The 72,089-nt window shown below is 46.6% G+C and overlaps 1 long non-coding RNA gene across 2 annotated transcripts; it reads right to left on the reverse strand.

Annotated features, from left to right (window-relative positions):
* Nucleotides 1-4,146: 4,146 nt before the first annotated feature.
* LOC142905895 (uncharacterized) lies at nt 4,147-28,439 on the reverse strand. 2 transcript variants are annotated; one of them, XR_012929905.1, is made up of 5 exons: nt 28,249-28,417; nt 15,832-15,939; nt 12,592-12,714; nt 7,763-10,862; nt 4,147-4,460 (listed from the first exon to the last, which is right to left on the reverse strand). It is a non-coding gene; the product is annotated as an uncharacterized LOC142905895 (long non-coding RNA). The 2 variants fall into 2 exon arrangements; XR_012929904.1 differs by having other exon boundaries at nt 4,147-10,862; nt 28,249-28,439.
* Between the last annotated feature and the right edge of the window lie 43,650 nt (nt 28,440-72,089).

The following is a 72,089-nucleotide window of genomic DNA, read 5'->3' on the forward strand; positions in this document are numbered from 1 at the left end:
ATGAGGCAGCCATATCTTTGCCATGTAGCCCTTCATCCAGTGTGATATCGCAAGACTAATGCCCATTCTGTAACCAGACCCACGATGGGCATGGTATGCTGCATTATTGCAGCATCGTTATTAACCTGGTTAATCTATCTCCGCACACAGTTAGTCCGTACGCGGACGATGGTGGGGGGGGGGGGACTGCGATCTCTGCTGTAGCAGGAAGTTGGAACGGTGTCGTGCGCATCTCTTCACAGAGCGGAGCCGGCGCTGCCCCCATCCTCCGCGCTTGCCCTGGCCTCTAAATGGAAGCTGACGGTTGTGGTGGAAGAGGAGACCCTGGTAGAGGAGCTCGTGGTGCAGGGAGAGGAGACCCTGGTGGAGGAGCTGGTGGTGCAGGAGGAGACCCTGGTGGAGGAGCTGATGGTGCAGGAGGAGACCCTGGTGGAGGAGCTGGTGGTGCAGGAGGAGACCCTGGTGGAGGGGCTGGTGGTGCAGGAGGAGACCCTGGTGGAGGAGCTGGTGGTGCAGGAGACCCTGCTGGAGGAGCTGGTGGTGCAGGAGGAGACCCGGGTGGAGGAGCTGGTGGTGCAGGAGGAAGAGACCCGGGTGGAGGAGCTGGTGGTGGAGGAGGAGACCCGGGTGGAGGAGCTGGTGGTGCAGGACGAAGAGGAGATGGGGGGGGAGACAGAGGAGGTGGCGACGAAGAAGGAGCAGGAGGAGGAGATGGTGGTGCAGGATATGGTGGTGGAGGAGAAGGAGATGACAAGGAAAGAGGATCAGGCGATGGTGATGCAGGAGGAGAAGAGGAAGCGAGGGGGCCTGGCCCGCATAGGGAGAACCATCCGTTCACTCCTCCGACGCGCGCTGCTGTGTGGTGGCCGGTCCACCACACAGTAGAGGTGGTGGTCATGGATAGTTGTGAACCACGACCACTATCACCACACCCACTATCACCACACCCACCACATGCACACTCCACACATACACCCCCCTGTGATACCCACCACCCACCACACACACCCCGTGACACCCACCACACACTACACAAAGGGCTAGGGGTTTAGAGGGTTAGGGGTTTATAAAGTTATGGGTTTAGAGGTTTTGGGGTATTTTGGGGATAAGGGGTTTATATGTTTAGGTATTTCGAGGGTTATAGGGTTTAGGGGTTGAGAGTATTTGGGGTTTAGGGGGTTAGGGTTTTAAGGGTAAAGGGGTTTAAAGGGTTAGGTGTTTAGAGGATTAGGCTATTAGTGGTATAGGGGTTTAAAGAGTTAGGGGTTTAGGGGTTCAGAGGGTTATGGTTTTAAGGGTAGAGGGGTTAAGAGGGTTAGGGATTTAGAGGGTTTTGGGTTTAAAGATGTTGTGTTTAAGGGTTTAGGGTAGGGGTTCAGTGGGTTAGAGGTTTGGGGGTTTATGGGTTAGGATTTTAGAGGGTGATGGGTTTAGACCGATATGGTTTTAAGGGTAAAGGGGTTTTGAGGGTTGAGTTTTAGAGGGTTACAGTTTAGAAGGTTGTGGTTTTAGAGGGTTCTCGGTTTAGAGAATTAGGTGTTTAGAGAGTTTATGGGGTTTGATTGTTAAAGGGTTAGTGGTTTAGAGGGTTAGGAGTTTATAAGGTTATGGACTTAGGGGTTTAGAGGTTTTGGGGCTTTTAGGGGGTAAGCAGTTTAGAGGTTTGGGGGGTTTTAAGGGTTATGATGTTTAGGGGTTGAGCGTATTAGGGGTTTTGAGGGTTAGGGTTTTAGTGGGTTAAGGGTGTAGAGGGTTAGGGGATTAGAGGGTGAGGGGTTTAGAGGGTTGGGGTTTTCGTGGTATTTGGGTTAGGATTTCAAAGGGTGAGGAGTTTAGACAGATAGGGTTTTAAGGGTGAAGAGGCTGAGGTTTTTATTTGGTAGAGTTTAGAAGGTTATGGGTTTAGAGGGTTAAGGGTTTAGAGTTACTGTCGGTGTTTAGAGGTTTAGGGGGTTTATGGGTTTTGATTGCTCGGTGTTTTGGTTTACAAGGTTACGAGTTTTAGAAGGTTTTGGGTTTAGAGGTTTCGGTGTTTTGGGGATTAGAGGTTTATAAGGTGAGGGGTTTAAAGGGTTATGGTTTTACAGGTTTAGGGGTTTAGACAGTTTGGGGTTTAAGGGTTTAGAACAGGGGTGGGCAAATTTTTTGACTCGTGGGCCACAATGGGTTCTAAAATTTGACAGAGGGGCCGGGCCAGGAACAGATGGATGGAGTGTTTGTGAACTAATATAAATGTCGTGTAAAAATAATAACATGAAAGGATTTGGCCTTTAACAGGTAGCAAAGCATTTATTTGCAAGGCAATTTAACAAATTGCACGAACATGAACAATACAAAAACATGTCGTAACTCCCGGTCAAAGTGCGCCATCTAATGGGGAAATGGGGGCATTACAGGAGAAAGGTAAAATTTAATTTAATAATATTTGTACAATTTCGGCGGGCCGGATTAAAAAGCCCAACGGGCCGTATACGGCCCGGGGGCCGTACTTTGCCCATGTCTGGTTTAGAAGGTTAAGGGTTTAGACAGTTAAGAGTTTTTGGGGTTTATGGGTTAGGGTTCTAAAGGGTGAGGTGTTTAGACGGTTGGAGTCTTCAGGGTAAAGTCCTTTAGAGGATTTGGTGTTTAGAGGGTTAGAGTTTAGAACGTTTTGAGTTTAGAGGGTTTAGAGAGTTACGTGTTTAGAGGTTTATGGGTTTCGATTGTTAGAGGTTGAATAATGGTTTAGATGGTTAGGAGTTGAGGAGGTTATAAGGGTATGTGTTTAGGGGTTTAGAGGTATAGGGGTTTCAAGGGTTAGGGATTTAGAGTGTTAGGGGTTTAGTGGTTTGAGAGTTTAGAGGGTTTAACACCTAGACTTTCACAACTAATATTGGGTTAGTCTCCAACACTAAATGGCACTTTTTGTTGATGTGACAAATTTTCCTAATTGGCTGTGTCGGGTGGTGGCTGGTTTAACGACACATTTATAGTTACACAATCTAACCCCAAAAAACATTTATGGGTTTAGAGGGTTAGGGGTTTAGTGGGTTATGTGTTTAGAGGGTTATCATTTTAGGGGTATAGGTGTTTTAAGGGTTAGGCATCTAGAGGGTTAGTTCTTTAGAGGGTTGGGGTTTAAATGTGTTGGGATTAGATTAGGGATTTAGGGTTTTGAGGGTTAGGGTTTTGAGGGTTAGGGTTTTAGAAGTTGAGGATTTAGAAGGTTACGAGTTCAGAGGGTTAGGGGTCTAGAGGGTTAGTTCATTAGAGGGTTGTGGTTTAGATTGGTTGGTATTTAGAATATTAGGGATTTAGGGTTTTAGAAGGATAGAGTTTCAAGGTTTAGAGGGTTAGGGATTCAGAGGGTTGAGGGTTTGGTTTTTAATGGCTTCGAAGGTTAGGGTTAAAAGACTAAGGGGTTTGGAGAGTGAGGGGTTTTTGGTGGGTTAGGGTTTTAAGGGTAAAGGGTTTGAGAGGGTTAGCGGTTTAGATGGTTATGGGTTTAAATGGTTAGGGATTTAGATAGTTACGGGGTTTAGAGGTTTAGAGGGTTTTATTTGTTTGAGGTTTAGTGGTTAAGGTCTCTGTGCGAGTCCAACAGGTTTATTTTAGTCTATGGTAAGATAAAAACAGTTCAGTTTAATTTGTATATATTTAAACAATTTTACCTTTCCTGTCGAGTTTTTGTATTGTATTTTTGTTATGTTCTGACCCGCCCGATTGGACGTCTGTGAAAACAGATCGTCATAGCTCATCAGATTCATCCAGTATAAATAAATATTCAGATTAAAATTCTATTGACCTCTGTGCGAATCTATGGATTTCTGTGTGAGTTTTTGGGTCTCTTGAGTGTATGGATCTCTGTGTGAGGCTATTGGTCTCTGTGCATGTCAAAAGGACTCTGTGTGAGTCTATGGGGTTGCCGTGTGAGTGTCTGTAGGAATGCATGGGTCTCTGTTGGAGTCTATGGGTTTCTGGGTATGGTTGTTTGTGCGAGTTTTACATGCACAAATGGAACTTAAAAAGGCCATTGAGGGTTGCAGAATCCAAGTTGAATATTAAGTTCCCCGCAGTGCAAGCCAGCTCCCTAGTCGTGTCATCAAACAGCCCCTGTAATTCTTTATAATAAAATACGTACTCCAAGAAATCCACACTGAGTCACAGTAGGGTCCTGAATTGGGGATTTTATTTTATAATCTTTGGTTTAATTCGGTTAAGTCACGTAGGTAAAAAAATAAATTTAAATTAAATAAAAGAAAAAATTAAAACATGATGTTTCGAAGGCAACACAAGCTTCCGTCTTCAGGTGGAAACAGTCACAGCAAAAAATCGCTGCACCAAGTGGCGAGGCTCTGGGAACCTCTGGCTTAAATACAGGTTAAGGGAGGGGGGGGGGGAGCCATGTAGGGGGACCTTGGTGGGGTGAGGGGCTGAGTTAATCCGTCTTTTGTTGGGTAGAGGGTGCGGGGGATGGGTCACTGTGTGTGTGCAATAGAAACGGAAAAAAAATAGAAAAATTAAAGATCGGCAAGAATGTGCTGTAAGGGGGAAGTAGAAAAAAGGGAAATAGAAAGTTAAGCAGGAATATGCTTGGTATACCACGACTTGAAATTGCTGTTAGAAATTAGTTGACGTTTGGTATGATTTAAAACGTGCTTCCAGTGGTTGCTTAATTTGAAACTATCCTCTCGGTTGAAGGTATGCCTGTATTTGTATATCTGAATGGCTTGGTGAACACATCTCTGGTCATAACCTATAGGTTTACAGAGAACCTTGGTATCGGAGAAGACAATCTCATGATCACCCATAGCGTTGTGACAATGATCAGCCACAGCAGAAGAATTCGTTCTGCCGTGTTTCAAATCTGATTTGTCCTCGCGAATTCGGTCAGAGACATGTCGCTTTGTCTCCCCGATATAGCAATCACCAAAGGTACAACTCAATTTGTAAACCCCGGGGTACTGTAAGTCAGGAATGACATCCTTCACGGATGGGATCAGATCACGAATTTTGTGTACTGTATTGAACCGGACCTGGATCTTGTGTTTGTTTAGAATTTTGGAAATCTTTTTAGTAACGCCTGCTATATATGGTAGTGTGATGGTTTTGACCGGAGTATCAAGTGGTTGTTTCTGTATGGAGGGAGAAACAGCTTGGCGGATGGTACGGTCAGAGTATCCATTCCTTTCGAGGGCCAGGTGTACATGTTTTAATTCACTGGTCAGGTGGTGTTGGTCCGAAATGCAATAAACCCAATGGTATAAAGTTTTGATGAGATAATTCTTTTGGGCTGGGTGGTGGTGGGAATCAGGTTTCAAGTAGGAATCTGTGTGGGTGGGTTTCCTGTAGACAGAATGCCCCAATGAGCCATCAGGTCTCCTCTCAAACAGAACATCTAAGAATGGTAGCTTGCCAACTTTCTCCACTTCCATGGTGAATTTGATGGCGGGATGTCTGGAATTGATGTGGTGTAGGAAAAGATTCAAAGCTGGGAGGCTATGTGGCCAAATGATGAAAGTGTCATCCACATATATCTTCCCCTGGGAAGGTCTGAGGGTGGAAGTCTGGATGGCGTCTGATTCAAATTTCTCCATGAAAATATTGGCTATCACTGGTGACAAGGAGGAACCCATGGGGGGTACCCTCAATTTGTTTGTAGAAGGAGCCATTCCAAGTAAAGTAGGTATTGTTGAGGCAGTGCCTAACCAGTGCAGGTGTATCGGCGTCTAGTCCATGTTGGACCAAATTTTCAATTATTTCAATGGTATCAGGTACTGGGACCTTGGTGAACAAAGAGACCACATCGAAGCTGACAAGGATATCGTCAGGGGACAGTACAACGTCTTTGACCATAGAGACCAATTGGGCTGAGTTAAGTACTGCTGAGGTGGTCTTGCCAGTGAAAGGCAGCAAGGAATATGACGGAAAACGGGCTAGTCTATAGGTAGGGGAGTTGATCGTGGATACGATGGGTCGTAGTAGGAGCCTTCTTTATGGATCTTGGGAAGACCATAGAATCTAGGGAGTCTTGCAGCAGAAGGTTTTAGGGAGGGACGTTTAGTTGGGTCGATTAGGGAGTAGCGTTGCCTTTATCGGCTGAGAGGATGACTATATCACTTCTGTTTTATAAAATTCGCGAGTTAAGAGCGTTTATTTTTGCTGATGTTACTAATGGGTTTCTTAGCATTCTTAAGAATAGTGGCTATTTCAGCTCTCGCAACATCTGCTTGGATGTGTCCCACGCCTTTGAGGGCTACATCGACCTGAGAGATGATATCATCTACTGGTATGTGTTTTGGGGTGACAGCAAAATTCAGTCCCCTGTTTTCAGATTGTCCGAAATCGGCGTTCTACTCTGATTAATGACGATTTTGTTGACGCCGAGTTTTGTTATATGTGGAACTGGGTTCTTCTTTGATAGGTGGTTGAATTTAGAAATCAGGTTAGCTTTACATTTGACTGACAGTGAATCAGCAGAAGAAGCAGTCATGTTGTCTATGTGATTCCAATCCGCACCAACCGGCATGTGCACCTGCATGTACACCACCTCTACACCGTTCATCATGCTAAGTCGGCCAATCAAATGCTAATTTTTATGCTAATTCCTTTGTCAAGGCACCTTGTTTCCTCGCACACAGCTTAACGGTCGCGGTCTGAGCGTGGCTGTGTTTCACTCCAGCGCTGTCCTCGAGACAGCCTGGTTCCTTCACCTGATGAAGGCCGCTTGTGTTGTGGCCGAAACGTCGTGATTTTTGTTGTTTTATTATTTACCTACGTGACTTTACCGAATAGAACCAAAGAGTATGGATCCTTGCAGTCACAAAAGCTTTAAATCTAGAATTGATCACCTCTACGGGGAGGGCTTTCACCTATCTGTTAGAGCTTTTAACAGACAACGGGACAAGAAGTCACAGATCATCGAGACGCTGACCTTCCTCAAAAGATGCCGCGATCACAAGGTAATACCCATCGCTTTCACACTCATTTCTTCTGCTGTATCTTCTCCGAATTCTAAACAGATTATCTTTAAGGCCAGCCTATCTTAAATCTCAGAGAGGATAAGGCTACTCCGATTTGAACTCGATACTTTAGACAGGACTCTCCTACAAGCTCATTTAATGTTAACACAAAAAATGTCACCTTCTGATTGGAATCACATAGACAACATGACTGCTTCATTCTGCTGATTCACTGTCAGTCAAATGTAAAGCTAACCTAATTTCTTTCTGATTGAGAAGGGGTCAAATATATAACATTTTTGACATGCGTTTTTTCTAGATTTTGTTGTTGTTATTCTGTCTCTCACTGTTCAAATAAACCTACCATTAAAATTATAGACTGATAATTTCTTTGTCAGTGGGCAAACGTACAAAATCAGCAGGGGATCAAATACTTTTTTCCCTCACTGTATATGAGTGCATGTTTACGTGCTCTAACCCAAAAATCTCGATTGTGGACTCAAAAAACCGCTGGGAGACTTCTCACTCAGACCCGTAGCAAGACAATATCGCCCCAATATTCAAATTGTTCAAATATCCCCCGAACGAGTCCAGGATCAATTTAAAGATCATACTCGGCATTCTGAAGGTCCTCCGTGGCCTGACAATGATCACGTTGCCATGTTTACGCTTCTTACAAATATTTTTGCCCCGTTGAATCGATCACCAAACCCAAGTGACGGTAATGTTACGGTAAAGAAAATCTCAGTGGGTGACCTCTGGGCAGAGCATGACCTTGCAAACAGACGACCAATCGAGTGAAATAAACATGGGAAACGCACCTCGATGAACAGGCTGACTTCCCTGTGTGTTTGGACAAACTCATTCATCACAGGCAAAACGAACATGTCCCGAATGCCCACGTCCTTCAGGAACTGCATCTGGAGGTGTTGGCACACCAATTGCATCACCTAGCAAAAGAGGAAAACAGCAGGAACGACGTGAATACATCATCGCCATGCAGCAGTCTACGCCCGTCAATTTCTCACAGCGGTAGTAAGGTCCTTAGGTGTCTGGGAGCACAAGGCAGGTGCAGGTGGGTGAGTCATAATTTCCTTCCCTTACGCCAAAACTTATTTCAGGCTGTGCAAGAGATAATGACATGGGTTAATTGTCACACAAGCCACTTAGAAAGCTGCCATGCTGTTAGTGGTTAGTAAACTGAACTCACAGACCAGAGGTCGCTAAATGGGCACACCACAGTTAGCTGATCGGCAAGTCACGTGCGATGCAGCAAAGTGTGGCTTTCAGCCGGCTCTTCCAACACACCTGGTCAACGTGGAAAAGTAGAATATGGGACCGTCCTGGTGTGGACTAATCAGTTTCAAAGACAATGCATATATTATCAGAGCATGTTTCCATGTTCACCACAAGTACGTGTGGTTAATGCAGACAGGATTCCTTGAATGAGGATTCTGTTTGGTGTTTTAACATCTTGACACCTGTTGTATTGCCAGAAAGGGTAAAACCTATTGTTATATGGAAAAGTAGACCAAATACTCGTAAAGAGTTCGCTCTCATGAAGGTCTTTTCACCAGCGGTGGTGTGACCAAGCAATTGCAGAGCTGCACTTTTATATAAGTCAGGTCAAAGCCAGATACACATTGGAGGATAAACATCCCACGGTGGCTGGGCAATTGTTGTGCAATAATGTCAGGTCAAACTTACTTACGATATTTACAGGTGCATTTTATTCATGCCGTATATATTAATGCACACATTGTGTAGTAGTGGTATTACTATTAAACTCACCTTTAATGACGATGACCATAAACATGATTAAGAGTGTGACTATTAATGAATGTGCGACTGTACGATGTGGACGCAGCGGAGGGGCCCCCCACGGTGAGCGGTGACGCAACGCGCGCAGTGGCCCGCGTCACGTGGTTGGCACCTCACGTGCACAGAGCGAGGCAGGCAGAGCCAGAGGGGCGGGGGGGCGGCGTTGCCTAGGCGACGTTGGCGTCCTCGCGGTCTACTCCACGGTCAAGCTGCGTGTCACTTGGTGACCCCCCCACCGCCTCTTACTGGACACCTGTGAGTGAGAGCTTGATAGCGCTTCGGATTTCTCCAGGGTCAAAACAGATTTTGATTCCCAGTACAGTGTGCACAGCACCTGTACGACGGGTCCTCGTTTAACGCAGTAGATGCGTTCCTAAAAAGTGCCGCGCTAAGCGAAAACTATTTCCCCCGTAATGAATGTCCAAGCGCAGTCAGAATTGGGTTACAAACAACTTGAGGGGACGCCGCCGCGTTACCGTCTCGTCTCGCTCAACCGCGCAGCTCAAGAAAGTAGTTCGGCGTCGACTGCTCACAAGTCGCCTTATGGCGGTGCGCGTTCCCTAAATGAAGGCAACCGCGTTATAGCGTGAACACGCGGGACAGACCCAGTTGTCGTGTGCGGGTCAACTCCCTGAGATAAACTTGCTGCCGACTTCATGCGTTGTATACGCCCAGTGCTCAGCCAATTGTTGTGAGCGTCGCTCCTCTGCCCTCTGTTGTTAATGGAGGGAGACTGCACCCAACTGCCAAGTATCATCCTTCGCGAGCCTCTTCAAAACGCTCACCTTGACACCGCTGGAAGCAGCCATCGGACTTGACCTCACCCCACAACAGTGCAAGTTTAACCGCTCAACATTAAAACACAACGATGGGTCGCTTGCACCAATCGCACAACATCACAGCGTTGACTCTCAACTGTTACTTGTGTAGAGGGGGTCAGATTGTCCAGACATTCGGTTGATACTAATAGGGTTTATTTTTCCAGTATTGTAGATTATTTGAATTACATTTGTTTGGGCGTCAGGGTGGTGCAGTGGTCACGCCCGTGCATGGCATGTTCTGAAGGAGTGCCTGGCATCGCTTTCCTAATTCTGGTCCCTTTCTCTGCATGGGTTTACTCCCATAGCAAAACAACAACAAAAACATACACTGTAACTGGTACTAGCCAAACATCTGGGATTGTTTTTGTTATGCTGCCTTGCCCAAAATGGCATTTGGTGATAAAAAAATTTGGCAGGAATTGATGCACTAATGCAATTTGAACTCTTATATATTTTCATTTCATGACTTGCTTAGCGTTCATATTCTTGGTAAAGTCACGTAAATAGAAAACAAGAAATAAAATTCAAATTAAATAAAAAATTAAAAAAATAACAAATAAAAAATAAATTGAAAATAATAAAAGCAAAAAACCCAGGACGTTTCAATCGCAACACAAGTGGTCTTTATTTTATTGTTTTTTGTTTTCTATTTACGTGACTTTACCGAAAGAACCAAGAATATGATTTCCTGCAGTCACGAAAGTTTTAAGTCAAAATTTGCTTCGCGTTCCTTTACTTTGCCCTCCTATCTGTTTGTATTGCTGTTTGTTGTTGTAACTTTCTGACTCGCCCCGACTGGACATCTGTGAAAAAAAGAGCTTCATAGCTCATCAGATTCGTCCAGCCTAATTAAAGATTCTGATTCTAACATTAACTGACCCAGTTTTCGCGCGGATATCATGGCCAGGATGCGGAACAAAGGGACCCCCGGTCACACTCACGTGGAATGCCTAGGGCATTGCACAGCATTTAAATGGACTAGTTTTGTGAGATTTACTTGGTGGCTTAGGGAAGGCCTTTATTCAACAATGTATATCATGGCCGATAAGAATTTTTATAGTTATACACCATAGCCCACGATTTCCTGCACCGTTCATTCACTTGAGGAGACTGCGCATGGTGGAGATGGATTACCCTCGGTATCCTGTCCCAAAGTAATTCCAGTGGTTCAGGTAGTGGAAGAGTTGCTAGAGCTTCTGGTTCTTGCCGAAGCCTTGTGACTTTGGGATGAGAGCGTGGTAGGATGAGTGAAGCGTAGAGCTAAAGCTCCTGGAACATCCTGTACCCAAACAACACCAAACATTCAAAATCTTACAATGCTGCTGTTCCAGCACGAACAACATAACAATGAACAAATTTTCACAAATTCAACGTAATGCAGGTAATTGAGTGGCTCGAGGTTAATTTCAATGTCAGAGCACCGAGCCAATGCCATTGAGGTCCTCCATTCAAAATTCAGTGAGCCATCTATCAACAAACGTTCCTGCGAATTAAGTGCAGGAATGCTGTGGTCTCAACTTGGTCACCAATGGCTGCACAGTAAACATCATGTCAAATGTGTTTTTGTTCACTGAAGCATATCCCAGCTCTGAGGGTTTGAATTCCATTTGACGTGTAATGAATTATCTTCAGCTTGGATTTCTGGTAAAGCACATCAGTGGCAACTTGTCTCTGAAACAGGGGTTCCTTGTTCGACAAACTGTGTTTCTGGAACATTCAAGCATCCTCAAGTGCCGTGGATAAGTAAGAGTTTTATCGTTCCACTATTGTTTTGTTGACTGTATCAGCTTTAACAGGATTTGCCCAAAACGCCTTAGCAAGGAAGGATGAGTCTTTGTAAGTTAGCAAATAGAGAGGGTGGAGACCTCAGCATGTAGACATCTCAACCACAACTCTACCTGGTCTCTGTTATTTATTAAATGAGCCAGCCCTTGCCACACTGAGGTTATACGAATGAACCTTGCATGCCACAGACAGGGCAGTGAACGGCAGTTGCTGCTATTGTTTTGGTTGTTTGTAGCTTTTTTTTGTACCCAGCGATGGCAAGCTCGTACTCCGAGTGCCCATAGAAGGAGGCTGGGTCAAAGATGACGGGCCCTTCATTAATCTCTGCAGCATTCCCAGTCCATATATCACCGTGGAGCAGTGCCAGAACCACCTCTACGTCCCGGAAAAAAATCCCCCAACCGAAGCTGCACACCACGCAAAAAACAACACCACTTTATTCATGATAACGTTGTTTTCGAGTTAGATTGCATAAATTTACATGCGTCGTACACCCACCTCCAATTGCAATGAGGCAATTGCCAGAAGTCAGAACGCTTCTGGCAATTGCTTGATGATGCTGGTTGTAATCACCAGCGAAAGGTCGTACTCATTTTAAAATGTTCCGCGTTTCCTCTCTAACACACCAGAGTGCCGAAGCAATAACATAAATGGCATGTTCTGTTCATGTCAGAAACATTACTAATGGGCGATCTAAGCCAAAAAAAACTTTATCATGAATAATATTGGTCGCGAAAGCCTGCGTGTGAAACACCACTTTACCTTTAAAGTCACCTCGAAAACCCACTGTGATCAAATGGGTTTCCCATATGGCTGTGCACATGATGAGCTACACTGCTGCATGTATTAACTCTTTCCTGCTCAGAGATGACCGCAAGTTGCGGGGTGCATCCCGTTCACCGCTGAATCTCGTGTACGTCATCGGAACGTAATAGGAAGTAAATATTAATTAACTTTATTAGTACCGAGGATCCCACAAGGCCGTGCGGGAACGTGTGTAGCACAGTTTGGTATCAGCTATAATAGAGTGCTGTCCTGTTGCTACGGTGCTCTGCGGCGAGTACAATGTCTTTAAAAACAACGGCGCTATGCCTCTCTAAATAAAATTACCGCTGAACCGCTTGCGGGTTCCGAGATTCGGTGGTGAACGAGACCCATCCTGAAATGAGCAGTCGTCTCGGAACAGGAAAGGGTTAAGGGCGAGAGTGAAACAGCTTACGAACCTGAAGCCGAGACCAGAGCTCGCGGGTTTCCCGTTCACCGTAGTCCTTCTCTATCATGTCCAGCTGAAGCTGCAGTTGCTGCCATGAGAAGAACGTCACCCAGTCCTCCTGCCACTCATTCAGCTGGTGGCATAAATATAGTTTTATTACGGACATTTAGAAACATAAGCAAATAATACCTACTTTATTTGGCCAATCCTTGACCTAAAACAGTGATATTCACTCATTTTCGGAGGGGGGCCACTTTCGCGAATAAGACATTATCAGTGAAAGAGCCATCTCACATTTGAAACCATTGGGGGGTTTGACAGCATGATGGGGTGTTTTCACTTGTGTGTATTGTCGGGGACTGCACGTCAGGGGTCGCAGTAAAAAGGACACCAGGGACTGCCACCGGCCCACGGGCCTTGCAATGAAGAACACGGACTTAAGATGTCACCCAGAAATGTTGAATTTTACGTACAAATGGCTGGGTAATTCTTAAGACATAATTCGACACTCATGTTATGTACCGATTATCATGCTGTAGTCTTTGAACATCTCATTTTAGCCACCAATTGATATCCTCATAAAAAATTACAACAGCATTGATCCTAACGATAGGTTCTGCGCTTAATTCCCACACCTCCGTTTAGCACGGTTGGCTATGTACGGTGGAAAGGAAGTTCAACATACATTCATACAAGTCTCTCAAACCCGGCTGAGTGTAATTGGTAATTAGCGAAAACATAACTGATTACGTGAACACTGGTTATGCAAGATCGATCTCTGAGGGAACTTCAGTGATATCTGGTGATGTCAGTTGTAACTGTGTGCCCTGTTATCAATGGTACAACTGTGTGCAATGGAAGAAAATATATGCATTTTTTTATCAAATATATTGTTTTATAAATTTGTGTACTTACACAAGATAAAATGTACGCCAATCTAGTTCTTCTTAAAATGTAACCTTAAACCAATGTTACCATCATCAGTGGTTAATAGAATATTACACAAAGGACTCTCATATTTCTACGATGTAATACTAATTAGACTGACATCTGAACAACAGCTGATTTCACCGCTCCATGATAAAACTAATTTAATCAAGTAAACATTATTGCCGTTCCTATAAAACTTTGGTCACCCAGGCTGTCCTTCAACAAAAGGGTATATTAAATCTATAACATAGTTTTTTCTGGGTTAGATCGCATAAAAATGAATGAGCCGTTAAACCTACCACCACCTAACAGCCAATTAGTAAGGTTGTCACGTAAACGGAACATGCCAATCCGCTACTTGTACAGCAAACCGAAGTGTTGGAGAGAAAATCCACAACATTTACAATCTGAGTATGACGTTTCGCTGGTATTTACAACTATCATCATTAGGTGGACAGCCAAATTCATAGAGAAATCCTCCTGTTTCATTCCTTGGAGGGATAGATGTGATGACGTCACTTGTGAGCCCTTCACGAATTGGAATGTTCTGTTTATGTGACAAACCTTACGAATTGGCTGTCGGTGGCGGGTTTAACGACAAATTTATATTTCAACGATCTAACCCAAAAAAAACCGATATTATGGATGATATTGGCCGCGAAAGCCTACGTGTTAAACGGGTATATTAAAATTTAAATGGGCTACAACCAGTTTCATGACTTTAAAGCGGAGATCACATGTGGGATGTAACCACAGCATATAGCCGTATGAAACCCACATACTCTACATCCTCCTGCCCAGGGTCTATACCTGTTTGGAGAAATTCAAGACTGAAATTTTTATCAAAATCTGTAAAACACATGAGAACCTTAATTTAGCAGTCTCAAACTGACTGGGACCCCTGTCGTGACGGAGCAGCTGAACATTGCACAAAATCATCAACGCATATACAGATATATACCAAGGGTGACCAACTTTCCTGACCCTACCAGCAGCATACCATAATCTTCAGATGGCCGCGGGAGCCACAAGAGATAAAGATTAGCCATACAGAAGTTGACTCGTGTCGACTGGCTGTGGAATTTTGACTTTAGAAATCTCAGTGCCCTGGGAGTACTCATGGCCTGCCTCCGATACCAGATTGTTCTCACTTCATATAAAGTTAAATTGAAGAGTTACAAATTAGCAGCGCCTTTGCAGAGCCACACTTGAACTGCCCAGGAGCCACATGCAGATGCCGAGCAATGGTCTGGCCAACCATGGTATTTTCTGTACATTATAGACTTGTAAATCTAGCGTATATAAATAATTAGCTGAAAACATTTATTTTAGCATTTACTCTATTGCCCTTTAATGAATGAATAGCAAAACTACATGAACTCTCTCCTAAAGCCTTCTTTTGGCTAGCAGACCTTGACATTTATCTCCTGAACATATTGCGATTATATTCTTGGTTCTTTCGGCAAAGTCACGTAGAAGGGAAATAATACAAATAAAACATAATATAATAAAATTCTCACGACATTTCGGCCACAACGCAAACAGCCGTCCTCAGGTGAAGAAACAGAGCTGTCGGAAAGACAGCGTCTTAATGAACACTGCCCAGCGTTCATTAAGACGCTGTCTTTCCGACAGCTCTGTTTCTTCATCTGAGGACGTCTGCTTGCGTTGTGGTCGAAACTTCGTGAAAATTTTATTATATAATGTTTTATTTGTATTATTTTATTATTTCCTTTCCACGTGACTTTACCGAAAGAAACAAAAATATGAATCCCTGCAGTCACGAAAGCTTTAAATCGAAAAATATTGCGATTAGCAAAAATATAAAGGGACACAATGTTGAATGCTCTAAGTCTCCTTTGCAGAAGAGTTTGCCCTGATGGACTTAAATACAGATACTTTTAATAGCCATAATTCATGTATTACCCAACATAATTCATATTCTGAAAAGTACATTGCACACACATGAACAATACAGTTCCCTTCATCACAAAGATGGCTAAAACAAAGAGATGAATGTGATTAGGTGTGGAAAAGCATGACCGTTGGCTGGCTAGTTGTGTTCATGTATGAAATAATGACAGCATGTGTCTATCTCATTCACTAGCTCAATCGCTTGATTTTTACGATTAATAAACAGCTGTATGAAATGTGTGTTTGTTTACACACAAATCGCCTGTTTACACATATTCATTAGATCCGATTAGCATGCCTACTCTCAGTGCGAAGAAATGTCAACATAATACATAGTTGACATGATGCTAGGGTTGGATCGGTGGGCCTAGTTTTCCACATGTTTAACATTTTCATGATTCAATACCGATAGTTTCTCTTCCTTGTGAAGCCTCTCTCCAATCTTCCTGTTGTGAAGGTGCATTTCAGCCAGATGCTGCCCCAACAAGCCTGAGCCCCTGTCAGAGTGTACAACCTGTCAAAGAAAACATTAACTTTATCATGTCAACAAATCCCAAGTAATAATTCATATGCAAACTAAACTACATCATATTTGTCCAGGTGGTCTGTGGCCAAGAACCTCGCTTGAAAATACGAATATATCAGTTCACATTCTGGTTTAGGTGACTCAAAACAATATTCTTCTGGGGTTTATACAATGAGTGTTACTTCCTGGGAAGTCAATCCTATGTAGACTATAAATGAAACCATTTTTTATATTACCAGAGCTATTTTTCAGAACCGACCTGGCCACAAATGATAGCCTAACGAAGTGGCTTATCACATGGAAATGTATAGCAGCCAAATGCTCAAAATACTCATGTTTATAAATGTGCAGGGAAAAACTGGAGAAACCGGAGAAAAATCTGCACGACCACGGGGAGAACATGCAAACTTCAAATATACAGCAGGCGTCAAGGTCGGGATCGAACCTACGAAGTCCAATATACCAGGCGAGGCAGTTAACATCTCCTAGCCACCATGGCGCCCCATTCTCTGACTTATCCACCCACCCACCCACTCGTAAAGCCACCCACTCACTCACCCTGCCACGTACTGAATCTCTAAACCAACAACTCAACCACCCACTCACTCACCCTGCCACGTACTTAATCTCTAAACCAACAACTCAACCACCCACCCACTCATCCAACCTCTCACTTACTAAACCAGCCACTCACCAACCCACCGACCCACTCATCCACCTATTCACTTAAAATAGTTCAACTACAATTGAATTATTTTAAATTCACCAGGCAAGGCCCACTGAGCTATATAGATCCTTGTCGGAAACGACGTGGCAAACAAATCATAGCTAAAAGAAGTGACTTATCACGTGGACATTTATAGCAGCCAAAGCCTCTAAATGTATATTTCTAAATATGCATGAAAAACTCGGAGGTCCCAGAGAAAAATCCATGCAACCACAGGGAGAACATGCAAACTCCAAATATACAGGCGTCACGATCGAGATCGAACCCACGATGTCTTATACAAATGGCGAGGGAGTTAACATTCCGCTACCCTGGCGCTCCACTCTGACTCAGCCTCCCACCCACCCACTCAAACACCCAGCCAAGCACTCATGAACCCAATCACCGTGGCACCCACTCAATCGCGAAACCCACTCACTCATCAACACACCCAGCCACTCACTTAACCACTTACCTACGAACCCACCTGCATACCCCCCACTCACTAACTCAACGACCCACTCACTCAACACTCCACTAACCCACCCAATCACCTATTCATGCCCCAAATCACACACTGACCCATTCACCCACTTAATCTATAACTCATGCACTCACCCACCCACCTGCTCACCAGCCACTTATCTACTCACCCACCCACTCATCCTGCCACCTACTCAACCTCTAACCCACCCACGCACCGAACTACCCACCTACCCAATCACCCATCCAATAAACTACAACTAAACTATTTTGTATTTTACCAGGTAAGCCCCACAGAGCTATATAAAACATTTTAGAAGTGATCTGGTTACAACTGATACGTGAACGAAGTGGCTTATCAAGCTGACATTTCTTCTAAACAAATCTTGACTCTAAATGGGGAGGGATGACTCTGGAGGACCCGGAGAAAGATCTACGAAGACACAGGCAAAACATTAAAACTCATAATATACAGGCAGCAGGGTCAGAATCGAATACACGATTTCCTGTATACTTAGTGAGGTAGTTAATATCTCACCATAGTGGCACCCCGCTCTCTGACCCACTCACCCAATTACACACTAACTCACCCACTCAACCTCCCACATTAACTTACCCACCCACCAGTCACTCCCCCATTCACCCAACCACCCCCTCACTCACCCAACCACGCACCAACTCACCTACCCACTAACTCACCCACCCATCTTCTCCCGCACTCAGCCAGCCACCCGCTCAATCACGTGCCGACTAACTTACTCACACACTCACCGACCAATACACCCATTCACCCATTCACTTACCCACCCACAATCTCACTAGCCAAGCCAACCACCCAGCCCCTCACTCACCCACTTATTCAATCACTCACTACCCCACACACTCACCCGACCACTTGCTCACTTACCCATACGCTAACCCAACCACTCACTCACCGACTCACCCACCCACTAACTTATCAAAATTAATTCTCAACCACTCACCCAACCACCCACGCAATCTCATACCCACTAACTCACTCACCTACCCATTTATGCACTCACGCACCCACTTACTCACTCACGCACCCACCAACCAACCCACCTACCCATCTCTTCACTCACTCACCCACCCACACAGTCAATCACTCACCTACATACCTACCCACTAATACTCACCTACTCATCCAACAACGAACTCACCAACCCACCCGCCAACTCACTCAGGTACTAACCCACTCAACTTCTAACCCACACACTAACCACCTAACCACCTACCCACACACTCACTCACTCACCCACACACTCACTCACTCATCCACCCACCCAAACATCCACTCACCCACCCACTAATTCACCCACCCACTCACTCCCTCATCCATCCACTCACCTACTCGCCCATCCACTCACTTACTCAATGAGCCACTCACCTTCTCACCCAGTACTTACACATCAACTGACTCTGCCACCCACTCAATTCCTAACCCACCCACTCACCCAACCAGCTGCCCACTCCCTCAGCCACTCACCTACTTACCCACCCCACTTACACATCCACTTACCCTGCAATCCACTCAATTTCTAATCCCCCACTCACCCAACCACCCGCCCACTCATCTACTCACCCATTACCACGGAATTATTCACCCACCCATCAGTCAACCACCCAATAATTCAACCACTCACAAACTAAATCGCCTATTAATTAAACCACCCACTACCTCAACCACCCACTAACTTAACCACCGAGCCACTCACCCACTCAGCAAGCCACCCACCTATATCTCTAACCCAATATTTCACTCACCCACCGCCCACTCACCTACACACTAAATTATGTTTATTTTACCAGGTTAGGCCCAATGAGCTACGTAGCTCGTTTTCAAAACAACCTTCACCACAAATAAACCGACCATTAAAATTATAGACTGATCATTTCTTTGTCAGTGGGCAAACGTACAAAATCAGCAGAGGATCAAATACTTTTTTCCCTCACTGTACATTGCGGGGGTCACAAAAATATCTCCAAAATCCTGAATAAACACAAAATCCAGGTCCAATTCAACACAGTACAACAAAATCCGTGATCTGGTTCCATCTGTAAAGGATGTGGTTCCAGACATACAGTACCCGGGCGTTTACAAACTAAAGTGCCTCTGTGGTAGCAGCTACATTGGAGAAACCACACGACATATATCAGACCCCATCCGTGAACATAAAGCAGACTTGAAACACGGTAGGACGAACTCCTCTGCCGTGGCAGATCACTGTTATAATTCAGTGGGCTCACATGACATTGACTTCTCCAAGACAGAGGTTCTTTGCAAGCCAACCGGCTACCATGAGAGATTCGTTCATGAGGCCATCCACATATACAAGCACAGATACAATTTCAACCGAGAAGATGGATTCTGGCTTAGTAACCATTGGAAAGATGTTTTAAACCATTTAGGTTCTTAATTGATTGTATTTTATGGTGATTTTCAGACCGCAGCCCTTTCGCTGGCACTGCCTCTTAATACTTCTCACACCACGGTCAATGGTATGGTTTACAACATGTAGTATAATAATTAATAGTATAACATTGTAATGTTTAACATAACTCATAAGGCAATATATAGCATCGTAATTGCATAATGAATATACATCAGTGTGGTATATAGTTGGGTTCATAGAATAAGACATAGTGTAATATCACAAGTCTAATAGTTTATAATCTAAAGTATAGGGTAGTGTAAAGTAACGCATTGTATAATTCAAAAGTGGAATTTGTCTATGATATGATGTTATACAATGTAGTTTAGATTGGAAGGTATAATATTGTATTATATAGTAGTCCAGTTTACAGCATAGTCATAAGGCAACTCAGGACACAACAGCGCACCTTGGCTGTTGCACTTGCCCCTTTTCTTGTTTCCTCTCTGCCTGTGTTCCCAGCCCCCTCCCTCCTCCTCTCCGGAGGTGATGCAGGTAACATGCAAATTCATATTTTAACTCCGCCCACACAGCTTAATAGACGCGGTCCTTGCATGTCAGCGTTCATTCAAGCTCTGTCTTCCGGACAGACCTGTCTCTTCACTTGAAGAAGGCCACTTGTGTTGTGGCCAAAACGTCGTGAGAATTTTATTGTCTTATTTAATTTTATTATTTTATTCCCATTCTACGTGACTTTACCGAAAGAACCAAGAAGATGAATCCTTGCAGTCATGAAAGCTTTAAACTGAAATTTACTTTTTATTTCACCAGGCAAGGCCCATTAAGCTATACAGATCCTTTTCAGAATAGACCTGGCTACAAATGATAGATATACGAGTGGCTTATCACAGATACATTTATTGCAGCCAAATCCTCTAAACGCATGTTGCTTCTAAATGCAGAGTGAAAACCCTGAGGATCTAGAACAAAATCCAGGCGACCACGGGTGAGAACTTGCAAACTCCAAATATACAGGCGACAGGGTCGGGATCGAATCTACCACCTCCTGTATACTAGGCAAAATAGTGAACATCTCACCACCTTGGCGCCTCACTCTCTGACTCAACCATCCACTCACTTACACGCTAACTTACCCACTCAACTTCCCATGTTAAATTACCCACCCAGCCGTCACTCACCCATTCACTCACTCACCCAACCCGTCACTCACCCCTCCACTAACCCACCCACTCACTCATTAACTTGCCCACCTAACTTCTCAACCACTCACCCAGCATCCCACTCAATCTCATACCAAACTAATCTACACACACCCACACACCCACTCACTGACCCACTCACTTATGCACTCGCCCAACCACCCACTTACTCCCTCATGCACTCACCAACCCACCCACCCATCTTCTCACTCACACACCCACCCCATCAATCACCCACCCACTAACTAACACCCACACACTCACCTACTCACCCACTCACCGACCCAGCACTCACTCACTGAGCCACTCAATTGCTAACCCACCCACTCACCCACCCACCTGCCCACTCACTCACCCACCCACCTGCCCACTCACTCACCCAGTCACTAACGCACTCACTCAATGTATAACCCACCCACTACCCACCTAACCTCCTTCCCACACACTCATTCACCCAACCACATACCCACCCACACTCACCCATACACTCACCTACTCGCCCAGCTGCTCAATAATTTACCGAGCCACTCACCTAATTACCCAGCCACTCACCTACTCACTCACCCACTTACACATCCACTCACCCTGCCACCCACTCCATTTCTAACCCACACACTCACCCAACCACCTCCCACTCCCTCAGCCACTCACCGACTCACCAAATCACCCACTACCCAAATAACTAATCATCCACCCACCCATCACTCAACCAAACAATAATAAAGCCACCCAATAATTAAACCACCCATTAACTCAACCACCCACTAACTCAACCAGGTTTATTTTACCAGGTCAGGCCCAGTGAGCTATACATATCGTTTTCAGAAGCACCATCGCCCAAAAATTATAGCTCAAAAAAGTGGCTTATCATGTATACATTTATAGCAACCAACTCCTCTAAATACATGTTTCTAAATGTGGAGGGAAATCTACAGGCATTAGGGTCAGGATCGAACCCACAACCTTCTGTATACGAGGCGAGGTAGTTAACATATCGCCACTGTGGCCCCCCACTATATGACTCTCCCACCCACTAACCCACACAGTCACCCACTCACTTAAACACCCACCGTCACATGCATCCAGGCACTGACTCACCCAGCCACTCAGTACCCATAAACCCACCCAGGCACTCACCCATGCACTTGCCCACTCACCCACCCACCCAATTATCCACAAACTAAACTAAATTTTAAATATTTTTTTTTATTTTACCAGGTCAGGCCCACAGCAAAATAGATATTTTTCAGAAGCCACGTGACCACAAATAACAGTTCAATGAAGTGGCTTTTCACGTAGAAGCTAAATTCTATAAATGCATGTGTCTAAATGCAGCAGGACAACCCGGAGAACTCTGATTAAATGTCACGCGACCACAGGAACAACATGCACACTCCAAATTTCCAGGCGTCAGGGTCGGGATTGAACTCACAACCTCCTGCATAAAATACGAGGAAGTTAACATCTCGCCACAATGGCACTCCACTATCTGACGTAGCCACCCACTCACCCACCCACTCACAACAAACCCACTCAACCCTGACAACTACTCAATCTCTAACCCACCAACCCAAGCACACAACAACCCACCTACCCATTCACCAACCCAGCCAATAAACTAAACTAATTTTATTTTACCAGGTAAGGGTCACAGAGCTATATACTGTACATCACTTTCAGTAGTGACCTGGTTACAAATGATAGGCCAACGAAGTGGCTTATCACGTAGACATTTATTGCAGCATTATTGCAGCATGTTGATTTTATATGCAGAGGGAAAACCCGGAGGACATGGAGAAAAATCCATGCGACCAAGGGGAGAACGTGCAAACTCCAAATATACAGGCAGAAGGGTCGAGATCGAAACCACAACCTCCTGTTTTCCAGGTGAAGTGGCTCGCATCTCACCACAATGGCGCTCCATTCTCCGACTCTCCCATCCATGAACCCACACACCCACCCACTCAAATACCCACCCATTAACTCAACAACCCATGAACTCAACCACCCACTAACTCAACCAGCCACTTACTCAACCAGCTACTTACTCAACCACCCACAAACTCAACCACCGAGCCACTCACACACTCACCAAGCCACTCTCTCAATCTATAACTCACACTCATGCATCCAGCTACTCACCCATCCACCCACCCACCCACACACCAACCCACTCACCCACGCACCCAGCCAATCATAAAAAAACACTGAACTAAAACGATTTTTTTTTTCCAGGTAAGGCCCACAGCTATATAAATCTTTATCAGAAGCAATCTGCCCACAAATAACAGCTCAATGAAGTGGCTTTTCACGTAGAACGTTATAGCAGCCACATTCTATAAATGCATGTTTCTAAATACGGAGGGACAACCCGGAGAACCTGGAGAAAATTCCACCCGACCATGGGGAGAAGATGCAAACTCCAAATGTATACAGGCCTTAGGGTTGGGGGGAACCTACGAACTCCAATATACCAGGCGAGGGAGTTAACATCTCGCCACTGTGGCGCCTCATTATCTGACTCACCCACCAACTCAACTACTAAAGCCACCCACACACTCACTCACCCACTCACAAACCCACTCATTCACTAACCCACTGACTCATCAACACACCAAGCCACTCACTCAAGAACTTACCTATGCACCCACCTACACACCCACTCACTCTAAATATACAGACGTCAGGGTCGGGATCGAACCCATGACCTCGTTTATAAAAGACGAGGCAGTTAACATCTCGCCACCATGGCACTCCACTCTCCGACTCAGCCACCTACTCACCCACCCACTCACAAACCCACCCACTGGATCTCAAACTCACTCACTCACCAATTTACCCACCCACTCACCCTGACACCCACTCAATCTCCAACTGACCCACCCACGCACTCAAAATCCCACCTACCCACTCAACCATCCAATAAACTGAAACTAAACATTTTTTTTTACCAGGTAAGGCCCACAGAGGTATAGCAAGTGACCTGGTTACAAATAATAGGTTGACGAAGTGGCTTATCACGTAAACATTTATTGCATTCAAATCCTTTAAACGCATGTTGATTTGAAATGCGGAGGGAAAACCCGGCTATTTTAATGCACACAATGGACCAGAAGGACAAGCGCAAAGGGTTCACATAATGCGCATGCATAATGTACGTTGACTCATTAATCTCTCCCCCCCTCCCCACTTTGCATCAAGAGCGCCAAAGTGTGGTCACCACATCTATGCCTCTTTATAAGGAACGAAACAGACTAACTTCTCCACAAATCTGGCTGTCGCCTGATGAAGCTAGTTGTAATTACTGGCGAAAAGTTGTACTCAGATTGTAAATGTTGTGGCTTGACTCTCCAACACACCGGTGTGCTGTACTAGTGATAAATTGTCATGTTCTGATTACGTGACAACCCTTACTAGTTGGCTGTGTCGGGTGGTGGTGGGTTTTAACGACACATTTATATATTTATGCGATCTAACCCAAAAAAACCCTCTATTATGGATAATATTGGTCGCGAAAGCCTACGTGTAAAACAAATCCCAAGGAATAAAAAAAATCGATGCGACCACGGAAGAAGATGAAAACTCCAAATATACAGGCTTCAGGGTCGGGATCGAATTGATTACATCCTGTATTCTGGGCGAGGGAGTTAACATCTCGCCACTGCGGTGCCTCATTATCTGACTCACCCACCCGCTCAACTACTAAAGCCACCCACACACTCACTCACCCACTCACAAACCCACTCACCCTGCCACCCACCCACTCATACAAATCGGGAATCAATACCGTTGCTTTGTATGATCTGTGAAACGCAGAATATTGCAGATAAAATCGGACATTTTGAGCTTGCTGCAGGATCGATTGAGTGGAATCAATACAATTAGTCTTGATTCACGATCAACAAAGACCATATATAGGAAAATCTCTGATCGGTGATTTGGATTGCATCATATTGCAGCGCCCCTTTGATGATGTTATAAAGCACTTGCCCCAACAGTCTGTTAAAGGCTACACGGGGGATCTTTGTGTGCGAGTAGCTCACAGATGCTTGAGAGATCTGGGCACTGTCCGATCATCAGTGAGCTCCTCCGGCAGGCGAGGCTGAGTTGGCTGTTGTCTGTGCATTAAGAGGTGTTAAATATCCCACGCAGAGGAGTCTGCTTACAGGGCAGATAAAAGGTTCATCTTCTTTGGTTCTTTCGGTAAAGTCACGTAGAATTAGAATAAAATAATAAATTGATAAAATAAAATAACACAATAATATTTTCCCGACGTTTCGGCCACAACACAAGCGGCCTTCATCAGGTGAAGGGACGAGACTGTCTGGTAGGACAACACTCCAGCGCTGTCCTACCAGACAGTCTCGTCCCTTCACCCGATGAAGGCCGCTTGTGTTGTGGCCGAAACGTCGTGAGAATATTATTGTGTTATTTTATTTTATCAATTTATTATTTTATTCTAATTCTACGTGACTTTACCGAAAGAACCAAAGAAGATGAATCATTGCAGTCACGAAAGCTTTAAATCGAAAGATAAAAGGTTCTTCACGTACCGTGTCCCGTGTCACCTAAACGTTAAATGGGGCCCCGGTAAATTCAGTGTCCACCGCTGAATCATCTTTCACCATCACCACTCGTCCATGAAGGCCAATGCGACGAGGCCATAGATAGACGGCGCGTTATAACGGAGAAGGGGGGGGACCAGGAGAAACGTCGTACTACGTGACATCACAACACCCTGCACACAACCGTAGTGGCAGATTAGGGTGCGCATCATTCACGAATATGTGGTTTAAGTGGTTGAGAGTAGATTTTGGTGTAAACTGATCACGATGCTTTGCGTGGCCTGCATTTAAAATGTAATGTGTGGGTGCGTGAGCAGATATGAGTGGGTGAGTGCGTCAGTAAGCCGGTAGGTGAGTATGTGGGTGGATGGAGGGGGATGGGCGGGAACGCCATGGGCTGGAGTGGAGGCGGACTGATGCGTTACGGGAGGATATGGAGCTGAGTGGGCTTTGCCGACGACTGGTACCAGCGGTGTCGGGATCGGCCTCTGCGGGGGAGGCTCGTGAAGGACGCTTCTACTGGACAGTTGGAGACAGTCGCCCTCCACGAACAACGGAGGAGTGACGCTCACAACAACGAGCGGAACACCGGATGATAAATATGCAGCAATTTGGCACAGTACGGGGTACAGGTGGTGCATCTGCCAGTCATCTCAGTCAGCCAACCCATGGCACCTGGGTCTGTTCCAGGACCTCCGGTCAGCGAGCCTTCGACACTTCACGTGGCTTCAAGTGCACCTGGCCTGGCACAGGCGCCGTGGTGACGTCACTGTCACATATTGGCGAATGGCGACGGTCGATAACGCAGCGGTGGTTGTGAGAAATGCCATTTTGGGGGGGGGGGGGGGGGCGCCAAACCTGACCAGCTGTAAACCTCACGTCGCCTCGCAGCCACACAGTGGCAACAGGGAGTTCTGGATGGGTGCAAGGGGCTGGTAATCCCCCTCCACCTTCAACTAAATAACCACACACGCGAGCCCTTGGGGCTCTCTGTGAGTCGATGGATCTGTGTGTGGTGAGTCTATGAGTCTCTGTGAGAGTCCGTGGGTCTCTGTGTGGTGAGTTTATGTGTGTCTGTTTTATGAGTCTATAGGGCTCTGTGCGAGTCTGTTTGATTCGGTGGTTCTCTGTGTGATGAGTCTATGCGTTTTTGTATGACTCTATGGGTCTCTATATGGTGATTCTATGGGTCTGTTTGGTGAGTCTATGGGTCTCTCTCTGAGTCTATGGGTCTCTGTGGGGTGAGTCTATGCGTCTTTGTGGGGTGAGTCTATGCGTCTCTGTCTGATGTGTCTATGGGTCTCTGTGGTGAGTCTATGGGTCTCTGTGGTGAGTCTATGGGTCTCTGTGGTGAGTCTATGGGTCTCTGTGTGAGTATGGGTACGATTGAGTCTATGGGTATCTGTCTGGTGAGTCTATGTCTCTGTTTGGTGAGTCTATGTCTCTGTTTGGTGAGTCTATAGGGCTCTGTGCGAGTCTGTGGATCTGTTTGAGTCTGTGGTTCTCTGTCTGATGAGTCTATGGGTCTCTGTGGTGAGTCTATGGTTCTCTGTGCAAGTCTGAGGGTATGTGCGTGGTGAGTGTATAGGTCTATGTGTGATGACTCTATGGGTCTCTATGTGATGGATATCTGTGGTGCACATATCCTGGCACAAGCGCCGTGGCGTCGTCACCACCACTAAGTGGAGAATGCTCCTACCCCTGCTCCTGCTTGTTCTTGTGCTCGGGAAGGAGAGAGAAAACTAGACTAAGGTCCACTGAGCTAAACATATCTTTTTCAGAAGCGACTTGGTACCAATGATAGCTCAACGAAGTGGCTCATCATCACAGTCACTAAAGTTTTAAGTCAAAACTTTAAACGAATGTTTCTAAATGTGGAGGGAAAAACCGGAGGACCCGGAGAAAAAGTCCACACGACCACGGGGAGAGACAGAGACACGCAAACTCCAAATATACAGCAGGCATCAGGGTCGGGGTCGAACCCACAACCTCCTGTACACCAGGCGAGGTAGTTAGGGGGGAAAGCAGAGACAGCGAGAGGGAGGAGAATTAGTCAAACTCACACTCAGTATTACTAACCATGATACACTCACCATCATACTCACACACAAGCCCACACACATCAACAGTCGCCATTCACCACTACGTGGCGGTGATGTCCCCACAATAACTCAGGTGCCAAGGTTTGACGGCTGTGCCAGGCTAAGTGCAGGAGGAGGCCACGGGCCAGACTCAGGTGCCATGGGTTGACTGCTCTGCCTGGCTAGGTACAAGAGGAGGGCTAGACCCTGGTGCTATGGGTTAACTCGTGTGCCACCACCTGCACAACCACCACAATAACAACCACACAACAATAACCACGACCAACAACTGTAACCACAGTTTAACACGTAGGCTTTCGCGACCAATATTATTCATAATAACGGTTTTTGGGTTAGATCGCGTTTATTTATAAATGTGTCGTAACCCTCCACCACCCGACACGGCCAATCAGCAAAAAAGTGTCACGTTGACAAAAGACAAATAATTCACTACTTTAGCCCACCGGTGTGTTGAAGAGTGAATCCACATTTACAGTTTGAGTACTGGGCTAAAGTAGTGAATTATTTGTCTTTTGTCAACGTGACACTTTTTTTGCTGATTGGCCGTGTCGGGTGGTGGAGGGTTACGACACATTTATAAATAAACGCGATCTAACCCAAAAACCGTTATTATGAACTGTAACCACAACTATAATTTAACCACAACTATAATTCCCATCAGCCACACGGCCCTCTGGGAGTGCCTCTCAACAGCAGCAGCAGCAGGGCCGAGCTCTGCTTGAAGCAAACTCAGCAGAACGTGACGGCTGTGGGCCAGGCGCCTCCTCTGTCTCCCCCCACCGCCGCCGCCGCCACAGCTGATGTGGACACACCGCGCGAGGTTCTCACCTTCAGGCTGAGTCGACGTAGAGGAGGCCCAGCGAGCCGCCGCTTCAGAAGCTTTCGCGAGCCACTGACGGTGGCCGTGAGCTGGAATCCAAATCAGCCGCTCGCCACCCACAATCCACAGCGCGCGCCGCCTCCACTCGGCCCCGGCCTAAGCGGAAGTAGCAGCGGGGGAGGGGGGCGGGGCATGGGGGGTGAGGGGGCGGGTGACGAGGGGAGGGGGTTGGGGCATGGGGGGTGAGGGGGCGGGTCGCGAGGGGGGGCATGGGGGGTTGTGAGGGGGCATGGGGGGTTGCGAATGTGGAGGGGCGGGGGGGGAAGGGGGGTCACGAGGAGGGGCGGGGGGGGGCAGGGGGGGTAGCGAGGGGGAGGGAAATGTCGGGCCATGGGGCGTGGTCGCGCATGGGGAGCAGGGGGGGAGGAGCTCAGGTGTGAGGGGGAGGAGCTCATGGCTCTGACGTCACGGGGGCGTGGTTACTTTGTACCGCCCCCGCGTCTCGTGCCACGTGCTTCCCATTGGCAGTTTGGCCGTTAGAGAGGCCCGGACAGACCCCAGAGCAGGAGTGGAACCGAGCTGTGGGTGAGTGGTGGCGGTGGTGGTGTGAGTCTCTCTGTGCGAGGCTGTGTGAGTCTCTCTGTGTGAGTCTGTGTGTGAGTCTCTCTGTGCGAGTCTGTGTGTGTGTGAGTCTGTGTGTGTGTGAGTCTGTGTGCGTGAGTCTCTCTGTGTGAGTCTCTGTGTGCGTGTGAGACTCTGTGTGAGTCTCCCTGTGTGAGTCTCTGTGTGTGTGTGAGTCTGTGTGTGTGAGTCTGTGTGTGTGTATCTCTGCGTGAGTCTCTGTGTGTGTGTGAGTCTCTGTGTGAGTCTGTGTGTGTGAGACGCTCTGTGTGAGTCTCTCTGTGTGTGTGAGTCTGTGTGAGTCTGTGTGTGTGTGGAACGGTCGTGGAGCTGACAGCGCGCTGCGCTATGAACCCGGCGTCCCCGAGTTGGATTCCCTCTAAAGGCCAACAGCAGTAACGATTATCTGAACCGGTGCTGGGCCTCCCCTAGATCGACTTAACCTCGAATAAGTACCTGGTGTGGTGTGTAAAGATCGCCACTGGGGAGACAAAGGCGGCCGGGCGTGGTCCTGGCAATCCAACACCCTCGTGTGTCGTGCCGGCCTTCATACGTACTGCTGGCTAACAGCACTTGCCCCTACAGCCTGTTAAGTCTCTACGGGGATCTTTGTCTTTGGTGTCCCATACTGGCAGGGGGAGGAGTGGTGGTGTTAATGTTGGTGGTGTTAGTGGTGGTGGTGCTCGTGATGGTGGTGGTGTTAGTTGTGTTAGTGATGGTGGTGTTAGTGATTGTGGTTGTTAGTAGTGGTGATAGTGGTGGTGTTACTGGTGTTAGTGATGGTGGTGTTGGTGGTATTAGTGATGGTGGTGTAAGTGAGGTGATCGGATGCCATGGTGATCCCCATCTTTAAGAAGGGAGAACGCACAGACTGTAACAACTACAGGGGCATCTCACTCAGTGTGCCGGGAAAGGTCCTGGCAAGGATTATTCAACACTGCCTTACCAGGCATGCTGAGGAGAGGCTTGCGGAGCCCCAATGTGGTTTCAGGAAAGGGTGGTCCTGCACAGATGCCATATTTTCTGTCCGTTTGCTAAAGCAGAGGTGTAGGGAATTCCAACAAGACCTTCATCTCTGCTTTATTGACCTGGTAAAGGCCTATGACACCATCAGTAGGCCTGGGCTCTGGGTTCTTCGTGCTTTCGGAGTCCCTGACCCGCTGCTCACGATCTTTAAGGACCTTCATTATGGTTAGCGGACCCGGGTAAAACTACATGGCCGGGAGTCGGAGCCATTCCCTGTTCACCTTGGGGTGCGACAGGGATGTCCTCTGGCTGCAACATTATTTAACATCTATTTCAACCACGTAGTTCGTGAAGCCTTCAGTAGCAGTACCGGAGGAATTTCCATCTGGTACAGATACAGTGGGAGGCTGATCAATGCCCGGATGCCGTCAAGGGATGGCTCCCTATTGGTCAACCACGTTATGTATGCCAATGACCTGATAATTGCGGCTCACTCAGAGGAGGAGTTGGAGGCGCTTCTGCTAAAACTGGAGTGTGCCACTAAGAGGTGGGGCCTTACCATCAGCCCCACCAAAATGAAGCACCTGTCTGGGTATTTTGTACCATCGAGCACTCCACCCCCACAACTCCCAATCGGTGATGGGGCAGTTGTGGAGAGAGTGGAAAGTTTCCCATACCTGGGCAGTGTGCTCATGACCGTCTCCGGTTTAACAGCAGAGGTCTCACTCCGAATCAGTCGAGCGGCATTATCTTTTCAGCAGTTGCGTAACGCTGTGTGGAAGCTACCTGGTCTGTCGCTCCACACGAAGCTTCGGGTCTTCTCAGCCGCAGTCATTCCCTCCCTTCTCTACGCTTGTGAAACGTGGACCCCCCTAATGGAACATCTTTGCCAGTTAGAAACGTTGAGGCTGGCCTGCCTCCGATCAATCCTGGGTTTACCCATGCTGGATTGTGTGAGGAGCTCACAAATCCTCGAAAGATCTGGACAAAGCCCCATCAGTGAGCTCCTCCAGCAGGCAAGGCTGCGTTGGCTGGGCCATGTAGCCCGCATGCCCAATCACCGCATGCGCAAGCAGCTTTTATTCGGCCGGATCGAGGGGGCTGAACGGACGCGGCACGGGCTAGAGAAGAGATGGAGTGATGTGGTACAGCAGGATGTGGAGCTGAGTGGACTTGCCGATAACTGGTACCAGCTGTGTCAAGATCGGCCTCTGTGGAAGAGGCTCGTGAAGGACGCTACTGGGCAGTTGGAGGCAGTCGCCCTCCAACAACAATGGAGAGCGCAGGAACGACGCTCACAACAACGAGCAGAGCGCCGGATGGCTAAAGCACAGCAAGTTGGCACAGTAAGGGGCACAGGTGGTGCATCAGCCAGTCATCTCAGTCAGTCGACCTGTGGCACCTGGGTCTGCCCTGTGACCTCCTGCCAGCGGGCGGGCGTTCGACACTTCACGTGGCCTCAAGGTGCACATGGTCTGGCACAAGCGTCGTGGTGACATCACCGCCACTTAGCGGCGAATGGCGGTTGTTGTTGTTGTTAGTGATGGTGTAATTTTTGTTGCTGGTCTTAGTCGTGGTGGTGTTAGTGATGGTGGTATTATTGGTGCTGGTAGTGGTGTTCGTGGTGGTCTTAGTGGTGGTGTTGGTGGTGGTGGTATTATTGGTGGTGGTGTTAGTAGTGGTGTTAGTGATGGTGTTAGTGGGGTAGTGTAGCGGTTAGCGCGCTGCGCTAAGAACCTGGCGACCTGGGTTTGATTCCCGCTCACGGCCAACATTGGTGACGATTATCTGAACTGGTCCTGGGCCTCACCCTAGATCGACTCAGCCTTAAATGAGTACCTGGTGCGAGGTGCAAACATTGCCACTGGGGAGACAAAGGCGGCCGGGCGTGGTGTTGGCCACCCACCCCCTCGTGTGCCGTGCCGGCCTTCATAGGTGCTCGCGGACAGCACTTGCCCCAACAGTCTGTTAAGGCTATGCGGGGGATCTTTGTCTTTGTTCTTGGTGTTAATTGTGGTGTTAGTAGTGGTGTTCGTAGTAGTGGTGTTCGTAGTGGTGGTGTTCGTAGTGGTGGTGTTCGTAGTGGTGGTGTTGGTGGTGTTAGGAGTAGTGTTAGTAGTGGTGTCCGAACAGAGGAGCAACGCTCACGACAACAACCTTTGAGCCGGGCATCTAAAATGCAGCAAGTTGGCACAGTCATCTCAGTCAGACAACTCATGGCACCTGGGTCTGACCTGTGACCACCTGTCAGTGAGCCTTCGGCACTTCACGTGGTCTCAAAGTGCACCTGGCCTGGCACAGGCGCCGTGGTCACATCACCGCTACTTAGTGGCGAATGTCAGTTGTTGTTTTTTGTGTTTTTCGTATTGTGGGTGACTGGTGAGGATGTGAGTCCGTGTTGATGATGAGAGTCCGCATTGTGACGTGACGTGCGTTTAGACGTGGGTGTGTCACGCCCCTTCAACTCTGCGTGTCCCTCACCTCTGTCTCCCGCTCTCCACGCAGAGACCCGGACCGCGCGAGAGACACCGTGAGCTCTGAGCACCCTCGTCTGCAAGTTGCTACTATGGAGGTACATGTGGCTCCTTGACTCGTGTGGTGAAGTATGGGTGGACGTGTGTTCTCCCCTCTGCGTATGCCTACCTGTCACCTGTATACCTGGGTGTGCTTCTCCTTGCCCGCCTAAGTGTGTGCGCGTCTATCAGAGTGTCTCTCTGAGATCCTGTTGGTGTACGTGCCCGTCTACGCGTGAGCATCTACAGCGCTGTTATCTATCCACTGATGGATGAACGCCTCCCTCCCTGAGACCCTACTACCCCTCACATCCTGTGATGGAATAATCTGCCAAGCGCCGATTTCGTCGCACCATCTCTCTGGCGGCTCTCCTCTCTGATGTGTTCTGTTCCTTGGTTGTCGCTCCGTTATTATTCTTGACCGTGAGCCATTGTTGTCCCTACTAGCCATGGCTCGTCCTGCCCGAGTCCCACTCACTCCTCTTAACAGTTTGAACGATCCCATTGACCTGCCTGTGACCTCGAAATCCACACGTCTTTCATTGTAAATCCAAGCATGGCAACTGATATTGGCCAAATATCCCAACGCTGAGAACTGGCAACATCTCGGCAGGACTCTCCTGAATGTGGAGCCCAGGATGTCAGAGATGCTGGCTCAGTGCTCGCCCACTGCACTTGCTCCAACATCTTAATCAAGCCCATGTGGTGGACCTTCCTCTTTGTGTGTGTAGATCAGCCGAGCTGGAGAGGCTCGGAGTAACGGCGAGTCTTGCACCACGTGGAGTGCGTTGTCCTCAGCGCGCACCGGCTCCATCCGCAGCAAATCGCCACAAGGTAAGAACAGAAATGAGTGACGTCAAGATGGCCACGCTGAATGGTGGGACATCACGATGGTCATGTTTCAAGGGGGACGTCACAGTGACCATGATGCATGGGGGGACTTCATGGTGGCCATGTTGCATGGGTGATGTACCGTTCGACTTTTGCCGTTCTCTGGTCTAACACCGACGAGACAAGGTCATAAAGAAGGCTGTCTCTGGTGCAGGCCAGTCAGTTTCAAAGACAATGCCCATATATTATCAGAGCATGTTTGTTTGCATATTTTTCCATAAGTACGTGTGGTAAATGCAGACTTGATGCCTTGCAAAAGGTAGCTATTTGGTGTTTGAACATATTAACACCTGTTTTTGTGCCAGAAAGGGTAAAAGCTATTCTTATTTCATAAAATCCTTCATGGCATATCTGTGTTATATTTATCTAATTCATTAACCCTGTTGTCAAACCCAAGCAACCTAAGATGTCCTCAGAGCTACATATAGCTGGACATCAAACAAAGATGGTCACTGCATGGCACGCTTTCAGATGTGCTTCTGCATTCATCTGGAATGCTCTTCCGACATTAGGCAGCCACTAGAGCGATGCACTTTTAAATCAATATTTTTTGCGAACTTGTTAGTTTGTTGCCTTTCCCCCTCACTTCTGATTAGCAGGGCTGCCGAAGCACGGTTTAACATACGGACATAACTGGTATTGGCCAAAACATCCAAATCCCCTGCAAATTCCTCAAATTGGGATCACACAGCAGACGTAATGGCAGCAGAGTCACCCCCATTCTCTGTAAATCATCTGCAGGAACCTCCTGAAAAGGAATCTTGAGACTTTTTGAGGCTGTGCTGCGTAAACGAAAGATCACCGACAGCTGTCATTCTCTTGCCTGCAGCAATCCTGGCTCTCTTTGGCCCTCAAATGACCCACCGGGAGAAGCTGGAGCTTGTCGCCATACAGAAAGTATGGTACTTTGCGCTCAGCAACATATTCCGGGGACACAACAACGATGGATACGACAACCACGAACATCATTACATTCCGGTGAGACTCGCCACAAAGCCCCCGCCGTGGGGGCGGTCACAGGGCGTAGCGGTCGCGGGGTTTGTGGCTTCTTGTCATTGCAACTTAAGCACCAACCAACCAGAGAAAGCACACGTGCACTCTTCCACACACTCCACAATCAGAAGTTTATTTCCCAAGTTAAGCCCATTGAGCTAAAGAGCTTTTTTTAGGGTGACTCGGCCAGCAGACATCAGAGCATTCCACAATTACAGATTTAAGAAAACCAAACACTTAAAAAAAGCAATTATTTCGTAAAATAATGCTCACATGTTGTGATTTTCAAAATACAGTCAGTCTAAATTTGTGTAATATTTGTGCAGGTCCACCATGAGCACCTTCACTACCGCTATGAGGTGCTGAAGAGGATTGGGCGCGGAGGTCAAGGCCAGGTGATCCGGTGCCTTGACCACAAGATGAACACCCTGGTGGCCGTGAAGATCTTGGTATCACCATTGAGGTAAGAATTCAGAGCGGTGTCGTCACAAGGATGATGTTGTTACGTCCAGTGCTGTGGGCGGCCGTGTGATGAGGTGGTGACAACTCGTGCCTCACGTACAGAGTCCCCGGTTCGACTCCTGACTCGGGTGCCCTCCTGTGTGGAGTTTTTATGTTCTCCCCCTGTTCTGGATCAGTTCACGCTTACATTACATTAAGTCTTCATTTAACCTAGTAGAGGCATTCCTGAAAAGTGCCACGTTAAGGGAAAGCACATTAAGCAAACATAATATCACCATATATAATGTAACGATAAAGTTTTGCAAGATATAATACACGCACACAGTGATGTGAAGAGACCAATAACGGAGGGCATGCTGTCACGTCACGTGATCATTCTGCATTCTGCCTACTGTGTCATACCGCTCAGCCGTGCAATTTTATAGCGGGCACATTCCACGTTATAATGGGCGCTTTCCTGCATTAGAACAGAAGCATTCCGGATTATAATGGGTGCAGTCCGCGTCATAATGGGAGCCTTCCACGTTATTATGGGCACGTTCCACGCTATAAAAGGCATGTTCCACGCTGTAATGGAGTTGTCCCATGTCATAACGGGTGTGTTCCGTGTTATAACGTGTGCGTTCTGCGTTATAGCAGCTACATCATGGGATCTCCTTTGCCAGTACCAAAATATACTCCCAAAGGATTTCCCATGATGTAGCCATTCACCCCGAGCTCTCATTACTCTGATAACGCTTGTCTTTGTGCTGTACGCCTTTTGGCGTCCCCTGGTCTAACACCGTTTTTGAGACGATGCTCAAAAGAAAGCTGTTTCTGGTGTGGACCAATCAGTTTCAAAGACAATGCATATATTATCAGAGTATGTTTTTTGTTTGCATTCTGACCACAAGTATTGTGGTTAATGCAGACAGAATTCCTTGTAAAAGGTTTCAGTTTGGTATTTTAACATCTTAACACCTGTTTTCTTGCTAGAAAAAAGGAGAAAATATATTGTGATATTTTGGTACTGGCAAAGGAGGTCCCATGATATTCCACGTTATAATGCCTTGCTCTGTGAGAGCCACATTCAGTCATGACTCAGCTGTGGCTCAGTCTCTAAAACTCAGGCTCAGCTCTAGCTCAGCCGTGGTTTGGCCCAGGCTTGAGCCGCTCAGCTACTGTTAAAGATACATGAGTGGCTCAGCCGTGGCTTGGCTCAGCTCCTGGGAATCCTGAGTGTGGCTGGGGCCATGCTCGGAGTCGGCTCAATTCACACATTAGGGAATCACTACGTTCAGGCAGCACCCCAAGCCCCCTTCTATCCCTTGCTTATTTGATCCTCTTCCCGATCCTTTCTGGAACCTTCCATGAGCGCACTACCGGAACTCACAATGCCATTACACCCGGGGAACGAATATTTATTTATTTAATTCTGAATAGAATTTGTTTCTGGTCATTCCTTAAGCAAGTCTAAGTCATGATTCATTTGTGGATTTTCTCTGCACAGCTCCAAGCATGATAAATTTCAGAGAATGGAGCTCCAGATGGCTCTGGAACTTCAGGGCGAGGGCAGTGATGAGGACTACAACGTTGTCAAAGTCCTGAATCATTTTGACTTCAGAGGACACCACTGCATTGTCCTGGAGCTGTTGAAGTACGTACCATGTGTTCCCACCGCCCCCCCCTCCCACCCATAGCGTGGTTAACTTCATTAGCTAAACTAAAACTTTTATTTAACAGGTAAAGCCCACTGCCCTATCAGTTATTTTTCACAAGCGGCCTGGCTACAAATGATAGCTAAAAAAAGTGGCTGATGTGGAAATGTATAGCAGCCAAATACTCTAAACATATGTTTCTAAATGTGGAGGGAAAAACCAGAGAACCCGGAGAAAAAGCCACGTGACCAGGGGTAGAACATGCAAACTCAAAATATACATGCGTCACGGTCGGGATCAAAGCCCCGATCTCTTCCACACCAGGGGAGGGTGATAACGTCACACCACCGGGGCTAGATGTTACTTTTGGGATTCCTGTGCCACCCACGCATTGTGATACTGTGGAGCTGTCATGTGTCCCGGGTGCACGAGGCCACGCCTCTTTTCTCAATCAGCCCCGCCCACTTTTATATAGCCACGCCTCCACTCGATCAGCACAGTGGTGATGCTTGAGCCCCTCGGTGAAAATCCCTGAGTTCGATTCTCAACTCGGACGCCTTTCTCTGTGGAGTTTGTATCTCCTAATGGATAATTCCACCACCCGGAAACAGAGCCAATGAAAGCAAGTGGACAATGGTGCTAACTGATTTGGTTTATCAGCAAACCGATGACCTAAACCCACACTGAGCTATGAATCGTATTAGTCGTGAATGTGCAAATAGAATATTAATATTTCGTTATCAGAATCCACGCAGTATTGCAGGGTATGACACTGACGCTGCTTCGTTGTTGTCATTGTTGCTGCTGCTGCCTCTTTCACAGGGAGAGCCTCTATGATGTGATTATGGAAGCGGGGCTCCGGAAATTGCACATGGGGATGGTGAAAACTTACACCAGGGGCATCCTCAAGTTCCTTTGCCACACCAAGGCCAGGAGCATCATCCATGCAGACATCAAGCCAGTGAGTGGACACAGCAATCAGCGTGACTTTGTTCCGGAGTTGTGTCATTATTGGGGACTCGGTCCATAGAGAAAACTGACCACGTTGGTCACAGGGTCGATGTGTTAGCTCTGTCCGTCTATCTGGAAGGAAGCAGGGTCACGTTACCTCTGGTGATGATCTGGTATGAATTAAACTGTCGTGTAGAGTCGTGTCGCTATTGGGGTACTCACCACAGAGAAAACTAGCAATGTAGATCACAGCGTTGCCCCAAACATTGGGAAACACAAACCGGAGCCGAAAAGAATGATTTTCAAAACGTGCCAAACACGCGTTTGAACTGACAGCTGCCCGTTGTCAGCTTCCATGCTGTGAATGGAAAACTTCCCAAGACAAACGCGCGGTGGAAAGCGTCACGAAATCCGTGCGCCCTTGAGTGTGGTTTTTGGTCCATAACTCGTTATCGGGCAGCTGTGAGCATCTATGATAAGTTGTCGATAGAGCCGCACCCTTTTACTTATATGGTGCTTCAGAGAGCTTTAAATGTGATGAGCCTCGACTAACATCGCTCATCTTGACGCATTTGAAAGGGGCACCCCCAGTGGCAGCTGTCAGAAAACAGCGATTGTTGCACTTGACTCAAGGTTGATGACGGCGCTACGCCTCACCTAGTTCCCCTGTTTAGTTTGTACCGTGGTACGTGATTGATCCACTGCTGGCTGAATGCTATCGGCGTAACCTCCGAGTGTGAATTCCTTCTGTCTTTCTTCCTTTAGGAAAATGTTCTACTCAAGGATACCGTGACCGGCACCGTCAGGGTCACGGACTTTGGCAACAGCTTTTTTGTGAAAAGGCAACGTGAGTAAATTCACCTGGGTGTGAGTTTCTGCGTGTGGGTGTGAGTTTCTGCATGTGGGTGTGTCTGTGTTCCAGTGTGTGTGTGTAAGTCTCTTAGTGTCTGTACATGTGACAGTGTGTGATAACGATGCTGTTCATGACACAGTGAGTATACACACACACGTACATATATATTTGTTGTTGTTGTGCAGCTCTGCATGTGGGTGGGACCCTGCCATACCTCTCTCCGGAGGTATTGCTGGGCTACAGATTAACGTGTGCAGTGGACATGTGGGCACTGGGCTGCACAGTGGCAGAGTTGGCGACCGGCAGGGAATTATTCCATTCGGACAGCCGCGACGACCACCTCCCGTGCTGCATGGAGGTATTTCCAACTGGACGTTCACCCGCTCGTGATTCCCCCCTCCTTTCTTGAAGTTGTAGGCTATGGGGGGGTGGGGAGCCAGGAGAGGGGGGGGCGATTGGCTACTTGGTGATCTGGCGAATGGCAGCCATCGTATGTTGTATGTGTGTACACGTGTGTGTCTTGTACGTGTTGTGGGAGCAGTGGTGTAGCGGTTAGCATGCTCAGCTACAAACCCGGTAATGCGAGTTTGATTCCAATTCACGGCCAACATCAGTGAGGATTATCTGAACCGGTACTGGGCATCCCCTAGTATAAATCAGCCTCAAATGAGTACCTGGTGCCGTGTGTACCTGCTTCAATATGGCCAACCATCCCCTCTCTGTGTGTGCCACAGTCCTGGCCCTCAACAGGTGCCGCTACTGTTGCTGCTGATGTTTCTACTCACTACTATAAGCACTTGCCCCTACAGTCTGCTGCGGCTACACGGGTGACTTTTGCCTTTATCTCAACCATGTGCAGATCCTCGGGTTGCCTCCAAGATGCATGATGGATGCAGCTCCTGACGGAATGCACTACTTTGGTGAGTTGAAGGGTGGGGCGAGCAACCGGCCGGATTCAGTGTTAGGGTGTGGCCTGGAGCTGTTGTAGTTCTTTTTGGGGGGGTGGCCATGGGGGGGGGGGCCTCTTTGTATTTTCAATTCCTTGGGTGAGTGGGTGGGTAAATGGGCGCGTGGGCAAGTGGGTAGGTGGGCAAAGTGGTGGTTGGTGACTGTGTGTCTCTTCTGCTGTGCATGTCTCCTGCAGATCGTTTGGGCATGATGTTCTCCCCAGTCAAGAGAAGGGTGCCAGGGAGCTTGTCACTTCACGGGGCACTCAAAAGCCACGACCCGGAGTTTGTTGACTTTGTCAGCTCCTGCCTGCAGTAAGAATCATCCCCCACCCCCTCCCCCCTCCCCATGAGGATTTCTCCCACCAAGGTGATCAACGATCGCCCTCCACCGATCACCAGGAAGATGTGGAGCTGAGTTAACCTGCCGATAACCAGTACCACCCTTGTTAAGATCGCCCTCTTTGGAGGTCCGTTAAAGATGATCCTCGGCAGTGCAAGGCTCAGGACATTTTTAGAGTACCGCGTATTGAAGGATTGCCGCTGCTACCAAGACTACCGCTGATGCCGTGCGATCCTGGACCTCGTGGGAGAAAGGGAAGGAACGTCAATCCTCTCACCACGCCTCTCTCACCACGTGCGCTGCGTGTGACCCCCGTGCGTCTCTCAACAGATGGGATCCGGATTGTCGCATGACGCCAGCGCAGGCGCTGGGTCACAGCTGGCTCCGGACGGTGGCCACCAGCACCACCAGCAACGCCACCGCCACCACCATTGCTGCTCCTGGCAGTGTACAGTGTTTTGGAGCTGCTGAGCGACGGTAAGCCATGAGCTGCTTGTCCAATGTTCAAGGCAGTCCATAGGGAGGTGTGGGGCCCGGGGCAAGTCACAATTAAATCGGAAGTATTACCAACAATACAGGGTTTTTTTTCGGTTAGATCGCATAGATATACATGTGTTGTTAAACTCACCACCACCCAACACAGCCAATTAGTAAGGTGTATCATGTAAACAAAATGTGCCAATTAGTTACTAGATCAGCACACCAGTGTGTTGGAAAGTAAACCCACCACATTTACTATTCGAGTACGACATTTTGCCGGGGATTGCAACCAGCCTCATAAGGTGACGGCCAGAATTGTGGAGAAATACTCCTGTTTCGGTCTTAAATAGTGATAAATGTGAATGTGATGTCATCATTTGTGAGCCAATCTGGTGCGAAAGCCTACGTGTTAAAAAGACATTTTACGTCTGACACCGTGACATCGAAGCACAGGGCCGCCAAAAGCACGGTGCCCGGGGCGGTTTCCCCAGTACACCGTACCCGGGGAACGGCTCTGCTCCTGTTAATGTATTTATATTTATTACTACTACCCTTATTTAGCCAGCATGAGCCTCACTCAGTCTCAAGACTCTTTTTCAGTAGAGTCCTGCCAAGTTGTTTGCAGTACAGAACAAATTTGCTTTTGCTACTGCTGCTATGCGATCCCGATTGAATGATTTGGAGGTTCAATTTCTAACACTGACGAGGATGTCCATCCAAAACTGGTTGCGTGGCGTGTGTCAGGGTTCAGTTACGTGGAGGAAAATGCCAAACCCAAAGGAATGAAAGTTACATTTTAATGTACAATTTTATTGAGGGACTGTGTGTTGTCTTGGTGGGGTCTGGGGCTGTTTTTGTTGATGTTTTGCTGCCTTGCTCAAATTTACAGTTAGTGTTGAAAACTGGCAGGATTTTATGTACTTTGTGCTTATGTGCTCAATTTTTTGTGACTTGCTTACATTTTTACACGTTGCACTCCTTTTGTTTGTTGTTGTAACTTGCTTACCCTGTGCCTCGACTGCATATCTGTGAAGGAAGAGCTTCATAGCTCATCGGATTCCTCTTCATCCAGTCTAAATAATGTATTCTGATTTGGAAACCAATGCAGGACAAAACGGGGGGGGGGGGAGGGGTAGAACACACTCCACATTCCACACGGAGAAGTGGCCCAAGTATGGGAATCAAACCCAGGTCCTTCTTTGACTGAGTTCCAGCCCTGCCACCCGCAAACGAACACATGTACAGTTCAAACCCCACGTGTACATTCGGTTATATACGGATGTATTTTTATAATTGGTTCCTGGGTGAGGACAAATAATGAGGCAGCCATATCTTTGCCATGTAGCCCTTCATCCAGTGTGATATCGCAAGACTAATGCCCATTTTGTAACCAGACCCACGATGGGCATGGTATGCTGCATTATTGCAGCATCGTTATTAGCCTAGTTAATCTATCTCTGCACACAGTCCGTACGCGGACGATGGGGGGAGGGGGGACGGACTGTGATCTCTGCTGTAGCAGGAAGTTGGAACGGTGTCGTGCGCATCTCTTCACAGAGCGGAGCCGGCGCTGCCCCCATCCTCCGCGCTTGCCCTGGCCTCTAAAGGGAAGCTGACGGTTGTGGTGGAAGAGGAGACCCTGGTGGAGGAGCTGGTGGTGCAGGATGAGGAGACCCTGCTGGAGGAGCTGGTGGTGCAGGAGGAGAACCTGGTGGAGGAGCTGGTGGTGCAGGAGGAGACCCGGGTGGAGGAGCTGGTGGTGCAGGAGGAGGAGACCCGGGTGGAGGAGCTGGTGGTGCAGGAGGAGGAGACCCGGGTGGAGGAGCTGGTGGTGCAGGACGAAGAGGAGATGGGGGGGGAGACAGAGGAGGTGGAGACGAAGAAGGAGCAGGAGGAGGAGATGGTGGTGCAGGAGATGGTGGTGGAGGAGAAGGAGATGACAAGGAAAGAGGATCAGGCGATGGTGATGCAGGAGGAGAAGAGGAAGCGAGGGGGCCTGGCCCGCATAGGGAGAACCATCCGTTCACTCCTCCGACGCGCGCTGCTGTGTGGTGGCCGGTCCACCACACAGTAGAGGTGGTGGTTATGGACAGTTGTGCACCACGACCACTATCACCACACCCACCACATGCACACTCCACACATACACCCCCCTGTGATACCCACCACCCACCACACACATCCTGCACCCACCCACCCCGTGACACCCACCACACACTACACAAAGAGCTAGGCGTTTAGGGGTTAGGGGTTTATAAAGTTATGGGTTTAGAGGTTTTGGGGTATTTTGGGGATAAGGGGTTTATATGTTTAGGTATTTCGAGGGTTATAGGGTTTAGGGGTTGAGAGTGTTAGCGGTTTAGGGGATTCTAGAGTTAGGGGTTTAGAGGGTTAGGGTTTTAAGGGTAAAGGGGTTTAAAGGGTTAGGTGTTTAGAGGATTAGGCTATTAGGCGTATAGGGGTTTAAAGAGTTAGGGGTTTAGGGGTTCAGAGGGTTATGGTTTTAAGGGTAGAGGGGTTAAGAGGGTTAGGGATTTAGAGGGTTTTGAATTTAACGATTTTGTGTTTAAGGGTTTAGGTTAGGGGTTCAGTGGGTTAGAGGTTTGGGGGTTTATGGGTTAGGATTTTAGAGGGTGATGGGTTTAGACCGTTATGGTTTTAAGGGTAAAGGGGTTTTGAGGGTTGAGTTTTAGAGGGTTACAGTTTAGAAGGTTGTGGTTTTAGAGGGTTCTCGGTTTAGAGAATTAGGTGTTTAGAGGGTTTATTGGGTTTAATTGTTAAAGGGTTAGTGGTTTAGAGGGTTAGGAGTTTATAAAGTTATGGACTTAGGGGTTTAGAGGTTTTGGGGCTTTTAGGGGGTAAGCAGTTTAGAGGTTTGGGGGGTTTTAAGGGTTATGATGTTTAGGGGTTGAGCGTATTAGGGGTTTTGAGGGTTAGGGTTTTAGTGGGTTAAGGGTGTAGAGGGTTAGGGGATTAGAGGGTGAGGGGTTTAGAGGGTTGGGGTTTTCGTGGTATTTGGGTCAGGATTTCAAAGGGTGAGGAGTTTAGACAGATAGGGTTTTAAGGGTGAAGAGGCTGAGGTTTTTATTTGGTAGAGTTTAGAAGGTTATGGGTTTAGAGGGTTAAGGGTTTAGAGTTACTGTCGGTGTTTAGAGGTTTAGGGGGTTTATGGGTTTTGATTGCTCGGTGTTTTGGTTTACAAGGTTACGAGTTTTAGAAGGTTTTGGGTTTAGAGGTTTCGGTGTTTCGGGGATTAGAGGTTTATAAGGTGAGGGGTTTAAAGGGTTATGGTTTTACAGGTTTAGGTGTTTAGACAGTTTGGGGCTTAAGGGTTTAGAACAGGGGTGGGCAAATTTTTTGACTCACGGGCCACAATGGGTTCTAAAATTTGACAGAGGGGCCGGGCCAGGAACAGATGGATGGAGTGTTTGTGTGAACTAATATAAATGTCGTGTAAAAATAATAACATGAAAGGATTTGGCCTTTAACAGGTAGCAAAGCATTTATTTGCAAGGCAATTTAACAAATTGCACGAACATGAACAATACAAAAACATGTCGTAACTCCCGGTCAAAGTGCGCCATCTAAATGGGGAAATGGGGGCATTACAGGAGAAAGGTAAAATTTAATTTAATAATAATAATATTTGTATAAGTTCGGCGGGCCGGATTAAAAAGCCCAACGGGCCGTATACGGCCCGGGGGCCGTACTTTGCCCATGTCTGGTTTAGAAGGTTAAGGGTTTAGACAGTTAAGAGTTTTTGGGGTTTATGGGTTAGGGTTCTAAAGGGTGAGGTGTTTAGACGGTTGGAGTCTTCAGGGTAAAGTCCTTTAGAGGATTTGGTGTTTAGAGGGTTAGAGTTTAGAACGTTTTGAGTTTAGAGGGTTTAGAGAGTTACGTGTTTAGAGGTTTATGGGTTTCGATTGTTAGAGGTTGAATGGTTTAGATGGTTAGGAGTTGAGGAGGTTATAAGGGTATGTGTTTAGGGGTTTAGAGGTATAGGGGTTTCAAGGGTTAGGGATTTAGAGTGTTAGGGGTTTAGTGGTTTGAGAGTTGAGGGTTTAACACCTAGACTTTCACAACTAATATTGGGTTAGTCTCCAACACTAAATGGTACTTTTTGTTGATGTGACAAATTTTCCTAATTGGCTGTGTCGGGTGGTGGCTGGTTTAACGACACATTTATAGTTACACAATCTAACCCCAAAAAAACATTTATGGGTTTAGAGGGTTTAGTGGGTTATGTTTTAGAGGGTTAGCATTTTAGGGGTATAGGTGTTTTAAGGGTTAGGCATCTAGAGGGTTAGTTCTTTAGAGGGTTGGGGTTTAAATGTGTTGGGATTAGATTAGGGATTTAGATTTTTAGAACGTTAGGGTTTTGAGGGTTTGGGTTTTAGAAGTTGAGTATTTAGAAGGTTGTGAGTTCAGAGGGTTAGGGGTCTAGAGGGTTAGTTCATTAGAGGGTTGTGGTTTAGATTGGTTGGTATTTAGAATATTAGGGATTTAGGGTTTTAGAAGGATCGAGTTTCAAGGTTTAGAGGGTTAGGGATTCAGAGGGTTGAGGGTTTGGTTTTTAATGGCTTCGAAGGTTAGGGTTAAAAGACTAAGGGGTTTGGAGAGTGAGGGGTTTTTGGTGGGTTAGGGTTTTAAGGGTAAAGTTTTTGAGAGGGTTAGCAGTTTAGATGGTTATGGGTTTAAATGGTTAGGGATTTAGATAGTTACGGGGTTTAGAGGTTTAGAGGGTTTTATTTGTTCGACGTTTAGTGGTTAAGGTCTCTGTGCGAGTCCAACAGGTTTATTTTAGTCTATGGTAAGATAAAAACAGTTCAGTTTAATTTGTATATATTCAAACAATTTGTTTACCTTTCCTGTCGTGTTTTTGTATTGTATTTTTGTTATGTTCTGACCCGCCCGATTGGACGTCTGTGAAAACAGATCGTCATAGCTCATCAGATTCATCCAGTATAAATAAATATTCAGATTAAAATTCTATTGACCTCTGTGCGAATCTATGGATTTCTGTGTGAGTTTTTGGGTCTCTTGAGTGTATGGATCTCTGTGTGAGGCTATTGGTCTATGTGCATGTCAAAAGGACTCTGTGTGAGTCTATGGGGTTGCTGTGTGAGTCTGATTGTCTGTAGGAATGCATGGGTCTCTCTTGGAGTCTATGGGTTTCTGGGTATGGTTGTTTGTGCGAGTTTTACATGCACAAATGGAACTTAAAAAGGCCATTGAGGGTTGCAGAATCCAAATTGAATATTAAGTTCCCCGCAATGCAAGCCAGCTCCCTAGTCGTGTCATCAAACAGCCCCTGTAATTCTTTATAATAAAAGAATTACTCCAAGAAATCCACACTGAGTCACAGTAGGGTCCTGAATTGGGGTTTTATTTTATAATCTTTGGTTTTATTCGGTTAAGTCACGTAGGTAAAAAAGTAAACTAAAATTAAATAAAAGAAAAAAATAAAACACGACGTTTCGAAGGCAACACAAGCTTCCGTCTTCAGGTGGAAACAGTCACAGCAAAAAATCGCTGCACCAAGTGGCGAGGCTCTGGAAACCTCTGGCTTAAATACAGGTTAAGGGAGGGGGCGGGAGGAGCCATGTAGGGGGACCTTGGTGGGGTGAGGGGCTGAGTTAATCCGTCTTTTGTTGTGTAGAGGGTGTGGGGGGTGGGTCACTGTGTGTGCAATAGAAACGGAAAAAAAATAGAAAAATTAAAGATCGGCAAGAATGTGCTGTCAGGGGGAAGTAGAAAAAAGGGAAACAGAAAGTTCGGAAGGAATATGCTTGGTATACCACTACTTGAAATTGCTGTTAGAAATTAGTTGACGTTTGGTATGATTTAAAACGTCCTTCCAGTGGTTGCTTAATTTGAAACTATCCTCTCGGTTGAAGGTATGCCTGTATTTGTATATCTGAATGGCTTGGTGAACACATCTCTGGTGATAACCTATAGGTTTACAGAGAACCTTGGTATCGGAGAAGACAATCTCATGATCACCCATAGCGTTGTGACAATGATCAGCCACAGCAGAAGAATTTGTTCTGCCGTGTTTCAAATCTCATTTGTGCTCGCGAATTCGGTCAGAGACATGTCGCTTTTTCTCCCCGATATAGCAATCACCACAGGTACAACTCAATTTGTAAACCCCGGGGTACTGTAAGTCAGGAATGACATCCTTCACGGATGGGATCAGATCACGAATTTTGTGTACTGTATTGAACCGGACCTGGATCTTGTGTTTGTTTAGAATTTTGGAAATCTTTTAAGTAACGCCTGCTATATATGGTAGTGTGATGGTTTTGACCAGAGTATCAAGTGGTTGTTTCTGTATGGAGGGAGAAACAGCTTGGCGGATGGTACGGTCAGAGTATCCATTCCTTTTGAGGGCCAGGTGCACATGTTTTAATTCACTGGTCAGGTGGTGTTGGTCCGAAATGCAATTAACCCAATGGTATAAAGTTTTGATGAGATAATTCTTTTGGTCCGGGTGGTGGTGGGAATCAGGTTTCAAGTAGGAATCTGTGTGGGTGGGTTTCCTGTAGACAGAATGCCCCAATGAGCCATCAGGTCTCCTCTGAAACAGAACATCTAAGAATGGTAGCTTGCCATCTTTTTCCACGTCCATGGTGAATTTGATGGCGGGATGTCTGGAATTGATGTGGTGTAGGAAAAGGTTCAAAGCTGGGAGGCTATGTGGCCAAATGACGAAAGTGTCATCCACATATCTCTTCCCCTGGGAAGGTCTGAGGGTGGAAGTCTGGATGGCATCTGATTCAAATTTCTCCATGAAAATATTGGCTATCACTGGTGACAAGGGGGAACCCATGGGGGTACCCTCATTTTGTTTGTAGAAGGAGCCATTCCAAGTAAAGTAGGTATTGTTGAGGCAGTGCCTAACCAGTACAGGTGTATCGGCATCTAGTCCATGTTGGACCAAATTTTCAATTATTTCAATGGAATCAGGTACTGGGACCTTGGTGAACAAAGAGACCACATCGAAGCTGACAAGGATATCGTCAGGGGACAGTACAACGTCTTTGACCATAGAGACCAATTGGGCTGAGTTAAGTACTGCTGAGGCGGTCTTGCCAGTGAAAGGCAGCAAGGAATATGACAGAAAACGGGCTAGTCTATAGGTAGGGGAGTTGATCATGGATATGATGGGTCGTAGTGGGGTGCCTTCTTTATGGATCTTGGGAAGACCATATAATCTAGGGAGTCTTGCAGCAGAAGGTTTTAGGGAGGGACGTTTAGTTGGGTCGATTAGGGAGGTCGAACTTGTGATGATCTTGTTGGTTTTTATCGCTAGGCTATTGATAGGGTCATTTTTAATTTTTGAGTAACTTCCATCATTGAGCAGATTCTGGATTTTGTTGTTGTATGAGTCTTTATCCATGATTACAGTAGCGTTGCTTTTATCGGCTGAGAGGATGACTATATCACTTCTGTTTTTTTAAATTCGCGAGTTCAGAGCGTTCATTTTTGCTGATGTTACTAATGGGTTTCTTAGCATTCTTAAGAATCGGGGCTATTTCAGCTCTCGCAACGTCTGCTTGGATGTGTCCCACGCCTTTGAGGGTTACATCGACCTGAGAGATGATATCATCTACTGGTATGTGTTTTGGGGTGACAGCAAAATTCAGTCCCCTAGCCAGTACTGTTTTCAGATTGTCCGAAATCGGCGTGCTACTCTGATTAATGACGATTTTGTTGACGTCGAATTTTGTTATATGTGGAACTGGGTTTTTCTTTAATAGCTGGTTGAATTTAGAAATCAGGTTAGCTTTACATTTGACTGACAGTGAATCAGCAGAAGAAGCAGTCATGTTGTCTATGTGATTCCAATCCGCACCAACCGGTATGTGCACCCGCATGTACACCACCTCTACACCGTTCATCATGCTAAGTCGGCCAATCAAATGCTAATTTTTATGCTAATTCCTTTGTCAAGGCACCTTGTTTCCTCGCACACAGCTTAACGGTCGCGGTCTGAGCGTGGCTGTGTTTCACTCCAGCGCTGTCCTCGAGACAGCCTGGTTCCTTCACCTGATGAAGGCCGCTTGTGTTGTGGCCGAAACGTCGTGATTTTTGTTGTTTTATTATTTACCTACGTGACTTTACCGAATAGAACCAAAGAGTATGGATCCTTGCAGTCACGAAAGCTTTAAATCTAGAATTGATAACCTCTACGGGGAGGGCCTTCACCTATCTGTTAGAGCTTTAAACAGACAACGGGACAAGAAGTCACAGCTCATCGAGACTCTGACCTTCCTCAAAAGATGCTGCGATCACAAGGTAATACCCATCGCTTTCACACTCATTTCTTCTGCTGTATCTTCTCCAAATTCTAAACAGATTCTGTTTAAGGCCAGCCTATCTTAAATCTCAGAGAGGATAAGGCTACTCCGATTTGAACTCGATACTTTAGATAGGACTCTCCTACAAGCTCATTTAATGTTAACACAAAAAATGTCACCTTCTGATTGGAATCACATAGACAACATGACTGCTTCTTCTGCTGATTCACTGTCAGACAAATGTAAAGCTAACCTAATTTCTTTCTGATTGAGAGGGGGTCAAATATATAACATTTTTGACATGCGTTTTTTCTGGATTTTGTTGTTGTTATTCTGTCTCTCACTGTTCAAATAAACCTACCATTAAAATTATAGACTGATAATTTCTTTACCAGTGGGCAAACGTACAAAATCAGCAGGGGATCAAATACTTTTTTCCCTCACTGTATATATAAATAAATAGTGCATATTTAGTGTATTATTGAGTGCATGTTTACGTGCTCTAACCCAAAAATCTCGATTATGGACTCAAACAACCGCTGGGAGACTTCTCACTCAGACCCGTAGCAAGACGATATCGCCCCAATATTCAAATTGTTCAAATATCCCCCGACTGAGTCCAGGATCAATTTAAAGATCATACTCAAACAAAATATGCAGCAATTATCAAGAAAGTGAAAATAGTAAGACGACCCAGATTCCGAAAGATCAGACATGAGACCGATATCATAAGGGCCTGCATAAAGACCACAGATGCATCCACCGAGACCAGAGGACGCCGGCCTCATCCTTGGAGTGGGCCCGTGGTTGTGATCGACAATGGACTCAGAGATTCCTCTGTCCAAACCACTGTGGACTTCACCAAGAAGACAGACACATCCAAGGTCAGCATTGAGACCAGAGATGCATCCACCGACACGAGACGACGCCGGCCTTATCCTTGGAGAGGGCCCGTGGTTGTGATCGACAATGGACTCAGAGATTCCTCGATCCAGACCAGCGGGGACTTCACCAAGAAGACGGACACATCCAAGGTCAGCATTGAGACTAGAGATGCATCCACCGAGACCAGAGGACGCCGGCCTTATCCTTGGAGTGGGCCCGTGGTTGTGATCGACAATGGACTCAGAGATTCCTCTGTCCAGACCACCGGGGAATTCACCAAGAATACAGACACATCCAAGGTCAGCATTGAGACCAGAGATGCATCCACCAAGACCAGAGGACGCCGGCCTTATCCTTGGAGTGGGCTCGTGGTTGTGATCGACAATGGACTCAGAGATTCCTCTGTCCAGACCACCGGGGACTTCACCAAGAAGACGGCGGACACATCCAAGGTCAGCATTGAGACTAGAGATGCATCCACCGAGACCAGAGGACGCCGGCCTTATCCTTGGAGTGGGCCCGTGGTTGTGATCGACAATGGACTCAGAGATTCCTCTGTCCAGACCACCGGGGAATTCACCAAGAAGACAGACACATCCAAGGTCAGCATTGAGACTAGAGATAAATCCACCGAGACCAGAGGACGCCGGCCTTATCCTTGGAGTGGGCCCGTGGTTGTGATCGACAATGGACTCAGAGATTCCTCTGTCCAGACCTCCGGGGAATTCACCAAGAAGACAGACACATCGAAGTTCAGCATTGAGACCACAGATGCATCCACCGAGACCAGAGGACGCCGGCCTCATCCTTGGAGTGGGCCCGTGGTTGTGATCGACAATGGACTCAGAGATTTCTCTGTCCAAACCACTGGGGACTTCACCAAGAAGACAGACACATCCAAGGTCAGCATTGAGACCAGAGATGCATCCACCAAGACGAGAGGACGTCGGCCTTATCCTTGGAGTGGGCCGTGGTTGTAATCGACAATGGACTCAGAGATTCCTCTGTCCAGACCACCGGGGAATTCACCAAGAAGACAGACACATCCAAGGTCAGCATTGAGACCAGAGATGCATCCACCGAGACCAGAGGACGCCGGCTTTATCCTTGGAGTGGGCCCGTGGTTGTGATCGACAATGGACTCAGAGATTCCTCTGTCCAGACCAGCGGGGACTTCACCAAGAAGACGGACACATCCAAGGTCAGCATTGAGACTAGAGATGCATCCACCGAGACCAGAGGACGCCGGCCTTATCCTTGGAGTGGGCCCGTGGTTGTGATCGACAATGGACTCAGAGATTCCTCTGTCCAGACCACCGGGGAATTCACCAAGAAGACAGACACATCCAAGGTCAGCATTGAGACTAGAGATGCATCCACCGAGACCAGAGGACGCCGGCCTTATCCTTGGAGTGGGCCCGTGGTTGTGATCGACAAAAGACTCAGAGATTCCTCTGTCCAGACCACCGGGGAATTCACCAAGAAGACAGACACATCCAAGGTCAGCATTGAGACCAGAGATGCATCCACCGAGACCAGAGGACGCCGGCCTTATCCTTGGAGTGGGCCAGTGGTTGTGGCAGAAGGTCACGGGACAGACCCAGGTGCCATGGGTTGACTGACTGATATGTAAGTCTCACACATGCACACAGGCATGCATATGCAAACTCGCATACACGGAGGTTTACACTTTAAATACTATGTATGCCACCCACCAGGATTTCTCCTTACATGTTATGTTGTTTTCAATTACCATTGTACCGAAATTCAAACATAAAAACATATTTCCCGAATTCTTCCTGTCTTTTTGGTAATTGCTCAGAGTTTCGTTTCTTGATTTAATACTTGTTTCGTCTTTCAATCGAGACAAAGAATCTGTGCGAACATCTCACAATGCAGTGCACCCCATTGTATCAGAAAGAGGCTACAGTGAGCAAGAAAAAAAAAACATTGTCTCTATGGAATCCATCTTTCCTCAGCAACATCCAAATCAACCAACACAACATGGTCAGCAGTTAATTATTGTGCTGCATGTACGTGAATCATGCATACAAACTGACAGATTCATTGACACACACACACCCACAGGGGAAATACACCGCGTGAAATATTTTCTCCAAAGTTATTTGACTGAACTTCAGGATCCACATCAATTTAAAGCTTCCGTAACTGCAAGTATTCGTCTTCTTTGGTTCTTTCGGTAAAGTTACGTAGAATGAGAATAAAATAATTCATGAGGCCATTCACATATACAAGCACAGAGACCATTTCAACCGAGAAGATGGATTCTGGCTTAGTAACCATTGGAAAGATGTTTTAAACCATTTCCATTCTTAATTAATTGTATTTTACGATGACCTTCAGACCGCAGCTCTTTCGCTGGCATTGACTCTTAATACCTCTCACACCACGGTTAATGGTATGGTTTACAACATGGAGTATTACAGCGCCTTGCAGCTCTCTCTCTCCCCCTCCTCTGTTCCTACCATGGATGAACTCGTCCGTCTGAACGGGACCCGTAGCTATCCGTGTTGCTAAAGTTGAGGGTAAGAATCCACCCATTTTTCGCCATATAGCATTGTGATATATAACGACTTATTATTGGTAGCTTAGCTGATTGGAGAATATAGAGTTTATTGATAACATTGAGGTAATTTTTATTTTAGTATTTTTTATTGGTTCACTATATAGTATTCATTATATATTGTATTGTATACCCAGTTACTGTGAATAGCTCAGATGTGTAGGCCTTAACTTCAACAATGCTAAATTCGCCTAGTTATTTCAATGCTAAATTCTCCTGTTTGATTTGTACTAGGTGCCTCGGTGAATGTATATGCTCTGACTTTAACATAGCTATTTCTGTGACCAGTTACAAGCTAATCACTCAGCTATTTCAATGCTAAATTCTATACTAATTCCTTTGTCAAGGAGTGCCTCTGCGGATGTGTATACTTTAACTTAGCTATTTCAATGCTAAATTCTATGCTAATTCCTTTGTCAAGGGGTGCCTTTGCGGATGTGTATGCTTTAACTTTAACATAGCCTTTTCTGTGACCAGTCACAAGCTAATCACTCAGCCATTTCAATGCTAAATTATATGCTAATTCCTTTGTCAAGGCGCTTTGTTTCTTCTCACACAGCTTAAAGGTCGTGATCTCAGCGTGGCTTTCTCACTCCAGCGCTGTCCTCCTGACAGTCTCGTCCCCTTCACCTGATGAAGGCCGCTTGTGTTGTGGCCGAAATGTCGTGAGAATATTATTGTGTTATTTTATTTTATCAATTTATTATTTTATTCTCATTCTACGTGACTTTACCGAAAGAACCAAAGAAGATGGATCCACATCAAGTTTAAATTATGCCTAAAGTCAACGTATTATAGATTGTCAAGCGATTTGCCAAGGCTTTTTTATTGTAACCTCACTGAAACAACGTGGTTGTCTCTGATGGTGGCATGCTGATCATGTGGAAACATTTTTTTATAAGCGAATTCACAATTTCAACCTGTAAATTTTTTTGAGATATTATAAAAATGTCATGACAGTTTTAACAAGAGTAAGTCAATTTAAACAGTTACGGACAAGTTTGCCGAAATTCCCACAAGCAATACTCAACATTTTATGTGATAATAATCAACATAAAATGTACACCTGTTATTTTACTATATTATAACATCAAATTATCAGTTTTAATGGTATACAGTCAATTGTAATTGCATTGAAATAATGTTAGAGCGCACCAGCAATGTGACATCACATCACGTGACGTGACAATGACATAACAGTTATGTCACAGACGTTACTGTGCCATCATTGTGACGTCACAATGACGTCACACCGGCCCTCAGGCTATATAAGCTGAAGCACTCTCAAACTGTCAGCAGTGTCGACTCGTCAAAGGAAACAAAGCATCTTGCACCAGACCGATTTAATATTGGAGCTTGTGTAAAGAATTTGAAAAAATGGCAACGTTTGGTTTGATTTTTTACATATTTCTCATACTTTTCAACAGTCAGTACCTGGATTGGCTGCAAACCTTTGGCCATATGGCCAGTTCTGCGATAATTGCTATGAGCGAGGCCTCCATCAAAGATGCAACTGCAGTGTTTGAGTTGTTAAAAAAGATATGGAATGGTGTTGGGCATGCAATGGCATATAACGGGATTATGAAAACTGCACATTTATTGTGGACCATTGTCCATAAAATATCCATAGACATGTCTGCTATTCATGTTATTCTCATCATCTGCCACATGTGGATCATAAAACATCAACAGAGGGCAGTGATGAAAACAAAATATGCAGCAATTATCAAGAAAGTGAAAATAGTAAGACGACCCAGATTCCGAAAGATCAGACATGAGACCGATATCATAAGGGCCGGCATGGAGACCACAGATGCATCCACCGAAACCAGAGGACGCTGGCCTCATCCTTGGAGTGGGCCCGTGGTTGTGATCGACAATGGACTCAGAGATTCCTCTGTCCAAACCACTGGGGACTTCACCAAGAAGACAGACACATCCAAGGTCAGCATTGAGACCAGAGATGCATCCACCGAGACCAGAGGACGCCGGCCTTATCCTTGGAGTGGGCCCGTGGTTGTGATCGACAATGGACTCAGAGATTCCTCTGTCCAAACCACTGGGGACTTCACCAAAAAGACAGACACATCCAAGGTCAGCATTGAGACCAGAGATGCATCCACCGAGACCAGAGGACGCCGGCCTTATCCTTGGAGTGGGCCCGTGGTTGTGATCGACAGTGGACTCAGAGATTCCTCTGTCCAGACCAGCGGGGACTTCACCAAGAAGACGGACACATCCAAGGTCAGCATTGAGACTAGAGATGCATCCACCGAGACCAGAGGACGCCGGCCTTATCCTTGGAGTGGGCCCGTGGTTGTGATCGACAATGGACTCAGAGATTGCTCTGTCCAGACCACTGGGGACTTCACCAAGAAGACAGACACATCCAAGGTCAGAATTGAGACTAGAGATGCATCCACCGAGACCAGAGGACGCCGGCCTTATCCTTGGAGTGGGCCCGTGGTTGTGATCGACAATGGGCTCACAGATTCCTCTGCCCAGACCACAGGGGAATTCACCAAGAAGACAGACACATCCAAGGTCAGCATTGAGACCAGAGATGCATCCACCGAGACCAGAGGACGCCGGCCTTATCCTTGGAGTGGGCCCGTGGTTGTGATCGACAATGGACTCAGAGATTCCTCTGTCCAGACCAGCGGGGACTTCACCAAGAAGACGGACACATCCAAGGTCAGCATTGAGACTAGAGATGCATCCACCGAGACCAGAGGACGCCGACCTTATCCTTGGAGTGGGCCCGTGGTTGTGATCGACAATGGACTCAGAGATTCCTCTGTCCAAACCACTGGGGACTTCACCAAGAAGACAGACACATCCAAGGTCAGCATTGAGACTAGAGATGCATCCACCGAGACCAGAGGACGCCGGCCTTATTCTTGGAGTGGGCCCGTGGTTGTGATCGACAATGGGCTCAGAGATTCATCTGTCCAGACCAGCGGGGACTTCACCAAGAAGACGGCGGACACATCCAAGGTCAGCATTGAGACTAGAGATGCATCCACCGAGACCAGAGGACGCCGGCCTTATCCTTGGAGTGGGCCCGTGGTTGTGATCGACGATGGACTCAGAGATTCCTCTGTCCAGACCACTGGGGACTTCACCAAGAAGACAGACACATCCAAGGTCAGCATTGAGACTAGAGATGCATCCACCGAGACCAGAGGACGCCGGCCTTATCCTTGGAGTGGGCCCGTGGTTGTGATCGACAATGGACTCAGAGATTCCTCTGTCCAGACCACCGGGGAATTCACCAAGAAGACAGACACATCCAAGGTCAGCATTGAGACCATAGATGCATCCACCGAGACCAGAGGATGCCGGCCTTATCCTTGGAGTGGGCCCGTGGTTGTGATCGACAATGGACTCAGAGATTCCTCTGTCCAGACCAGCGGGGACTTCACCAAGAAGACAGACACATCCAAGGTCAGCATTGAGACTAGAGATGCATCCACCGAGACCAGAGGACGCCGGCCTTATCCTTGGAGTGGGCCCGTGGTTGTGATCGACAATGGACTCAGAGATTCCTCTGTTCAGACCACCGGGGAATTCACCAAGAAGACAGACACATCCAAGGTCAGCATTGAGACCAGAGATGCATCCACCGAGACCAGAGGACGCCGGCCTTATCCTTGGAGTGGGCCCGTGTTTGTGATCGACAATGGACTCAGAGATTCCACTGTCCAGACCACTGGGGACTTCACCATAAAGACAGACACATCCAAGGTCAGCATTGAGACTAGAGATGCATCCACCGAGACCAGAGGACGCCGGCCTTATCCTTGGAGTGGGCCCGTGGTTGTGATCGACAATGGACTCAGAGATTCCTCTGTCCAGACCACCGGGGAATTCACCAAGAAGACAGACACATCCAAGGTCAGCATTGAGACCAGAGATGCATCCACCGAGACCAGAGGACGCCGGCCTTATCCTTGGAGTGGGCCCGTGTTTGTGATCGACAATGGACTCAGAGATTCCACTGTCCAGACCACTGGGGACTTCACCAAGAAGACAGACACATCCAAGGTCAGCATTGAGACTAGAGATGCATCCACCGAGACCAGAGGACGCCGGCCTTATCCTTGGAGTGGGCCCGTGGTTGTGATCGACAATGGACTCAGAGATTCCTCTGTCCAGACCACCGGGGAATTCACCAAGAAGACAGACACATCCAAGGTCAGCATTGAGACCAGAGATGCATCCACCGAGACCAGAGGACGCCGGCCTTATCCTTGGAGTGGGCCCGTGGTTGTGATCGACAATGGACTCAGAGATTCCTCTGTCCAGACCAGCGGGGACTTCACCAAGAAGACGGACACATCCAAGGTCAGCATTGAGACTAGAGATGCATCCACCGAGACCAGAGGACGCCGGACTTATCCTTGGAGTGGGCCCGTGGTTGTTATCGACAATGGACTCAGAGATTCCTCTGTCCAAACCAACGGAGAATTCACCAAGAAGAAAGACACATCCGAGGTCAGCATTGAGACTAAAGATGCATCCACCGAGACCAGAGGACGCCGGCCTTATCCTTGGAGTGGGCCAGTGGTTGTGGCAGAAGGTAACGGGACAGACCCAGGTGCCATGGGTTGACTGACTGATATGTAAGTCTCACACATGCACACAGGCATGCATATGCAAACTCGCATACACGGAGGTTTACACTTTAAATACTATGTATGCCACCCGCCAGGATTTCTCCTTACATGTTATGTTGTTTTCAATTACCATTGTACCGAAATTCAAACATTAAAACATATTTCCCGAATTCTTCCTGTCTTTTTGGTAATTGCTCAGAGTTTCGTTTCTTGATTTAATACTTGTTTCGTCTTTCAATCGAGACAAAGAATCCGTGCGAACATCTCACAATGCAGTGCACCCCATTGTATCAGAAAGAGGCTACAGTGAGCAAGAAAAAAAAAACATTGTCTCCATGGAATCCATCTTTCCTCAGCAACATCCAAATCAACCAACACAACATGGTCAGCAGTTAATTATTGTGCTGCTTGTACGTGAATCATGCATACAAACTGACAGATTCATTGACACATACCCACAGGGGAAATACACCGCGTGAAATATTTCCTCCAAAGTTATTTGACTGAACTTCAGGATCCACATCAATTTAAAGCTTTCGTGACTGCAAGGATTCGTCTTCTTTGGTTCTTTCGGTAAAGTCACGTAGAATGAGAATAAAATAATTAATGAGGCCATTCACATATACAAGCACAGAGACCATTTCAACCAAGAAGATGGATTCTGGCTTAGTAACCATTGGAAAGATGTTTTAAACCATTTCCATTCTTAATTAATTGTATTTTACGATGACCTTCAGACCGCAGCTCTTTCGCTGGCATTGACTCTTAATACCTCTCACACCACGGTTAATGGTATAGTTTACAACATGGAGTATAACAGCGCCTCGCAGCTCTCTCTCTCCCCCTCCTCTGTTCCGACCATGGATGAACTCGTCCGTTTGAACGGGACCCGTAGCTATCCGTGTTGCTAAAGTTGAGGGTAAGAATCCACCCGTTTTTCGCCATATAGCATTGTGATATATAACGACTTATTGTTGGTAGCTTAGCTGATTGGAGAATATAGAGTGTATTGATAACATTGAGGTAATTTATATTTTAGTATTTTTTATTGGTTCACTATATAGTATTCATTATATATTGTATTGTATACCCAGTTACTGTGAATAGCTCAGATGTGTAGGCCTTAGCTTCAACAATGCTAAATTCGCCTAGTTATTTCAATGCTAAATTCTCCTGTTTGATTTGTACTAGGTGCCTCGGTGAATGTATATGCTCTGACTTTAACATAGCTATTTCTGTGACCAGTTACAAGCTAATCACTCAGCTATTTCAATGCTAAATTCTATGCTAATTCCTTTGTCAAGGAGTGCCTCTGCGGATGTGTATACTTTAACTTAGCTATTTCAATGCTAAATTCTATGCTAATTCCTTTGTCAAGGGGTGCCTTTGCGGATGTGTATGCTTTAACTTTAACATAGCCTTTTCTGTGACCAGTCACAAGCTAATCACTCAGCCATTTCAATGCTAAATTATATGCTAATTCCTTTGTCAAGGCGCTTTGTTTCTTCTCACACAGCTTAAAGGTCGTGATCTCAGCGTGGCTTTCTCACTCCAGCGCTGTCCTCCAGACAGTCTCGTCCCCTTCACCTGATGAAGGCCGCTTGTGTTGTGGCCGAAATGTCGTGAGAATATTATTGTGTTATTTTATTTTATCAATTTATTATTTTATTCTCATTCTACGTGACTTTACCGAAAGAACCAAAGAAGATGGATCCACATCAAGTTTAAATTATGCCTAAAGTCAACGTATTATAGATTGTCAAGCGATTTGCCAAGTCTTTTTTTATTGTAACCTCACTGAAACAACGTGGTTGTCTCTGATGGTGGCATGCTGATCATGTGGAAACATTTTTTTATAAGCGAATTCACAATTTCAAACTGTAATTTTTTTGAGATATTATAAAAAGGATCATGATAGTTTTAACAAGAGTAAGTCAATTTAAACGGTTACGGACAGGTTTGCCGAAATTCCCACAAGTAATACTCAACATTTTACGTGATAATAATCAACATAAAATGTACACCTGTTATTGTACTATATTATAACATCAAATTATCAGTTTTAATGGTATACAGTCAATTGTAATTGCATTGAAATAATGTTAGAGCGCACCAGCAGTGTGACATCACATCACGTGACATGACAATGACATAACAGTTATGTCACAGACGTTACTGTGCCATCATTGTGACGTCACAATGACGTCACACCGGCCCTCAGGCTATATAAGCTGAAGCACTCTCAAACTGTCAGCAGTGTCGACTCGTCACAGGAAACAAAGCATCTTGCACCAGACCGATTTAATATTGGAGCTTGTGTAAAGAATTTGAAAAAATGGCAACGTTTGGTTTGATTTTTTACATATTTCTCATACTTTTCAACAGTCAGTACCTGGATTGGCTGCAAACCTTTGGCCATATGGCCAGTTCTGCGATAATTGCTATGAGCGAGGCCTCCATCAAAGATGCAACTGCAGTGTTTGAGTTGTTAAAAAAGATATGGAATGGTGTTGGGCATGCAATGGCATATAACGGGATTATGAAAACTGCATATTTATTGTGGACCATTGTCCATAAAATATCCATAGACATGTCTGCTATTCATGTTATTCTCATCATCTGCCACATGTGGATCATAAAACATCAACAGAGGGCAGTGATGAAAACAAAATATGTAGCAATTATCAAGAAAGTGAAAATAGTAAGACGACCCAGATTCCGAAAGATCAGACATGAGACCGATATCATAAGGGCCTGCATGGAGACCACAGATGCATCCACCGAGACCAGAGGACGCCGGCCTCATCCTTGGAGTGGGCCCGGGGTTGTGATCGACAATGGACTCAGAGATTCCTCTGTCCAAACCACTGGGGACTTCACCAAGAAGACAGACACATCCAAGGTCAGCATTGAGACCAGAGATGCATCCACCGAGACCAGAGGACGCCGGCCTTATCCTTGGAGTGGGCCCGTGGTTGTGATCGACAATGGACTCAGAGATTCCTCTGGCCAGACCAGCGGGGACTTCACCAAGACGACGGACACATCCAAGGTCAGCATTGAGACCAGAGATGCATCCACAGAGACCAAAGGACGCCGGCCTTATCCTTGGAGTGGGCCCGTGGTTGTGATCGACAATGGACTCAGAGATTCCTCTGTCCAGACCAGCGGGGACTTCACCAAGAAGACGGACACATCCAAGGTCAGCATTGAGACTAGAGATGCATCCACCGAGACCAGAGGACGCCGACCTTATCCTTGGAGTGGGCCCGTGGTTGTGATCGACAATGGACTCAGAGATTCCTCTGCCCAGACCACAGGGGAATTCACCAAGAAGACAGACACATCCAAGGTCAGCATTGAGACCAGAGATGCATCCACCGAGACCAGAGGACGCCGGCCTTATCCTTGGAGTGGGCCCGTGGTTGTGATCGACAATGGACTCAGAGATTCCTCTGTCCAGACCAGCGGGGACTTCACCAAGAAGACGGACACATCCAAGGTCAGCATTGAGACTAGAGATGCATCCACCGAGACCAGAGGACGCCGACCTTATCCTTGGAGCGGGCCCGTGGTTGTGATCGACGATGGACTCAGAGATTCCTCTGTCCAGACCACTGGGGACTTCACCAAGAAGACAGACACATCCAAGGTCAGCATTGAGACTAGAGATGCATCCACCGAGACCAGAGGACGCCGGCCTTATCCTTGGAGTGGGCCCGTGGTTGTGATCGACAATGGACTCAGAGATTCCTCTGTCCAGACCACCGGGGAATTCACCAAGAAGACAGACACATCCAAGGTCAGCATTGAGACCATAGATGCATCCACCGAGACCAGAGGATGCCGGCCTTATCCTTGGAGTGGGCCCGTGGTTGTGATCGACAATGGACTCAGAGATTCCTCTGTCCAGACCAGCGGGGACTTCACCAAGAAGACAGACACATCCAAGGTCAGCATTGAGACTAGAGATGCATCCACCGAGACCAGAGGACGCCGGCCTTATCCTTGGAGTGGGCCCGTGGTTGTGATCGACAATGGACTCAGAGATTCCTCTGTTCAGACCACCGGGGAATTCACCAAGAAGACAGACACATCCAAGGTCAGCATTGAGACCAGAGATGCATCCACCGAGACCAGAGAACGCCGGCCTTATCCTTGGAGTGGGCCCGTGTTTGTGATCGACAATGGACTCAGAGATTCCACTGTCCAGACCACTGGGGACTTCACCATAAAGACAGACACATCCAAGGTCAGCATTGAGACTAGAGATGCATCCACCGAGACCAGAGGACGCCGGCCTTATCCTTGGAGTGGGCCCGTGGTTGTGATCGACAATGGACTCAGAGATTCCTCTGTCCAGACCACCGGGGAATTCACCAAGAAGACAGACACATCCAAGGTCAGCATTGAGACCAGAGATGCATCCACCGAGACCAGAGGACGCCGGCCTTATCCTTGGAGTGGGCCCGTGTTTGTGATCGACAATGGACTCAGAGATTCCACTGTCCAGACCACTGGGGACTTCACCAAGAAGACAGACACATCCAAGGTCAGCATTGAGACTAGAGATGCATCCACCGAGACCAGAGGACGCCGGCCTTATCCTTGGAGTGGGCCCGTGGTTGTGATCGACAATGGACTCAGAGATTCCTCTGTCCAGACCACCGGGGAATTCACCAAGAAGACAGACACATCCAAGGTCAGCATTGAGACCAGAGATGCATCCACCGAGACCAGAGGACGCCGGCCTTATCCTTGGAGTGGGCCCGTGGTTGTGATCGACAATGGACTCAGAGATTCCTCTGTCCAGACCAGCGGGGACTTCACCAAGAAGACGGACACATCCAAGGTCAGCATTGAGACTAGAGATGCATCCACCGAGACCAGAGGACGCCGGACTTATCCTTGGAGTGGGCCCGTGGTTGTTATCGACAATGGACTCAGAGATTCCTCTGTCCAAACCAACGGGGAATTCACCAAGAAGAAAGACACATCCGAGGTCAGCATTGAGACTAAAGATGCATCCACCGAGACCAGAGGACGCCGGCCTTATCCTTGGAGTGGGCCAGTGGTTGTGGCAGAAGGTCACGGGACAGACCCAGGTGCCATGGGTTGACTGACTGATATGTAAGTCTCACACATGCACACAGGCATGCATATGCAAACTCGCATACACGGAGGTTTACACTTTAAATACTATGTATGCCACCCGCCAGGATTTCTCCTTACATGTTATGTTGTTTTCAATTACCATTGTACCGAAATTCAAACATTAAAACATATTTCCCGAATTCTTCCTGTCTTTTTGGTAATTGCTCAGAGTTTCGTTTCTTGATTTAATACTTGTTTCGTCTTTCAATCGAGACAAAGAATCCGTGCGAACATCTCACAATGCAGTGCACCCCATTGTATCAGAAAGAGGCTACAGTGAGCAAGAAAAAAAAAACATTGTCTCCATGGAATCCATCTTTCCTCAGCAACATCCAAATCAACCAACACAACATGGTCAGCAGTTAATTATTGTGCTGCTTGTACGTGAATCATGCATACAAACTGACAGATTCATTGACACATACCCACAGGGGAAATACACCGCGTGAAATATTTCCTCCAAAGTTATTTGACTGAACTTCAGGATCCACATCAATTTAAAGCTTTCGTGACTGCAAGGATTCGTCTTCTTTGGTTCTTTCGGTAAAGTCACGTAGAATGAGAATAAAATAATTAATGAGGCCATTCACATATACAAGCACAGAGACCATTTCAACCAAGAAGATGGATTCTGGCTTAGTAACCATTGGAAAGATGTTTTAAACCATTTCCATTCTTAATTAATTGTATTTTACGATGACCTTCAGACCGCAGCTCTTTCGCTGGCATTGACTCTTAATACCTCTCACACCACGGTTAATGGTATAGTTTACAACATGGAGTATAACAGCGCCTCGCAGCTCTCTCTCTCCCCCTCCTCTGTTCCGACCATGGATGAACTCGTCCGTTTGAACGGGACCCGTAGCTATCCGTGTTGCTAAAGTTGAGGGTAAGAATCCACCCGTTTTTCGCCATATAGCATTGTGATATATAACGACTTATTGTTGGTAGCTTAGCTGATTGGAGAATATAGAGTGTATTGATAACATTGAGGTAATTTATATTTTAGTATTTTTTATTGGTTCACTATATAGTATTCATTATATATTGTATTGTATACCCAGTTACTGTGAATAGCTCAGATGTGTAGGCCTTAGCTTCAACAATGCTAAATTCGCCTAGTTATTTCAATGCTAAATTCTCCTGTTTGATTTGTACTAGGTGCCTCGGTGAATGTATATGCTCTGACTTTAACATAGCTATTTCTGTGACCAGTTACAAGCTAATCACTCAGCTATTTCAATGCTAAATTCTATGCTAATTCCTTTGTCAAGGAGTGCCTCTGCGGATGTGTATACTTTAACTTAGCTATTTCAATGCTAAATTCTATGCTAATTCCTTTGTCAAGGGGTGCCTTTGCGGATGTGTATGCTTTAACTTTAACATAGCCTTTTCTGTGACCAGTCACAAGCTAATCACTCAGCCATTTCAATGCTAAATTATATGCTAATTCCTTTGTCAAGGCGCTTTGTTTCTTCTCACACAGCTTAAAGGTCGTGATCTCAGCGTGGCTTTCTCACTCCAGCGCTGTCCTCCAGACAGTCTCGTCCCCTTCACCTGATGAAGGCCGCTTGTGTTGTGGCCGAAATGTCGTGAGAATATTATTGTGTTATTTTATTTTATCAATTTATTATTTTATTCTCATTCTACGTGACTTTACCGAAAGAACCAAAGAAGATGGATCCACATCAAGTTTAAATTATGCCTAGAGTCAACGTATTATAGATTGTCAAGCGATTTGCCAAGTCTTTTTTTATTGTAACCTCACTGAAACAACGTGGTTGTCTCTGATGGTGGCATGCTGATCATGTGGAAACATTTTTTTATAAGCGAATTCACAATTTCAAACTGTAATTTTTTTGAGATATTATAAAAAGGATCATGATAGTTTTAACAAGAGTAAGTCAATTTAAACGGTTACGGACAGGTTTGCCGAAATTCCCACAAGTAATACTCAACATTTTACGTGATAATAATCAACATAAAATGTACACCTGTTATTGTACTATATTATAACATCAAATTATCAGTTTTAATGGTATACAGTCAATTGTAATTGCATTGAAATAATGTTAGAGCGCACCAGCAGTGTGACATCACATCACGTGACATGACAATGACATAACAGTTATGTCACAGACGTTACTGTGCCATCATTGTGACGTCACAATGACGTCACACCGGCCCTCAGGCTATATAAGCTGAAGCACTCTCAAACTGTCAGCAGTGTCGACTCGTCACAGGAAACAAAGCATCTTGCACCAGACCGATTTAATATTGGAGCTTGTGTAAAGAATTTGAAAAAATGGCAACGTTTGGTTTGATTTTTTACATATTTCTCATACTTTTCAACAGTCAGTACCTGGATTGGCTGCAAACCTTTGGCCATATGGCCAGTTCTGCGATAATTGCTATGAGCGAGGCCTCCATCAAAGATGCAACTGCAGTGTTTGAGTTGTTAAAAAAGATATGGAATGGTGTTGGGCATGCAATGGCATATAACGGGATTATGAAAACTGCATATTTATTGTGGACCATTGTCCATAAAATATCCATAGACATGTCTGCTATTCATGTTATTCTCATCATCTGCCACATGTGGATCATAAAACATCAACAGAGGGCAGTGATGAAAACAAAATATGTAGCAATTATCAAGAAAGTGAAAATAGTAAGACGACCCAGATTCCGAAAGATCAGACATGAGACCGATATCATAAGGGCCTGCATGGAGACCACAGATGCATCCACCGAGACCAGAGGACGCCGGCCTCATCCTTGGAGTGGGCCCGGGGTTGTGATCGACAATGGACTCAGAGATTCCTCTGTCCAAACCACTGGGGACTTCACCAAGAAGACAGACACATCCAAGGTCAGCATTGAGACCAGAGATGCATCCACCGAGACCAGAGGACGCCGGCCTTATCCTTGGAGTGGGCCCGTGGTTGTGATCGACAATGGACTCAGAGATTCCTCTGGCCAGACCAGCGGGGACTTCACCAAGACGACGGACACATCCAAGGTCAGCATTGAGACCAGAGATGCATCCACAGAGACCAGAGGACGCCGGCCTTATCCTTGGAGTGGGCCCGTGGTTGTGATCGACAATGGACTCAGAGATTCCTCTGCCCAGACCACAGGGGAATTCACCAAGAAGACAGACACATCCAAGGTCAGCATTGAGACCAGAGATGCATCCACCGAGACCAGAGGACGCCGGCCTTATCCTTGGAGTGGGCCCGTGGTTGTGATCGACAATGGACTCAGAGATTCCTCTGTCCAGACCAGCGGGGACTTCACCAAGAAGACGGACACATCCAAGGTCAGCATTGAGACTAGAGATGCATCCACCGAGACCAGAGGACGCCGACCTTATCCTTGGAGCGGGCCCGTGGTTGTGATCGACAATGGACTCAGAGATTCCTCTGTCCAAACCACTGGGGACTTCACCAAGAAGACAGACACATCCAAGGTCAGCATTGAGACTAGAGATGCATCCACCGAGACCAGAGGACGCCGGCCTTATTCTTGGAGTGGGCCCGTGGTTGTGATCGACAATGGGCTCAGAGATTCATCTGTCCAGACCAGCGGGGACTTCACCAAGAAGACGGCGGACACATCCAAGGTCAGCATTGAGACTAGAGATGCATCCACCGAGACCAGAGGACGCCGGCCTTATCCTTGGAGTGGGCCCGTGGTTGTGATCGACGATGGACTCAGAGATTCCTCTGTCCAGACCACTGGGGACTTCACCAAGAAGACAGACACATCCAAGGTCAGCATTGAGACTAGAGATGCATCCACCGAGACCAGAGGACGCCGGCCTTATCCTTGGAGTGGGCCCGTGGTTGTGATCGACAATGGACTCAGAGATTCCTCTGTCCAGACCACCGGGGAATTCACCAAGAAGACAGACACATCCAAGGTCAGCATTGAGACCATAGATGCATCCACCGAGACCAGAGGATGCCGGCCTTATCCTTGGAGTGGGCCCGTGGTTGTGATCGACAATGGACTCAGAGATTCCTCTGTCCAGACCAGCGGGGACTTCACCAAGAAGACAGACACATCCAAGGTCAGCATTGAGACTAGAGATGCATCCACCGAGACCAGAGGACGCCGGCCTTATCCTTGGAGTGGGCCCGTGGTTGTGATCGACAATGGACTCAGAGATTCCTCTGTTCAGACCACCGGGGAATTCACCAAGAAGACAGACACATCCAAGGTCAGCATTGAGACCAGAGATGCATCCACCGAGACCAGAGGACGCCGGCCTTATCCTTGGAGTGGGCCCGTGTTTGTGATCGACAATGGACTCAGAGATTCCACTGTCCAGACCACTGGGGACTTCACCATAAAGACAGACACATCCAAGGTCAGCATTGAGACTAGAGATGCATCCACCGAGACCAGAGGACGCCGGCCTTATCCTTGGAGTGGGCCCGTGGTTGTGATCGACAATGGACTCAGAGATTCCTCTGTCCAGACCACCGGGGAATTCACCAAGAAGACAGACACATCCAAGGTCAGCATTGAGACCAGAGATGCATCCACCGAGACCAGAGGACGCCGGCCTTATCCTTGGAGTGGGCCCGTGTTTGTGATCGACAATGGACTCAGAGATTCCACTGTCCAGACCACTGGGGACTTCACCAAGAAGACAGACACATCCAAGGTCAGCATTGAGACTAGAGATGCATCCACCGAGACCAGAGGACGCCGGCCTTATCCTTGGAGTGGGCCCGTGGTTGTGATCGACAATGGACTCAGAGATTCCTCTGTCCAGACCACCGGGGAATTCACCAAGAAGACAGACACATCCAAGGTCAGCATTGAGACCAGAGATGCATCCACCGAGACCAGAGGACGCCGGCCTTATCCTTGGAGTGGGCCCGTGGTTGTGATCGACAATGGACTCAGAGATTCCTCTGTCCAGACCAGCGGGGACTTCACCAAGAAGACGGACACATCCAAGGTCAGCATTGAGACTAGAGATGCATCCACCGAGACCAGAGGACGCCGGACTTATCCTTGGAGTGGGCCCGTGGTTGTTATCGACAATGGACTCAGAGATTCCTCTGTCCAGACCACCGGGGAATTCACCAAGAAGAAAGACACATCCGAGGTCAGCATTGAGACTAAAGATGCATCCACCGAGACCAGAGGACGCCGGCCTTATCCTTGGAGTGGGCCAGTGGTTGTGGCAGAAGGTCACGGGACAGACCCAGGTGCCATGGGTTGACTGACTGATATGTAAGTCTCACACATGCACACAGGCATGCATATGCAAACTCGCATACACGGAGGTTTACACTTTAAATACTATGTATGCCACCCGCCAGGATTTCTCCTTACATGTTATGTTGTTTTCAATTACCATTGTACCGAAATTCAAACATTAAAACATATTTCCCGAATTCTTCCTGTCTTTTTGGTAATTGCTCAGAGTTTCGTTTCTTGATTTAATACTTGTTTCGTCTTTCAATCGAGACAAAGAATCCGTGCGAACATCTCACAATGCAGTGCACCCCATTGTATCAGAAAGAGGCTACAGTGAGCAAGAAAAAAAAAAACATTGTCTCCATGGAATCCATCTTTCCTCAGCAACATCCAAATCAACCAACACAACATGGTCAGCAGTTAATTATTGTGCTGCTTGTACGTGAATCATGCATACAAACTGACAGATTCATTGACACATACCCACAGGGGAAATACACCGCGTGAAATATTTCCTCCAAAGTTATTTGACTGAACTTCAGGATCCACATCAATTTAAAGCTTTCGTGACTGCAAGGATTCGTCTTCTTTGGTTCTTTCGGTAAAGTCACGTAGAATGAGAATAAAATAATTAATGAGGCCATTCACATATACAAGCACAGAGACCATTTCAACCAAGAAGATGGATTCTGGCTTAGTAACCATTGGAAAGATGTTTTAAACCATTTCCATTCTTAATTAATTGTATTTTACGATGACCTTCAGACCGCAGCTCTTTCGCTGGCATTGACTCTTAATACCTCTCACACCACGGTTAATGGTATAGTTTACAACATGGAGTATAACAGCGCCTCGCAGCTCTCTCTCTCCCCCTCCTCTGTTCCGACCATGGATGAACTCGTCCGTTTGAACGGGACCCGTAGCTATCCGTGTTGCTAAAGTTGAGGGTAAGAATCCACCCGTTTTTCGCCATATAGCATTGTGATATATAACGACTTATTGTTGGTAGCTTAGCTGATTGGAGAATATAGAGTGTATTGATAACATTGAGGTAATTTATATTTTAGTATTTTTTATTGGTTCACTATATAGTATTCATTATATATTGTATTGTATACCCAGTTACTGTGAATAGCTCAGATGTGTAGGCCTTAGCTTCAACAATGCTAAATTCGCCTAGTTATTTCAATGCTAAATTCTCCTGTTTGATTTGTACTAGGTGCCTCGGTGAATGTATATGCTCTGACTTTAACATAGCTATTTCTGTGACCAGTTACAAGCTAATCACTCAGCTATTTCAATGCTAAATTCTATGCTAATTCCTTTGTCAAGGAGTGCCTCTGCGGATGTGTATACTTTAACTTAGCTATTTCAATGCTAAATTCTATGCTAATTCCTTTGTCAAGGGGTGCCTTTGCGGATGTGTATGCTTTAACTTTAACATAGCCTTTTCTGTGACCAGTCACAAGCTAATCACTCAGCCATTTCAATGCTAAATTATATGCTAATTCCTTTGTCAAGGCGCTTTGTTTCTTCTCACACAGCTTAAAGGTCGTGATCTCAGCGTGGCTTTCTCACTCCAGCGCTGTCCTCCAGACAGTCTCGTCCCCTTCACCTGATGAAGGCCGCTTGTGTTGTGGCCGAAATGTCGTGAGAATATTATTGTGTTATTTTATTTTATCAATTTATTATTTTATTCTCATTCTACGTGACTTTACCGAAAGAACCAAAGAAGATGGATCCACATCAAGTTTAAATTATGCCTAAAGTCAACGTATTATAGATTGTCAAGCGATTTGCCAAGTCTTTTTTTATTGTAACCTCACTGAAACAACGTGGTTGTCTCTGATGGTGGCATGCTGATCATGTGGAAACATTTTTTTATAAGCGAATTCACAATTTCAAACTGTAATTTTTTTGAGATATTATAAAAAGGATCATGATAGTTTTAACAAGAGTAAGTCAATTTAAACGGTTACGGACAGGTTTTGCCGAAATTCCCACAAGTAATACTCAACATTTTACGTGATAATAATCAACATAAAATGTACACCTGTTATTGTACTATATTATAACATCAAATTATCAGTTTTAATGGTATACAGTCAATTGTAATTGCATTGAAATAATGTTAGAGCGCACCAGCAATGTGACATCACATCACGTGACGTGACAATGACATAACAGTTATGTCACAGACGTTACTGTGCCATCATTGTGACGTCACAATGACGTCACACCGGCCCTCAGGCTATATAAGCTGAAGCACTCTCAAACTGTCAGCAGTGTCGACTCGTCACAGGAAACAAAGCATCTTGCACCAGACCGATTTAATATTGGAGCTTGTGTAAAGAATTTGAAAAAATGGCAACGTTTGGTTTGATTTTTTACATATTTCTCATACTTTTCAACAGTCAGTACCTGGATTGGCTGCAAACCTTTGGCCATATGGCCAGTTCTGCGATAATTGCTATGAGCGAGGCCTCCATCAAAGATGCAACTGCAGTGTTTGAGTTGTTAAAAAAGATATGGAATGGTGTTGGGCATGCAATGGCATATAACGGGATTATGAAAACTGCATATTTATTGTGGACCATTGTCCATAAAATATCCATAGACATGTCTGCTATTCATGTTATTCTCATCATCTGCCACATGTGGATCATAAAACATCAACAGAGGGCAGTGATGAAAACAAAATATGTAGCAATTATCAAGAAAGTGAAAATAGTAAGACGACCCAGATTCCGAAAGATCAGACATGAGACCGATATCATAAGGGCCTGCATGGAGACCACAGATGCATCCACCGAGACCAGAGGACGCCGGCCTCATCCTTGGAGTGGGCCCGGGGTTGTGATCGACAATGGACTCAGAGATTCCTCTGTCCAAACCACTGGGGACTTCACCAAGAAGACAGACACATCCAAGGTCAGCATTGAGACCAGAGATGCATCCACCGAGACCAGAGGACGCCGGCCTTATCCTTGGAGTGGGCCCGTGGTTGTGATCGACAATGGACTCAGAGATTCCTCTGGCCAGACCAGCGGGGACTTCACCAAGACGACGGACACATCCAAGGTCAGCATTGAGACCAGAGATGCATCCACAGAGACCAGAGGACGCCGGCCTTATCCTTGGAGTGGGCCCGTGGTTGTGATCGACAATGGACTCAGAGATTCCTCTGTCCAGACCAGCGGGGACTTCACCAAGAAGACGGACACATCCAAGGTCAGCATTGAGACTAGAGATGCATCCACCGAGACCAGAGGACGCCAACCTTATCCTTGGAGTGGGCCCGTGGTTGTGATCGACAATGGACTCAGAGATTCCTCTGTCCAAACCACTGGGGACTTCACCAAGAAGACAGACACATCCAAGGTCAGCATTGAGACTAGAGATGCATCCACCGAGACCAGAGGACGCCGGCCTTATTCTTGGAGTGGGCCCGTGGTTGTGATCGACAATGGGCTCAGAGATTCATCTGTCCAGACCAGCGGGGACTTCACCAAGAAGACGGCGGACACATCCAAGGTCAGCATTGAGACTAGAGATGCATCCACCGAGACCAGAGGACGCCGGCCTTATCCTTGGAGTGGGCCCGTGGTTGTGATCGACGATGGACTCAGAGATTCCTCTGTCCAGACCACTGGGGACTTCACCAAGAAGACAGACACATCCAAGGTCAGCATTGAGACTAGAGATGCATCCACCGAGACCAGAGGACGCCGGCCTTATCCTTGGAGTGGGCCCGTGGTTGTGATCGACAATGGACTCAGAGATTCCTCTGTCCAGACCACCGGGGAATTCACCAAGAAGACAGACACATCCAAGGTCAGCATTGAGACCATAGATGCATCCACCGAGACCAGAGGATGCCGGCCTTATCCTTGGAGTGGGCCCGTGGTTGTGATCGACAATGGACTCAGAGATTCCTCTGTCCAGACCAGCGGGGACTTCACCAAGAAGACAGACACATCCAAGGTCAGCATTGAGACTAGAGATGCATCCACCGAGACCAGAGGACGCCGGCCTTATCCTTGGAGTGGGCCCGTGGTTGTGATCGACAATGGACTCAGAGATTCCTCTGTCCAACCACTGCGGACTTCACCAAGAAGACAGACACATCCAAGGTCAGCATTGAGACTAGAGATGCATCCACCGAGACCAGAGGACGCCGGCTTTATTCTTGGAGTGGGCCCGTGGTTGTGATCGACAATGGACTCAGAGATTCCTCTGTCCAGACCACCTGGGACTTCACCAAGAAGACAGCGGACACATCCAAGGTCAGCATTGAGACTAGAGATGCATCCACCGAGACCAGAGGACGCCGGCCTTATCCTTGGAGTGGGCCCGTGGTTGTGATCGACGATGGACTCAGAGATTCCTCTGTCCAGACCACTGGGGACTTCACCAAGAAGACAGACACATCCAAGGTCAACATTGAGACTAGAGATGCATCAACCGAGACCAGAGGACGCCGGCCTTATCCTTGGAGTGGGCCCGTGGTTGTGATCGACAATGGACTCAGAGATTCCTCTGTCCAGACCACCGGAGAATTCACCAAGAAGACAGACACATCCAAGGTCAGCATTGAGACCATAGATGCATCCACCGAGACCAGAGGACGCCGGCCTTATCCTTGGAGTGTGCCAGTGGTTGTGGCAGAAGGTCACGGGACAGACCCAGGTGCCATGGGTTGAATGACTGATATGCAAGTCTCACACATGCACACAGGCATGCATATGCAAACTCGCATACACGGAGGTTTACACTTTAAATACTATGAATGCCACCCGCCAGGATTTCTCCTTACACGTTATGTTGTTTTCAATTACCATTGTACCGAAATTCAAACATAAAAACATATTTCCCGAATTCTTCCTGTCTTTTTGGTAATTGCTCAGAGTTTCGTTTCTTGATTTAATACTTGTTTCGTCTTTCAATCGAGACAAATAATCCGTGCGAACATCTCACAATGCAGTGCACCCCATTGTATCAGAAAGAGGCTACAGTGAGCAAGAAAAAAAAAACATTGTCTCCATGGAATCCATCTTTCCTCAGCAACATCCAAATCTACCAACACAACATGGTCAGCAGTTAATTATTGTGCTGCATGTACGTGAATCATGCATACAAACTGACAGATTCATTGACACACCCACAGGGGAAATACACCGTGTGAAATATTTCCTCCAAAGTTATTTGACTGAACTTCAGGATCCACATCAATTTAAAGCTTTCATGACTGCAAGGATTCGTCTTCTTTGGTTCTTTCGGTAAAGTCACGTAGAATGAGAATAAAATAATTCATGAGGCCATTCACATATACAAGCACAGAGACCATTTCAACCGAGAAGATGGATTCTGGCTTAGTAACCATTGGAAAGATGTTTTAAACCATTTCCATTCTTAATTAATTGTATT

Source organism: Petromyzon marinus, chromosome 59 (genome assembly GCF_048934315.1).
Source record: "Petromyzon marinus isolate PM22_M1 ecotype Great Lakes invasive population chromosome 59, UKy_Petmar_22M1.pri1.0, whole genome shotgun sequence".
NCBI lineage: Eukaryota > Metazoa > Chordata > Hyperoartia > Petromyzontiformes > Petromyzontidae > Petromyzon > Petromyzon marinus.